The sequence below is a fragment of the Nelumbo nucifera genome, chromosome 6, assembly GCF_055504915.1.
Source record: "Nelumbo nucifera cultivar China Antique chromosome 6, China Antique-T2T, whole genome shotgun sequence".
Lineage (NCBI taxonomy): Eukaryota > Viridiplantae > Streptophyta > Magnoliopsida > Proteales > Nelumbonaceae > Nelumbo > Nelumbo nucifera.
In genome coordinates, this window is record NC_142654.1 from 64,102,132 (window position 1) to 64,155,896 (window position 53,765).

Consider the following 53,765-nt stretch of genomic DNA (forward strand, 5'->3'; position numbering starts at 1 on the left):
TTGAAAAACTAAATCTATACTATTTTAAAAAGTACAAACAGCCCCTAAAAATTCCTGGAATTTTAGTTGGACAAATTCTGCCCCTTTTTGTCAATGTATTCAGATTTGAATTTGAGAACAAATTTGATATTTTATTGATTATTTTAAACGGATTAGTTAAATGAATTGGAATTGAAATTTCATGGAGTGTTTAGTTGGATATATTTCTCTTTTTTATAGAATATTTATCTCTCTTTTAATTAATAATGAATTATAAATGAAATTTAATAGAGTTTTAACTAGATATATTTCTCTCTTTTAATTAATATTGAATAAAATCATTATTATTTGATCATCTTTAAAAGTAGGTCCAATTGTCACTGTTTAATGATTTTAAAACATAACTTTTGTGACATTTAAAACTTAAAAGCCTATGCTAATATATTAATTGAATTAGGAGATAGGGGACTTGCGGGAGAGGTAAAAGGTGAGATGTGAGAGGTGATAGAGAGAAAGTGTCCGAATACTAGAATAGAATAAGAGGGAGGGAGGGAGAGAGGGAGAGATGTTAATTGACCAAAAACCCACAAAGTGTTGCCTGGGTCGAATGACTTAGTAGTTTGAGTGCCCAGGTTAGCGGTTTTTTTGACAAAATCAACTTTTCTTTTCATAAAAAGGGCTCCAACCCAAAATCGGACCTAGAACTATGATTGGTTCCTTAGTCGAACAGTTTGATCATTCGATCCGGTCCGATTTTTAAAATAGTGGCTTTTGGATCAGCTTTTCCATTGGTTTATAAGTAGTTTCTACCCAATTCCAAGATGTTTGAGAGAGTCTCATTTGAAATATCCATTTCAAAAAGTCAAATTTTCTAAAAAAAAAATTGCCAGATAGGCTTCAAATTTTGATTTTTAAGATTATGAGCATCCCATATTTGGGTGATCTAATTATTCAAGGCATGAGTGATAAAAAGGCTCTGAATAAATCAGAACTAACATTAAAAAGAAAAGTTAGGATTGGAAATTGAAAACTCTTTTTAAAGATGAAAGATCTATACTATAAGTTTTGAATGTGATTTTTTCTATTTACAAGATGCCAACTAACCAATCGATAAGGTCTCTTGGTGGTTGTAGCTAAGAGATTAGGAATCAAATCCCACCTGCACCTAGGTTGGGGGTTTATGGGTTTAGGGAATGGGCCACTCTTGTTCTGTAGCCCCATGGAGACAAAAAGAAAAAAAAAATGTAATTCCTCTATTTCAAATGTTGTTCAAATGAACATACCCTCAAAAAGATTAATAAGAAGTATTTTTGGGAAAATCATTAAGAACCCCTGGTGTTTCTGAAAAACCTATAAAAAGTATTTTTCCCCTTTGTGTTAATACTTTTGTATTTGAATTTGAGGGAAAATCAACTATTTTGTTGATTGTTTAAAATGAGATAAAAAATAAGACAAATTGAGCCCTCAATTGTTAATTTCTTGCTAAATTGTATAAGAGGACATAAATGGATTTCTTTTATGCATCTTAAATAACGACACGTCTGATTTTTTTTATTTTTTTGACAACTCACAACATGTCTAAATAGACATCTATAAATTAAAGAAGTTAATGAATTGTAATTGAAATTGCATGAAGAATTTAGTTAGACAAATTTAACTACTCTAGACACTTGGAGCAACATGTTGATTTGTAGATGAATTACAATTTACTTGGAATCTATAAGAAATGGCAATAGATCTCTAAGGCTTTTAAACTTTTTCTTGACTTAAATTACTCTCTCTCTCTCTCATATATATATATATATAAATTGTAAATTGAATACTATTTTTTTATTTCATTCTATTCTCTCATTAAGTCTCATATTTAAAGTTAACTTCAATTTTCTCTCATTGAATCATATATTTAATGTATTTTTGTTTCTCATCATTAAATTTCACTAACTAAATTCACAAATAACAATTTTAATAGTATAAAAACTTTATATGGAAAATCAACTTGGAAATGAAACTAGTTTTTAAGAATGATAAGTAAGAAAATTTTATTGACAGAAATAAAAAATTTAAAACTACCTTAACAATGAAACCACTTTCATGTTTGTTAAATGATGGAAATGGAATACAAAAAGTATGAAAAGATAAAATTGATATCCATTCCATCACCCTACTAAACAAATCAAATGATTCAATGGTTTGATTAGCTAAGTCACCATGTTGTTGGCCAAGTCAATGGTTTTTTACAAGCAATTTGTGGAAAATGAACCTAAAATCCAAGTCAAATAACAATTCAACTAGTCTAATCAGTCTCTATGCAAGCAATGGTTCAATTAGCACAATAAATTGAAAATATTGATATAAGCCATAGAGTAAAAAGATTTGATACAAGGTCTCTAGGCTTGGCAATTAGTTTTCATTAGCATCCAACTTTCAGTTTCAGGCTTTCAGCCTTTCACTAGTCAGCACCAAGTTTTCTGAGTTCTAAAACTGCGGTTGTGTTAGTGAAGCCTGATTCAGTTTATATATCATCGTCTTCCTTGTAAATAATACACTTCAGCTCTCAGGATTTTCTGTACAACAAACTTGAACAAAATCAAGCAAAAAAAAATTATATATATATATGCTCATTATAATACAAGACAAGATTGCGCTTCCAGACAGGCAGTAAGTACCTACTAACTTGTGTCAAACTAGATGATCCCTAAATACAAAAACCTGAAGGTCCAGTCCCAGGGAAAATTTGTGGCAGTCCTTCCCTTGAAGTTCAACAACCTTGCTTCAACCACGTGTTCATGCGAGAGGCCAGAAATGAATCAGCAAAGTCCCCACCCTGGCTGCAAAGATAACAAACCTAGCAGAGCAGAAAGAGAACTAAGGGAGCACAAGTCTCAATCCTTCGTGGTGGTGTACTAGAATCACAACATTGTAACCACAAAGCTAATGAAGCTTAGGTTGATCACATAATCCCACCATGAACTTACTCCAATTATGTCTCATATCTCCTTGGTTACCATACAACAACTGCTCGGAAGAATTAGAACTGGACAGGTGCCAATTATGCCTCACATAACATGGTGCGGTTTCAGTCACAAAATTCACAATTATGCATCTCCTGGGAACGTAACAAGACAGCCTTCATGAGTTTTTCATATCCATATTTTCTCGACATGTAATGCTGCCCCCTATGCAGACATATATTGATATATATTTGCTTAAGGGTTGAAAAAGAGCATGTCCCCTAATAATAGATCCACAATTAAGACCACCAAGATCATGAACCCTCTTGAACCAGTCAAAGGATGAAGGTTTAACCAACCCAAAAAATGAAATAAAATATCTTTCCGAGGAAATTAAATTCTGCACCAAAACCAAGGATCTTGCTCTTGGATCCCAGCTGAAAATCCCGAAGTACTCAAACCTCTTGACACTCGTCACTGTGCCAAGCATAGAAATCAGGGAACCAGCTAGCAACTGCAAAAGGGGCAGAAATGATTTAGTCCTAGAGTCTTTCTATGGAACTTTTGCTTTCTCTTGAGCAAACCTATCTTCACTACGTACACGGAGATCCTCATAAGCTTGAAAGGAATCTGCAATGAACTTTTCCATGGCATCAAAAATCTTTTTCAGACCTAACTGAAGACTCCCATTAGTAATGTCACCCTGATGCACAACAATAACATTTTCCTGCTCACAAACTAGAACCATCTTCTTGTTAAGTGCCTGAATTGCCTTTTGCATCTTCAGTTCCTCTCTATCCAAGGTCTTAACTTTCCCCTCCACATCCCCATGAACTATCATTCTTTGGCAGACATCTATATTGTGTTTCACACTTAGGGCAAAACCACACATGGCTTCAACCACTTCCCTCTCTGAAATTCCTTCCAATGCTTGAGACCACTGGTGACAAATTACAAAAATAAGAGGTGCACCAATTCTACCAGGAGAAAAGGGAGCCATTCCATCAGGGGTCTCTTCTGGTTCATAGTGGAGACACTTCAAAAGCCAACCATTCAAGGAATCAACAAAGCCCTTCTGTGCACTGATCCAACCGGAGAAGTTTGAAATCCAGTTTAGAAGCTCATGTTGGAACTGCACTGTGGCTTCAAGTTGAGCAGAGCTAAGCTTTCTGTTAAATACAATAGCATCTAAGTTTTTAGCCTCTACAATGACCTGACACTGATTCTGATGGCATTCAAGCATGACTTTCCACATATTAAGTAACCTGAAAGAATAAATTAACTATGTATTAGTCAACCTAACATGTTTAAAACATAAACAAATGCAGAAATGAAAATTCTGTAGCATTGGATAGACATATATATATATATGAGATGTCCAGAATAGCACATGATGGTTTAACCACAGGCTAACAAGCATAAGAATGTGAATCCAATCCTGAGAGCAGTTTTGAAAGATCGCAAGACCATGGGTAGCTGAGACCAGATGGTTTTTTATCAATTAAAATCAGACCAGCATTGGGTAACGGCCTTCATAGGATGCTTCAATTCAACATTAGAGGGAAAGGGATCTGGCAACTCCCTTCCACCAGCCACAAGTACTGTGCCTAACAGATGACACAGATGTCACGATTTCTTCCAAATATCCAAAGGGATTGCTGTTGTTCCCATATTAAAAGGCACAAGATAGCAAGATCATTTTCATTTCTTTTTTTTCAAGTGACAGCAGAGAAGAAAAAAAAAAAGTCTTGCATCTGTATGTTAAAAGGAAAAACAATTAACTTGCCATCAAAAAAGAAAAAAAAAAATGAGGCTGTAAGCAATCACCTACCTAATTTAAATATCAGGTATTTCACAGACAGAGGAAAATCAAAAGTGTGAATCTACTTTATCCATTCACCTATACCAAAGCCAATTATACAAGGGCTATAATGGAAATTATGATCAACAATAATAAAAATGGAGCCATGGATCCTAGTCTACTCAATAAAGTTATGATTAATTCTTCCAAATATGCATAACCATGAAAGAGTTAATGAAATCCCAACTACCTAGATGAACATAAGTGCCACTACAACATCCATATCCCTTTGGAAAAAAATCAAGATCCATGTATATTATTTTCTTTGAAGATAAAAATAAAATTAATTAAAATAAAAAAGGATTGCAACCTAGCAGGTGATAAGGCATTACCTGTATTTCATAGGGAACCAAAAAGCAAAACAACATCTGCTAGGGAGCAGAGATACAGAAATACATAACACTATCACAGATTACCACCCCCACCCCCCTTCCACCATCTGAAAACAGATTGAATGTACTCCCCTCCTCTCCAATTTTCCTTAGATATCCAGGATCCCAGATTACTACTAAACCTCCTGATAAACCACTTGCCTTACCTCTGCCCAATCCCCTCTATTAGCACCCCAAACTTTCATTTTTTATGTCCAGGTCAAAAACTTCCAACTTCATTTCTTGCAATAAAGGCATAAAGCGGCATCTGGAGCAATCTTTCTACGAATGTTCCTACCAATAGTTCTTTCTTCTCTCAATCCCCGCACATTCCAGAAAAACCGGTTTCATTTTTAAAACTGATTCCAGACCCCGACTCAAGCACAATTTACTGAGCAAAATTAATATCCATCTCAAAAACCATAACCACTGCAAGCACAATTTACTGAGAAAAATTACTTACATGCAACAGCAATACTTTTTATTGGCACAACTCCCATAATTACATCATAAGAATTAAGGTGATGTTCGGTACTGTGGTTGTTTCTATTTGAAACGCAGCCACATAAGTGCCACCGAGGCATTTTGTGTTTAAACATCAATTTTTTGTTTGGTTGAGACTGTTTTTTAAAATGGTCATAAAATATTTCTACTAGAAACATAAAACAGGGGGTGTTAGGGGAAACGTCAAATTGATGTTTCTTTCATTAGATGTCCATTTGAATACACAGTCCAATGACCTAGCTCTTTGTTGGCATCCTATCTGACAGTGTAGAGATAAATTCTGGTCATCTGGTGCACAGCATGCTAGCAAAGATGGATATACAGTTATATACCATCGAATACCCATGAACGCTACCTCCAAAACAAAGGTTCTTTTTTGGTTCTACGCTTCTGCAACCATCAGACTTGCATATAGATGTTATTCTGTGTGTAATAATAAGCCAATCATCAGAAAACATTTATTTTTAAATTTGACCATTCGATGAGAATCAATATAAGAAGATGGTGTCACATTGAGTATAAGCATTTCATTTAAATGTTTTAGGTACCGATGCCTATACCAAACACAATACTGCTCAAAACACTTGTTGAAAGCCTAGTCAGCATCAGTACCAACCAAACAAAGTTTCATGTCAAAACGCCAGTGTTGGTGACTTTGTGTTTTGACATGAAATTCCATTGCCTATCTAAATGTTTGAGCTTGAAATTGCAAAGGTACCAAACACAACCTAAATTTAACACATTACAACTTCCCTCATTCATATCAGCTACAACTCTGGGCATACCAGCATAATTTTATAGATCTCATATAGATGAATATGTAAACATTACACCTTTATATTAACTTAATTTTTGGTAAAAGAAATTAGGAACTTAGAAGATACCTAGGTTACCTTATTACTGGTGCCAAGCATTAAGGGCCTAAAAAGTGTAAGGCATGCCACCCACCAGAAATCATGGCCAGGACACAGATAATATTTTTTGATATATTTTACATCTAAAAGGATAAACTTCAATACTTCAGACACAAAATAAGAGAATTTTAGTTAAAACACTTGTTTTATCAACATATAAACAGTTTACTATTTACTGTCATTTTCATTAAGGTTACATTATCAAAAATGAAGTTCTAATTTGTCATATTTATAGGTAATTACAGATGTCAAGTATAATTAGGTCAAACCTGATTATCCTGATTGATAATTGATTCACTTCTAGTTCTAAGTTTTACGTCTTGACTATAATTAGGTTGGGACTGGTTCCACCCTGTCCCAGACTAGACACCTGACCCATCATCTCTAACACCAAACGATAAAGAAAAGATCCAGAGGAGGGAGGCATAGGCAAGTAGATTTATCCTTGGAATTCTTTTTCTGTTTTTAATTAGTTAGCAAGGTACTCAACAAAGCTACATATCAACAGAAACCAAATTATTGCATATCTGCATCCTCTTTTAAATGATGATATTAAATTGTAGTCATTTAAAAATCATTGGAACACAACGCTCTAAAGAATAATGACAGTCAAGCTAATGTATATCAGCAGAAGAATGACATACCCTTGAATTAATTCATTGATCTGTGGCCACAACTCTTCATCCCTCAACTTGCTTATCTTATTCGATATCCTGTCAACAAACTCGATTGCAATTTTAATTTTTGTAGATAAATTCTTGACAGTGGTTCGAGTAGAGTCAACTTTATGAGATTCAGCACCCTTCTCATCCAAATGTTTCAGCTGTCGAGACTTCCTTTCATGAACAAGCCGTGTCTTCTCTTCCTCCTAAGAAACATAATCACAAGAAATTCTTTGAAGAACACTATTGTTCTTACATAGCAAGAATAGGAAAGTTTAGAAAATAAACAAAACTAAAACCAATGTACCATCTCAAACTAAATATAGTGCACGATGGTCCTTGAAAGACATGCATCTCAGAGTAAATTTCAAATAACATGAGAAAATACGGCATGCAATCCCAACTCCAAAGAGATGAGCCACAAATAAAACAAGATAACAGTACTTTTCTCATTGTGACAGCATTTAAAGTGAGAGCGTAACAAGACATAAAAAAGATGTAGTCATTTACATGGAAAACAGACACGTTATAGGAGCATTATACACCGCAAGGAGGTTACACATACAACAGCTTAACACTTATGGCCAGTCAGAAATGATGGTCATTGTCAAAAAGATTCAGAGCTTGGAATTTGTCACACATCTTCTAATTGGACCAACGGTATGTGCAGGACCAACCACCCCATGCATATGTTCTTTGTCTTCAAACTCAGAAAATTGCCATCAAGATTAAATGGGATTGGCAGCAGTGATCTTGTAACTTCATTCTACATTACCTAAGGCTTTTATTTTTCTTTTATTCTTTACCTGTTAACAGTCAGCTAAAATATTTTGATACTTCAACTCAGGTACTTCATTGTCAAAATATGAACTGCTTAAATTTCCGTTGTGTAACAAGCATAGAAACTCAAAAGTGTGTACATGCAGAGGTTGACAATTTTAATTTACCATAATGCAAAAAACATTATAATCTCTAGTGCTTAAGGTGGAAAAGAACCTCTTCAGCTTCTAGATGAGCAAGCCCTTATTAACTACTCTATAGCTTTCCATAATTGAAATACAGACGAGTACAAGTTATTCAATTGAAGTAGGATCTACTTTCTGTCCAAGAGATGACAGTATATCCTCTTAGTTGATCTTGACATGTGCTGTGCATTGCTTCATAACCTTAATAAAACTTTATAGTTTTACAAAGGAGGAGAAGAAAACCAAGAAATAAGATGAACAGAAAATTGATGGTAAAAAACAGAGGCAAAAAAAGACACATGAAAGCACAAACTTCTGTAGAACAATAGCTTACAAAGTTTCTCATGATTTCTCAACAATATTTACCCCTGAAGTCAATGATTTTGAGAAAAGTTAAACATAAAAAAGTTCTTCCATCTCATCCTATACAGTTGGTGAGTCATTGTTTTCCAATCTCTCAATTGATCTGTAATATAACAAATTCATGTTTAAAGGTGCAAAATCCAGTTAAAAAGGCTCTGCAGCAATAGAAGGAAGAAAAAAAAGCCTCCGTCCATGTAATAGAAAAAAAAAAAAAACACGCAAATCCTCCATGAAGCTCAACTTGAAATCATATCAACCAGCAGTCTTCAAAAGATTTCTATGACATCCACAAAATAAAAAGAAGAAAATTTCCTAAGATTCAGCATTGCTATGGGTGTACCACTAGCATTGGTTATACTACGATTAAATCTCCTTCTATTGGTCCAACTACATAGAAGGCAGCACAAGAAGTAATGGAGGTTGTATTACTCTAAATTGACATCATCAAAGAAAGGTAGATAAGGAAATAACCATTGAAAAAGGAACAAAGCCATAATTCTAGGAAGCACAGGAGTATCCACAAATATTCCACCTAAATTGATCATTATCAACCAACAATGAATTTTTAAACAATTAAAATTTAAATGAAATCGAATTATAACAATCAGGAAATTGAGGTAAATGCAAAGTAGCAGTGATCAAAGCAAAACATGCCATACCTTGATTTCATCAAGCAGTTTTTTCTCCCACATGAATAGTTTTTTCAAGGTAGAAGAAAGATTCCCTGAGAGAATCCCTACATCTTCTTCGAACTCCAAGTAAACAGGACCAGCCTTCTCAGAGGAGGATGAGGATGCCGCATTTTTGGATGTAGAAGGCTGTGCTGCTACTATTGACAGAGATGGAGTAATTACATGCAACATCCTGGAGGACACTGTTTCAGAGGGAAAAGCCACAGAAATCAAAATCTAAGAAAATATAAACAAAAACTCATCTCTCTTATGCTTTCTATTGTAACAATTAGGAACGTTTCTTTCATCAAGGAAAAAGCTTATCGATGATTTATACAAGGATTTTTGTCTGAACGTGTACGCTCCACACAAAACTATTGCCTAGGAAAGGAAGTCAAGGAACAATTCGGACATTCAAGCAATATGAAAAGAAGAAATGGGAGTTTAAAATTGAACTGCCACTGAAAATATCTGATCAATGGCAATCTTTGAAAGTTCAACTGTTAAAAAAAAAATCAGAGAACACAAAAATCAAAGAAGTTGACTAGACGTCCTAGATACCCTGATATACAGCATTTTTCCGGTGATACGGAAGCTTCCCCGCTTCGAGAATCTTGGAAACCTCATTGCCCGACACAGAAGCTCTCTCGAACTGAACCTTAATTATGGTGACAACCTCAGAAGCAGACTGTGAGACAGGTCGGGGCTTAACCACATTGTTGGCCTGATCGTCGATCCGCTGCTCATTGGAAACCACATTCTTGTCCACCATATGAACTTCATACTCCAAACCGTCCTTGTCCTTCGACGCACTCGGCTTTGTTTGGTGGATTGTCCCATCCTTGACATTTCCCTTGGCATTCTCATCCTCAGCGGTATTTTTCGTGTCAACAAGCTTCTGAAATCCATGCACTTCTTTTGCAACTCCGTACTCTTCGTCTTCCAAATCAGGGATCCCTTCCTCCTCCCTCACTTTCCTTGAGTCACGGCTAGGCGTGTAAGGATGGTAGTATCGCTCGGTAGTATCGAATAGATTCAAGAAATCCCAAAGCGAGTTCCTCGGCGGCGAGGGAGGAGGAGGGGGTTTCGAAGAGGAAGAGGATGACGGAGCCGCAGCAGGCGGAGGAGAGGAGGAATCATAGACACCCGGAGGGGGGCCGGAGCCGGAGCCATGGTTTTCAGGGGGGTAAGCGTAGTAGGAATGAGGGGTAGGGTATGGATAAGGGTATGAATAGTAAGAAGAAGAGTCGCCCACATATACGGTCTCGGTCATCGGCCGCTGTTCGTATGAGACAGACGGCGTGGCTTGATTCTTCATGAAATTCATGGTCGTATATCCGGCAGCGGTAAAAGAACCGAACATGTCGTAATCCTGTGGATGATTGTTGTAGTCGTGCAATGGGGAAGAATTGCTGGAGTGATGAAGAGATCCATCATCGTCGGAATCCGAGTTGAAGTGAAGATGCGACCCTGAATTGGAGTGAGAATGATGAGTTACAGCAGCGGGGGGACGGGGAGAAGTGGAAGGTTCATGGGCAAGTACAACGGGATCACCCTTTCTCTGGGTGGCAAGAGGAAGTACCGGGGAAGGTGGAGCGGCAGCGGCAGAATTATCGGCATCTTCTTGATGGAAGAGGCGGTGTAGGGAGAGGGCGACCCTTTCGAGTGAGCGGATATAAGCGACATGAGCATCGGCGAAGGCATAGCATTGACGGATTGCTTCGTCGAGGAACTGGCAGCGGTAGCGGCAGAGAGCGACGGCCGGGAGGTCATCGAGCTTAGAGGTGGCGCAACCCATGTCCCAGCCGTGTGATAATGTAATAAAAAATCAGATGAAATGAAATTAAAATTAAACAAAGGGGGAATAAAACCCACCCAGGGTAAGACGATAGACAGAGATGGAGGATAGACCGAGTACCCAACTCCCTATCTGTCCTCTTTCTTGGGAGAATTACTGCTACTGTTATTACCACCACCACCACCACTCCTACTACAGAAGCAGCATTGAGGACTACGCATGGCGGTAACGACGGTGAGTTAGAATTCTAGAAAGTTAGGGTTTAGGGAGGAATAAGGGAGATGGGGAAAAGAAGAAAAGAGCTACAAGAGAGGAAAGAGAGGCTCGGAGTCTGTAGAGAGAGAGAGAGAGGGAGAGGGAGAGGGAGATGGGGAGAGAGGGAGGAACCAAGTACAGTGCATGGCGGTCTTAACATTTAGCCCAAAAAGAGTGTATTAATTCTTTATTTTCTTAATTCTTAAATTTTAATTCTTTGACGACTGTTGCCGCCACGAAATTCGTTGTGGGTTCTGTAATGATTTGAAACGATTTTAGGGGATCCATGTTCCGAAGTCCCAACAACCTCAGCGAATCATCGTTAGATGGAGTGACAGAGGAGAGTGCGCCTCTAAAACGTCCCATAACACATTCAAATCGTGCATGATAAGTACCGGGGGAGAGATATTCTCAATACACGCTAAAATATGCATCTGGGGCGTTTTTGGAACGCATTCTATTGGGTGGGTGTGGGGTGGGGAGTAGGTGAACTCCGTTAGATGGTCATGTAAAAGGCTGCAAACGGATCGAATTAGGTGGGATAGAGGTATATACAAATTTAAATCTTTTATATTTAAATTGGATTATTGGAATTAGAATAGGATCCTATCCATCAGGGGCCGTTTGGTTCTATTTCCCTTTTAGGAGGAAACGTTTCATATAACGTTGTCGGGATGAGGTTATTCGTCAATGTCTTTGGGTGGTTCACTCTTCCCTGCGGAACTTGTTTTCTTGTCCGTGTGGGACACTCCTTTCGGTTGTTTTGGTCTTCCTCTTCTCTATGCAGTGCTTAAGTTTTTTTGGTATTAATATATTTCTGTGCATGTATCATAAATGCGGTTAGAGTGGGTGGAGGATTCTTCTATAGAGAGAAGCTGAACATTGATGAGTGCAACCCATTCATGATTGCAGCTACGGCCACCTATTGGTTCAAGGCTCGGACTTGAAGGGATTCAACGTTGAATCTCGTCAAATAGTCCCGTAGAGTCTCTCATCTCTTTTGGCACACCTACATGAGGCTAGCCGAGGTCTTCCAGTGCCTTTGGTTGGTAGTGAACTATACTAGAAGTTGTATCTCCAGCTGCTCCTAGGAGGATATGGATTGTGGCGAGAGCGAAGTGTACCAAGTTCCGACAACTCCATGTAGGGTTGTGGCAAAGGCCTTGCACATGAGAGCTTCAGTTGAGTCGTGCAACATCATTATTGCCTTGAACCCTCGAGGTGGTCGTTGGGGTCTGAGGTTCCATCATACTTCTCGAACTGGGGTGGTTACCATCTGGTTCGAGGAGTTGCACTGCGATTTGGCTAGCTGCATTCTAGTTTGGCCAACATTTCTCATAAATCTTTGAGATCGGCAATACGGTCAACTGGTGCCACATTCATGGACTTCTCCCCTTTTGGGATTGCATGCCAGTCCCAGACCGAGCTAGATTCGGCCATTGAGATCGGCAGTTGCTGCAAACGTTGGCCAAGTCGTTCTCTAACCGGAACTTGGACATTGGAGCGATAGGATCTATTGTGGGCGTCGTGTGCACGAGGCCGAGCTAAGGAATCGGACCACCAAGATGGCTGCGGATTGGGCCCAGGGCCGATCCGTGTGGCACCTTTTGGAGTCCTCAGTACAAGGATCAGCCATGCTAGGCACCTGCGCGGCAGGTAAGTGTCCTAGGGACCTGCACCGATTGCCCTAGCATCTCCATCATGGCGAGGATACTATCGACCTTCTGCTACATGGCACAGAAATTCATGGGGCCAACCGCTGGGGCTCCTGAGGTGGGGAGTTGCGGAGTGAATGGGATTCCTGAGATGGGGAGCGGGCTCCGGAGCAATCGGATGTGTTCTTGGACATGATTGCTTTTAGTGTACAGTAGAGGTTTGGGAAATGGCTTTTTGTGTGTTTCCTACAGACAACGTCAATTTGATGTTGTCTATGGACGCAGTTAGATACTCCTTCCAACTGGATGAGGCCGAGGTGGAAGGACGAAGCCGCACACCGAGATCTGCAACTATGTACAGGAAGAGTCAAAGGCCTGAGGAGTTATTCCCCAGGTAGGCACTCCGACACTTAAATCAGTAGAGTAAAAAAGGTTTGACTGGGATGAGCATGTTGAGAAAATGCTAGTTTCGAGCCATAGAGATGGGGCGAAGAGGTGTTAGGTGAGTAGAGAGTTCCAAAAATCCTTTACCTCGAGCGAGGAATACCTATGTATAGTTGAATATCCATGTTCTAGTCGGATAGAACTTATAGGGTTGTCGGGATGAGGTTTTCCGTTGAGGTCTTCAAGGGGTTCCCTCTTCTCCGACGGAATTTTCTACATTGTCCGTATGAGACACTCCTTCCTAGTCATGATCTTCCATTATGCAGTTGGTTCTAATGCGGCCTAAACAGAATAGCCACAGAATCCGTCATGGGACACCCTTGGCCAGCTCGACAATCACGTGTTATTAGTTGCCACATAAGCCAGGAAGTGAGCCAAAAACATGGTCACATAGACAAACATTTTCCTAATAAGTAATAACCAGAAATGCCTATTTGATGTTCACCCGGGAGCAATTTTCTAATAAACGACAATGGTATTAAATACCATGTCTGATTCAAATAAAATTTAATTAATCATCATAAAAATAGTATAAAATATTAATAAAATGCATTAAAATATCATGTTTCATGACCAAAACTAATTGTTTATAAAAAAACAAAACTAATTTTGAGTATTTATTTTAACTCTAAGTTTATTCGAAGTAGAAGGGCAGTCTGTCAGTCACCTTCGATTTTATTAACAGTTATCAAATCAATATAGGGGAGGATCGAGGATGTAGATCATCGTGTACCAAAAACCTATATCAAACCGCGCACAGACTCACCCTATCAACCTAGACCAGACTCTTAACACCAACAAGCCTTAAGGAAAAAAAAGGTACAATAACCCATACATAAGATAAGGATTCTCAAATGCAAGGTGTCAGCCCGCTTGTTGGTAAGTTTCCTTCTCGTCGTTGAGGGGTTTACAGGTTTAAAGGATAAATTATTCGTCCGTTGTATTAAAAACCTCATTTTTGGGGATTAGTAATTAAGCACATACGTTATACATAATTTTTTTTTATATTAATTAATTGAATTTTAGATATATCATAATTAAGATAGAAATTGAAAATTAACAAAAGTAACAACGTGATTAAAAATAAATTTAAATACTTATAGCAAATAATAATAATTATTATTGTTGTTGTTGTTGTTATTAAATTTTGTATTCAATTTCTATCATAAATAAAAATAGCTTTTATTTTAACAATTATATTTATTTAATATGATGAATATATAACATTAGAAATGTTCTTAAATGTTTTCGACAAAATTCCATACATTTTCATTTTTGATGTTCTATCTTTTTTTTAAATATTTATTATTCAATTATGACATCATGGGTTTCTTTGAAAAGTTGGATCATTGACCCACTATCTAGATAAGAAAATATTTTTACTTTTGGATTAATTTTAAATTAGGGAAATTTATAGTTAGAGTCGGTTGAATTGCCTTTTAATGCTAAGTAATTGGAAAATTAAAAAAAAAAGTTTTTAGTTTCTCTCTCTCTCTCTCTCTCTCTCTATCTATCTATCTATCTCTATATATATATACCCTCCCACTCTCTCACTCTCACAGTTGTCTTTTTCTGCTCAACGATTGTGTGATTTGAAAACAAATAAAAATGGTTTTCGGTTTCTGTATTTGCATTCTCTTTATCAATTTCTCTTTCTCTTTCTACCTATTGTTCTCCTTCAATCTCTCTCATTCTCTCTTAATTTCTATTGTTTCCCTCAATTTCTCTCCCACTCCCCTTCTCGTTCTTTTGTTATTTTTCTACACACTTATATGATATTAATTTGACTGTATAAAAGAACATGAAACCAACTTGGTATGATTCAAAAATCATTACACCAATTTGATTAAAATTCAAAAAACACTCTTGGTTGCGAAATTTACACTAACTTGATAGAAATTAATAACTTGATTATACAAGTGTTGGTCCCTTTAGTTCTTTTATACGGTTTAATCAATATTATATAAGTTTGTAAGAAAAAAGAATGAGAGAGGGAGCGGGAAAAAAACTAAGGGTGAAGGAGATATTGATAGAGAGAGAGAGAGAGAATGAGTGAGTGAGTGAGTGAGAAGAATGAGAGAGAACGATAGGTTGAGAGAGTGTATGTGTGGAAAAGAAATAGAAGTTTTGATTTGGCTACAAACCAAAGCTGAGAGAGTGGGAGAGACAGAGGGAGTGGCAAATTGAGACATGACTGTGAGAATGAGAGAGAAGAGAGGGGGATCGAGAGACAGAGGGAGCGGGAGAGAAACTGAAAACCTATGGTCCCATGTTGGCAACAGCCACATAAGCCTCTCGTGACATGGCGGGGGTTTTTATAATTTGAATTGTAGAGCCGGTTGTCAAAGTTTTATTGGTTTCTAGGCCATCCTACAACCTAATTTTAAATGTACAACTCACATTGACTATAATTTTTCCTTTAAACTATATATTTCATTTACATTATATAAATAATTTCTACTTATTACACTTATTTTTGTTCAATATAATGAATGCATAATATTAGAGATGTACCCAATATTATATGTGTGTGTGTGTTTAGCATTAGATATGTGCCCACATTTTTCTCTATATATATTTTTTTTATTTTTTGTGATTCTTTGTTCTATTTTTTTAAATTTTATTATTTGACTATGACATCATTTCATTTCTAGGTAGATCTTAAATCTGGCATTCCATTTTCATCATTAATAAAAATACTTATGACATTTCATACTTATTTATTTTAATTTTTTATTATTTAATTATCACATTATTTATTAATTTATTTTGACCCCAAATATTGGTTGAATTGCTTGCCCACCACCAGAAGGGAAGATTTTTTTTTTGTTTTCAAATTACTTTTCAAAATATTTACTTTTCTATACTATTAAAATTAATATTGTGGATTTAACTACAAGAATTTAATGATGAGAAAAATATATCTAAAATGTAGGATTTAATGAAAGAGAATATAAAAATATTTTTATATCTAATTGATTTTAAATTTTACATTCCATTTCCATCATTAATAAAAACATTTGTTATTTATCATACTTATTATTGTTTAATATGTATGTTAAAAATGTTCCTACTTTTTTTTAATTTCTATTTTTTATTATATCTATTTTTGAATTTTATTATTTAATTATGGCAACATGGATTAACTCATTTGACCCAAAATGGTTTAATTTCTGACCACTAGGTAGATGAAAACACTATTTTTCTAGGTAGATTTTAAAAGTATAAGCATTTATGTTATTGGAATTATTGATTTATTAAGTATGGATTTAATTAATTGAACTTAATGATGAGAAGAAACAAAGATGACTTAAATATATGATTCAATGAACAAGAATGCAAGCTAATAACTTAAATGTTGGATTTAATGGGAGGGAATCGAATGCTTGAATATCTTAAAATTTCCTCTTTTGGACTCATTTAATATGAATAACCAATTACCCTATTTGCCCTCATTTTATCAATAAATTTAAGTATAGAGGGGTAAATTTTGTCCTCAAAAAATTCCAGAAATATTCTTGAGGTCATTCGCACTTTTTAAAGTAGCATAGGTGTGATGAATTGAATTATAGGCATAAAATCACTATTTGAATTCCTTTCATGGAATATAAATTTTAAGTATATATGAGCTATATATTTAAATCAAATAGTGGTGGATCCATGTTTGATCCAATTTCAAAGGGATCAAATTTGGATCATCCTTAATGGGACCAAATTTTAATTTAAATTAGGACAATTGGATCAATCACCCAAATTGGTTAGACTTAATAATCGAATGTGAATGCAAATCTAGATATTTCACAATCAAACGTGGATGTAGATGATTTGGATCCAATTCGTTTACAGCCCTATTACCCATATTATGTGTGGGTTTGGTGTAGACCTCAATTAGACCTAGCTCAAAAGAAAATATTTACTTGAGTTAAAATTTATTTTTAAGTGATTTAACAATTTATGATATTTTTATTAATTAATTTTTAAACTATTATTTGTTTGTGGATCTGATGTGAATCCGGGCTTGGAACAGATTGAAATGATCACTAGTAAATAAATTGCTTTTGCTTTATTAGATTAATGGGGAGGGGAGATGGAACAACATTAAAAAGGAAAAAAAAAAGATAACTAAGAAAGGAAAAAGAGTAAGCAATTTAATAGATTAGTTGAGAGGGGAAAAAATTAATGGAATGAATTATTGGAGGAGAGTCAATGGAATGACTAATGAGGAGAGATAATCAAAGGAATTAAGGAGAAAGAGAAGGGAGAGTTAATGGTGAGTCCATGAGAGATAAATTTGATTGGCTATTTGAATAATTTTGTTCAATTTTAAAATTAAAAATTCAAGAAAAAGACTAAATAGATGAATATAGGGGAGAAAGGAGAGCCATGGAGACATGGTACACCCAATATTAATATATATATAAATATAGACATATAGATAGTACCCAAAAAAATGTGGCGCATATACCAATATTAAGGAAATTGTGTGGTCACAATTCATTCCCACATCATATAATTTTCACACATTAGCATTTGTTAAAAAATTATGTATTTATATTATCCTAAAAGAAGTAACAATAATAATAATAAAAATAACCACTTTATAATCAAGAAGACTACTAAAAACGAGAACATTGTTATAACTATGTTCATTTTAGACTTGAGATATTATCTTATAATTATAATATTAAAATTAGAGTTGTAAAGAATTGTAACATTATAATTATTATCATATATAATAATAAGAATAAAATATAGGCGTCATGATACCTTTTCCTTTTAGTTAATCATAGAGTCTTTGATTCATAACTTTCAGATTCCCAACCCCACAACTGCTTTATTCCAACATGACGAAGCTACAGTTGAATTAGTCCTCCCTGCCTCCATTATGATTATGTCTACACTGTGACGTCATGTGCCCGATGCACGAATTTACTCAGTCACGGCCGGTTGGTTTGACGGGTCCGGATCTCCGTCTGCCAACAAAATACGTTCCATCGTCCTACCAACATCGCATGTTTTATACATGGCAGGTCGGTCCCAATCTCATGATATGTGTGCGTTGGATCATGTTTCAATGGTGTCGAAATGTTTTGATCGCATGAGATTTTTAATTTGTTTGATTGTATTCAATGTTTATTTTAATTTGTTTGACTGAATTGATTATCCATTGCTGGTAAGACTGGTGCTAATTCAAAGGAGTTGCATAACACGCACGAGCTCAAAGAATTTAACCAAGATTTGGTCTGCCTCAAATTTTCAAAACAAAATTCTTAACACCTCAAATTTTATACCAAGAACGAAAGACCCAACGACAATAACAACGTAATGAACCAAATTGCTGGGTACTGAGTCAGGATTTATTTAGTTTAATTTTGGATTGGGTTAGGATTGATCCCTTGATCCCTTCAGGAATTTATAATCTGTATATAGTAGTAGATTCAACTATAGATAAGATTGCAACTCGGGTTAGATAAAAAAGTTAAATTAGAATTGACCAAATCTGGAAGGATGGATCGTCTTGACCAAAAAGAAAAAAACGGTCAAAATCATTATTTGGATCGATGGTTTGACAATTTGGGTCAGCAGTTCATTGACCAAATTAACAGTTTTTGACAAAAAAAAAAGATTTTAGAGAAAAACGGAACCAGTCATCCCGGTTTTTCCGGTCCAACCTTCCAATCTAATCCGGATTTGAAAATCCTAACATCAAATATTTATTTATTTTTGACCTTTGACTTCATAATAAATCTAAATTAGAATTGAGCCATACATTTTTCCTATTTTCTTTTAACACACGCGAAGGTGTGAGGGGCATTCGTAATTTGGGACCACCGCATTGTCTTTGTTGCTTTTGCTTACACCTTTTCAAACCAAACCATATAAAATCATGATTCTCACACTATCTGCCAATTTTTTTCTTCGGAATATGTTTTGCTTTTTTCTTTTTGACTATAAATAGAATTCAAAATATTCTTCTTGTAGGCTTTATTTGTTAATTTTTGCTACAATACCAAATTACCAGTAGTTTTCTTTTCCACGGTGTTGTTTTTGCTACAATACCAAATTACTACTCCTCTCGCCCAGCAGAGTCAAGATTTCATTCAAATTCTTCCTTCAACCATTTCTAGATGTTTGATTTTTCTTCAGAAGTGATTAAAAGAACCTCCCAATTGAATTCCTCGATTTATAATCCGAGTCCAGTAAAGAATCTGGACGGGTTCGGTCATAACTCATAAATGCAAGTCTGGTACCCTCAGCCCATGTGTTCAAAACCTGGCAATTGACTTCCAGAGTTCATCATGGTTTCGTTCTAGTTTCCAAATGAAGAGAGTCCGACCAATAAAATAAAGCTAGGGAAGAATGAAAACGGGCTAGAGAAGATATATCTTCCGTACCTCTAGCCCAATTACCATGGCCAGGCCATTACCCATGAGGCCAACCTTTCTGTTGAAGCCCACCACAAAGTGCAACTAGTAAATTTAGGCCTTGGCAATGTATTTGGTCAAACTTCTACCACTGCAAACCTAGGGAGCCGCGAGTTGAAGCTACACAAGTGGATGGTTGTCTCCAATGATTCTAATCTCGGGCCACTCTTTTCTGTTAGTATTTTCGAAACGTGTTTTCTAGAATAATCATTTTCATTTCTCTGTAAGATGGAATTTAATCAGATTTTACAACAACTATCTAATTTCTCTTGTCTAATTTTTTAGAAGAACCGTGTCTATGGCTGGTTTGGTAGTATTTTCGAACCATGTTTTCTAAAATAACCATATTCATTTCTCTGTAAAACAAGAGGCATTACATTTGAGAGAGAGTAGGGGCCATTTGACAACAGTTAACTTTGTCTTTTAGTGAATTAAGGAGGTTGTGAACTCTTTAATGGATGAAACTGAAATTTCTTACAAATAAGGATCGCTTTGTAGCCACTACTGCTTGCAGTTATTGTTGCTTCGTAGCATGTTGGGCTTTTTTTTATTGTATGTTTTGTTTTGATCCTTAAGTAATCAAGGATTAGGTGGTGACAACATGAAGACATCATTATGACATGACACTCGTTTAATTTTATACTTAATGGGGATAGATTTGTAGAACTGATGTTAAGAAATTGCTTCTGTATCCAAACATTATTTCTATTTTTGTAGAACAAAAATCTGTTCTCGAATAACAATTTGCCAAACACCTATGTCATTCTTGGAGAGCAAGAAATAAAGTTCTTGTTCTAGCACAGGAATTTATAAAAGAATAGAAACAAATGCAAATGTTGCCAAACAGGGCCTTGGTCTCTCTCCATGAATGCAGATCTGTTCCTTACACAACACTCCTCACACCAACCTTACAACAGAGTTTATATTTGATCCTCACAGAACATGCCTCACATCAACCTTACAAGATATTATCATTCATGCGAAGATGTCTCCCAATGCGTTCTGAGGTGCTCTCCGTGAGGAACAAATCCGAACTCCTCACAACACATCCCACTACACATTAGGAATACTACTCATACTGTATTGTTGTTATTAATGGGAGATATTTTCAATATGCAATGGAATGTGTGTTATGAGGTCAGTGTGAGGTGTACTCGAGCGAGTAGCAAATCCTAATTCTCTGTCCACCATTACAACACACAAATTTTGATCTTTCCATTCCAGCATGTGATGAGTATTACATTTCCAGAGTTGAGACACATGGCAAAGTCATCAAATAGTCTGATATAGGGGTGAGCATTATTCAGTTAAAACCGAAAAACCAAACCAAAAACTTCGGTTTCAATTTTTTCGGTTCGGTCTTTTCGATTTTTTATTAAATCAGTTCAGATAATTCGGTTTTTGACTAATTCGGTTTTCGATTTTCAGTTTTTAGAATTAGAAATTTGGTTAACCAAACTTTCTATTATTATATGTAATATATATAATATATTATATATTTATATATTAATATATAATATAATAAAATTTGATTTCATAATATATATAATATATATTATATGTTATTATCAAGGTTCAAAGTATCGATACATCCCTGTGTATCAGTAGGGGCGTATCGGTACTAAAAATTAACTGCTTAATGTTTTTCTTTTTAGTTTTTGTTTTCAAAACTTGATTTCTAGAAATGTTTTTTAAATCTTATTTTATTGAAATAAATGGGGGTCCAAAAACACCTGTAAATAGGTGTATCGAGACCAAAAGATACGATACGATATGCCCGATATGGGGCGTATCGTATCAATATTTTGAACCTTGGTTATAATATATAATAAAGTATATATTAGTCAAATTCGGTTTTAACCGAAATAACATAAAATTTTAGTTTCGGTTATTTTGTTTTTTCTATATTTCAGTTTTGGTTCGGTTTTAATTTTTTTAGTTTAGTTCTTAAAATTTTAATTTATTTGATTTGGTTTTTAACCGAATAAACTGAATGCTCGCCCCTAATCTGATGTATCATCTCTACCTATTCTCCTAATCCATTTGATTCAGATAGAAATTAAAATGGGATTTCATTCCTAAACAAGGGGAAGAAATGATCATTCCGTCAAATGGAATAACATCATTCAAATACCAAAACAAAAAAAAAGAGAGAGACGTTAGATTAAACCCTAAAAAGTCGAGAGGAGGGTCCAAAGTGTAGTTGAAATTGTCTTAATCTATTATTGTCATAATTACCAACTGATTGGAATGAATAAGGGAATTATATGACCCATCAATACATGTGAGTCCAATCTGATTATCCAAAAATGTAGTCACATCTGGTGAAATGTACATGTCATTGTAATTACTAGGAGTGGGTTCTCACCATCTACAATATACCATCTCCGCCATTACAAGAACCTCAGTCTGCAACATGGCTCTTGCTTCGTTATTTTGATGGAAATATACTTATCCATTACATTTATTTATTTATATTTTTTATTAAAAATAAAATATATGAATTTATTAAATGAGACAATTTTCCAAAGGTGTCCTAATTTTTATGTGCTAATAGGGGTTAATAATTTGTTTGACCAATTCCCCTTTTCCATAGACTACCTGGGCATTAGTCGTGTAGTGAGCTGGACCAAGTTACAAGAGAAAAGATCAAAGAACTCGGGGTGGTTAATCTGGCGAGGTCGCACTGATGCTTAAGTTAATATTGTACTCTGGTTGCGAGCTAAAAGCTTGAATGTAAGTAAGCTAGTGAGCAAGTAATCGCGCGTACCTGAGTCTCGGCGGTTGATGCCCATATATAGTAGGGCCACCGTGGGTCTCGCGAAATGCTCCCGGAATCCTCAACTCGTGACGTAGGGATCTGTTCCGCTTTGGAAGGAGGGTAACGTACCAATTAATAAGGCTTATCGTTTCCCTCCGATTCAGGCGGGGCGAGGACAAAGGCTATAGTTACGCGGTGTGATCCCGAGAAGTTCGGAGACAACTGACGAGCTTCAAGGCTCGATTATGTGGCACCTCAATGTACGTGGGTACCGAGGTGCTCCAACTCCGAAGTGACTGAACACCCGAGGTCCCGCGATCTTGTTGATGTGGCACCACATGCTGATTTGTCGTCTGGCTGACAGACCATATCCATGTGTCCTTTGCTTATTAGGTCAGGCCAAATCTCCCTTCATCAATTTCCCTCCACTCCCCGTGCCAAGGGTCCTAACCCGGTGCGGGGAGTTCATGGTGAGCCCAGGTGGATTTGGCACGACTTCTGAGCGGTTCGGAGGGTGACTCTTTGGTCGGACCTACATGACCCACTTGGCTCAAGGAATACCCCAGATCGCGTACTGGGTACGTGCGGACGTCAATTCGCACGCTCAACCGATTTTGATCTCGGGTGGCGTGCAATCGGTTTTCATGGGATCCGTCGGATTGTGTAGATCTCTATTGTTGAGTACCGGTCGTAATGGCTATAAATAAGGGCCAGAGGGGCCCATTTTTCTCGCCATACATTGCGTGCTCAAGTTTGTTGAGGTCGCGCTTCAGTCTTCCGGGTCGGTGTTAGTTCCCCTTGCGCCTGAGGTCGTTTTGCTTCCTTCGATCTTCTTGGTGAATTCGTCTTTCTTTGTTTCCATTTCTTGTTGTCTTTTTCCTCTAGTTCGGTATGTCTAGCATTAGCACGGGTAGCCTATTTGACTAGAGTGAAGAGTCTGTCGGGGTCGAGATGGGGGTCTCGGCGCAGGTCGCGAGGTCTCACCCTGCCAAGTTGAATGCCTCAGTGTGGGGTTCAGACTCCAACCCGTCCGAAGCAGACACACTTTGGTAGGAGCGCGAGGCTTTCGGTGAGGGGGCCTCCACTTAATGCCGGACTCTAGGACCAGACAACTTCGGTCCTTCCACAATGACGATTGACAGACTCCTGTCCCTAGTAGCTTGGTACAAGCTGTCCGACAACCTTGTATATAGTATTCCCTTAGGAAGGTTTCCCTGGGACCATGGTCACGACGAGATCGTGGTGTTTTAGGAGCAGCTCGTAGCTGGGCTGTGCTTCCCACTTCACCCCTTTATCATCGAGGTCGTCAAATTTTTTGATATCGCCATAGATCAGTTTCACCCCAACTCAATCTACAACATTGTAGGTACCATCTCCCTTTTTCACAACTATAACCGACCCTTGACCCTCGACATTTTTTCTTCGATCTACTCTACCAAAAAGAACTCTACCTGTGTTCTCCTGGAAAATAGGCAAAGCTACTACATGTCTCCCCGTCCTGGTTACAAGATTTTGTACGACCTCCCCAGCAAAGTCCCGACCTAGAAGAAATGCTACTTCGTGGTTCGGAATAAAGTGGGGTGGCTATGTTTGACTCACTAGAGGCCTGCCATTCAGGACCCCGGCATCAAGTTGGACAAAGAGACACAGGAGGAAGTCTGTTCTTGGGCGAAGCTCGGGTTGAAGTTCGAGAACTTCGTGCCTGAAGAAAATCTCATACAAGCCAAGCTAAGTCCTCCTGGTAGGTCACCATCTTGGTGCACACACTTGTTTTCTTCTTTGCAGCTTGTCTTAATCTTGTGACTAATCTATTCATTACCTCTTATAGGAGCCATGGCTGATATCCCTACTACCGAGCTCTTCGGTAGCATGAAGAGAGGGAAGAAGAGGAAGGCCTCCAAGAAGGCTCGTCCCCATGGGGCCGCCACCACATCCAACATCGACACTGCTGCCACCGAGCATCTTCCTGTTGTCGAGCATCCTCCAGTTATTGACTTGGTCGAGGAAGACCAAGGTAGGGCTTCTCCACCTCACCTACCCGAGGAGGCTCCAGAGTCCGAGCCCCAGTCCACTCAGAAGGCCACCCCTTCGGGGGATGACTCCTCCCAGGCAGCTCGGAGCATTTTGAACCCGAAACTCGACCTCCTCAAGAGTAAGGATGCAGTCTTTGTCGAGGAGGTCATGCAATGGGCCGATCTACCGGTGGCTTAGCTCGGGGTAGAGCGGCTACTCACTGTATGGTGGTATGTATCTGATCTTTGGACGGTGCTCTTTATCACTTTTTCTTGGTACTTAGATTTTGTTTCTTCCTTGGTTGGTGAACTCCGCAATTCATGCTCTAGCTTGCTAATTTGAGGTGCTTTTGAAGTGGGCCTTGTAGGCTGAAGAATCCTCCTGGAGCATTCATCACAAATTGAACTTAGCTTGTGGCGAAATTCATAAGCTGAGGAAGGATGCACGAGCTCAAAAGGAATTGATCGTGTTGTTGAGGGAAGAGAAGAAGAAGCTCAAGGAGGAGAGGGAGGCTCTCGAAAGGGAGAAGGAGAACCTCAAAGAACTCGTGAGGGAGCGTATGAAGATTTTTGACAACGCGATCAAGGATGCCAAGGTCCAGGCCGTCGAGGAGAATAAGTCTTTGGAGGAGCAACGCAAATTACTGATCGAGACCGGCATAGCGGCATATCGCAAGGGCTTCAAGCTTAGAAGGTGGTTGACACGACGTGAGTTCCCCAAGCTCGACCTCAGCACTATCACCACATCCAGAGTCACCAAGGAGATGGCCGGAGAGACTGCTAAGGGCCCGCACTCCGAGGAGGAGAGTGAAGACGACCTCCTCAGTGAAGAGACAATGGAGGAGAAAGATGGAGACGCTATTGCCGAGGACTGTTAGAGACCGACCAGCCTGCTGGAGTTACTGTTTGGGATGAGGAGCCCCACATCGACTGATGCTTATCTACCTCTTTTCTTGGACCCCCCCGGTACAGATATGATGTCTCAAGCCTCCGAGCTCGACTGAATAGACGTAACTCTTTTTTTTTTTACATGTACTTCGAACTCCTTTTTATTAATACAATGCAGTAGTTTTGAAAATCTTTGTTGTTCAAAATTTTTCAAAGTATGGATTACTCCTGAAGTGCTGAGCTGACGAACTAGGCCCGAGTAGGGGTAACCCAATCTCAATGTATGCCGAAGTGAACAGACACTATAAGGTATATGCCCGACCTGCCTGCGCATGAGCTACTTGTTTGCCCATGCTGAAGCGACTGGGTTGTTGGTTGCCTATGCCGAAGCGACTAGGTCTTAGGTTGCCCATGCTAAAGAGGCGACTGGTCTTAGCACGCCTATGCCGAGGAGGCGACTGTGACTTATCTGCCCAAGCCGAAGAGGCGACTACGACTTATCTGCCCATGCCGAAGTGGCGACTGAGACTTATATTGTGTCGAGGTTAGCTCGACACCATAGCCCTTTGGCTCTGGGAGTGATTTACAGTCCTCTCTCCAGCTCGATGTCCTTTTGACCAGCTCGGTGGTCTTGTGGACTTAGAAAGTTTTTTAGTCATATTGGAGTCGCAAGTTCATATAAAATGCCTCCTCAAGTTGGCAATGTTCAAAGCTCGAAGTACTTGTTTCCCTTCCATAGTTTCGAGCTCATATGTGCCCCCTCCAAACACTCATCTCACCCGGTATGGACCCTCCCAATTCGGTCTGAGCTTACCTATGCCGGGCTCAGGTACCATTACCTTGCGGAGCAGCAGGTCACCAACTCGAAACTGTCATCTTCTAACTCGGGCATTATAATACTGAGCTACCCGCTACTGGTAGGCCGTAGCCCGGATATAGGTCAGGTCTAGTACTTCTTCGATCAGGTCCAAATTGGTCCGGAGCTCATCGTCGTTCGCCTCTTCGTCGTACGCTTCGAAACGCAGCGCTGGTACTTCGATATCTGCCAGAATCACGACCTCCATTCCATACATCAAGTTGAAGGGCGTTTCACCGGTTGCAATCTTGATGGTAGTCCTATAGGCCCAAAGGACACTGGGCAGCTCATTCACCCACAACCCTTTAGCTCGTGCTAAGTGAACTTTCAGTCTGCGGAGGATGGCCATGTTCGTCACTTCGGCCTGTCCGTTCGCCTGCGGGTGTGCCATCGAAGTGAAGTTTTGCTGAATCCCCATCTCGGCACACTAGTTCTGGAACTTGATGTCTTCAAACTACTTCCCATTGTCCAAGATTAGCACCTTGGGTAGTTCGAAACGACACACAATGTTCTTCCAAAAGAAGTTCTGCATGTTCTGAGCTGTAATATTCACTAACAGCTCAACTTCCACCCACTTTGAGAAGTAGTCCACCGCTACAACCAAGAATTTCATTTGCCCGATTGCCGGCAGAAATGGTTCGAGGATGTCAATCCTCCACTACATGAAAGGCCACGGGCTGGTCCGGTACTTTAGATCGATAGTGGGTTGATGGAGGATGTTGGCATGCCTCTGACATTTGTCGCATTTCTTGACGAGCTTGAGTGTGTATGCCTACATGGTGGGCCAGTAGTAGCCCTGTCTAAGTGATTTTTGGGCAAGCGCTCTACCCCCCAAGTGTCTTCCGCATAGTCCTTCATGGATGTCGTGAAACACTAATTCGACTTCTAAAGGTCGAAAGCAACGTAGGTAGGGGAGCGTAAAGGACCTCTTGTACAGCCGTCCGTCAATAAGGATGTACCAAGCTGATTGACACTCTACCCTCCGAGCAGCATTGCGTTCTGCGGGTAGCGTCCCGTGGAGCAGATAACCAACGAGCGGGTCAATCCAGCTCGGTTCTACTTGCAACACGGGAGCGACCTCTTCTGCACCCTCAAGAATGCTGGGCTGAGGCAAGACTTCTACGTATACAGTCTGCATTGTGCTGTCGCTAGTGCTTGCTAATCTTGACAGGGCATTGGCCTTAGCATTCTTGGACTTCGGTATTTGCCTAATGAACCATGAATGGAAGCACGAAAAGATTTTCCTAACCTTGGCGAGATAAGCTTCCATGGTTGAATCACGAGCTTCGTAGTCGTCGTTGACTTGGTTTACTACTAACTGAGAGTCGCTGCACACGACGAGGTGTTTTACACCCATTTCCTTCGCTAGACTTAGCCCGACAATCAGTGATTCATACTCCGCTTCATTGTTCGACGTCTTGAATCTGAACCAGAGAGCATATTCCACCTTCACATCGCTCAGGCCTTACAATATCAATCTAGCACCACTTCCTCGCTAGTTAGACGAGCCGTCTACGTGAAGGACCTAGGGCTCCTCGTCCCCAGTCAGTTCAACCCTGACCCGGATCGGTGCCATGCTGGTTGATGCCTCCGACACGTAAGCAGTCTCAATCAACTCAAGGGCTGGCATGTTTAACATACATTCTGCCACGAAGTTCGCCAAGAGTTGGGCTTTGACTGCTAGACGTGGTTCGAACCGGATGTTCTATTCGCTCAGCTCGATGGACCACTTCGCTAACCTACTTGACACCTCAGGTTTTAGCAAAATGTGCCTTAGAGGTCTGTTGGTGAGGACGACAATTGTATGGGCTTGGAAGTACGGACGTAGTTTTCGGGCTGCTACCACTTGCACGTATGCTAACTTCTTGATGTCGGAATACTTTGTCTCTGCATCCTGCAAAACTTTACTTACATAGTAGACAGGTCGTTGGACCCGGCCTACTTCTCTGATTAGTACCGACATGACCACCACGTCACTCGTTGAGAGGTACAGCTTCAGCTCGTCACCTTCCTTAGGTCGGGTCAGAACCTATGCGGTACTTAGGCAGTTTTTCAGCTCATCAAACGCGAGCTGACACTCTTTGGTCCATACAAAGTCTTCATTCTTTTTATTGCTTTAAAGAAAGGTAGGCACCGACCCACCGATTTAGACATAAACCGATTTAGGGCGGCTATCCGGTCTGTTACCTCCTTTATCTTCTGGAACGGTTTCATATCAAATATGACCTTAGCTTTATCAGGGTTGGCTTTGATGCCACTTCGGTTCACTATGTAACCGAGGAATTTGCTTGACGTGACCCCAAAGACACATTTGTTTGGGCTAAGCTTCATGTTAAATTTTCTAAGAATTTGAAAAATAGAATTTAAATCATCAATTAAAGAATTTGAGTACTGGGTCTTCATGACCATGTCATCAACATAACACTCCATTTTATTACCAATCAACGGTTCAAAATTTTTATTTACAAGTCGTTGGAAAGTTGCTTCGGCATTTTTTAAACCAAAGGGCATGACTTTGTAGTAGTACAACCCTAACTCAGTTACAAAAGTGGTCTTGTACTAGTCGTTTATGTCCATCCTAATGTGGTTGTAGCAGGAGTAGGGATCCATAAAGCTCAGCAACTCGTGCCCCGAGGTCGCGTCTACCAAGTGGTCTATCCTAGGAAGGGGGAAGCAGTCCTTCGGGCAAGCTCTGTTCAGGTCGGTATAGTCGACACACATGTACCACTTTCCATTGGCCTTTTTCACCAGCACGGGGTTGGCTAACCAGTTTGGGTAATGAACCACCCTGACGAAGTCTGTAGCGAGGAGTTTCCCAACCTCCTCATCGACTACCCTCCACCGCTCTGGGGCGACGTTGCGTTTTCTTTGTCTAACTGGCCTGACTAAGGGGTTCACATTTAACTTGTGAATAATCACGCTACGGTTGATGTGGGGCATTTCTGTCGCAAAAAAAGCAAAAACATCTAAATTATTAAGTAAAAAACATACTAGTTGTGTTCGGAGCAGTTCATTTATTAGTGCACCGATCAAGAGGGTCTTCGTCGGCTCGGTTTTGGAAACCGGTATATAGACTGTCTCCTCCATCGGGGTAGCTCGCTCCTCAGTGTAGTCTGCTGGTTGCTCTAGTTCAACATCATTCGCCAACTTCACCTTACCTTTCAATGCAGCCATATAGCACTTGCGAGACTCGAGCTAATCGCCTCGTATAACCCCTACTCCATAATTTGTCGGGAACTTCATCGCCAAGTAGTATGTTGATACTATTGCACGTAAGACGTGCTGGATGGGCTGACCTACGATCACGTTATAGGGTGATGGAGTCACGACCACTAGAAAAGTATGCTCGAATCGCACAATGTTTGGCCACGTTCCTGCTTCTACTGGTACCGTGACCCGACCCAGGGGTCTGACTTCTTCGCCGCTGAACCCCATCAAGGGTGTATCTACTGGTTTCAAGTCATTTTTCTTCAACTGTAGCCTGTCTAAGGTTCCTTTAAATAGGATGTCGGCCAAACTACCTAAGTCCACCAAGATCTGCTTCACTTCAAAATCATTTATGATGAGCTTCACTACCAGAGCATCGTCATGAGCATACTGTATCCCACGCACATCGTCATCGGTGAAATAAATGAGCTCTTCCACCCGAGGTTGCTTCGGTGGGTTTTCTGCTTCATGCTCTAGTTCTCTAACTGAGGTCTTCCCCATTATTGTGGTACACCCCGCTACAATGGATCCACTGGTGATCATGTTGATTACCCCGTGGACCGGTCTCTCTTCAGGTAGCTACCAAGGTGGCTACTCGTTCTATCTGCTCGACTCCGGAGCATCTCTCCTTCGATCTCCTTGCCCGTCCCTCTGTTCTTTTTCCTCGTGGAAGATGTACTTCTTCGGGTACCCGCGGCGAATGATCTCTTCGATCTCGTCATGGAGATTCTGACAATTTTCTATACTATGACCATGGTCCCGATGAAAATGACAGTAGACGTTCGGGTTCCTAGTCGTTGGGTCTCCCTGTAGCCTGGATGGCCACTTGATGAAGGAGGAGTCCTTCATTGCCATTAGGATTTCTCCTCGCTTCGCATTGAGGGTGGTATAGGTTGTTCTCTCAACAGGAGGGGTCCTGGACCGCCGATCTGACCTGTAACTCTGGGAGGGGGACTTACTTCTCGAGTTAGGTGACTTACTTCTTCTCGGTGATTTGCTCTTCTTTCTTTTGTGCTTTCCGTTGCTTGTTCATTCTTCTTCTCTTTTCCTTTTCTCTCCCTACTGGCTTTCCGATTTTTGGCCAAGCTCTTCTTCTATGCTTATGAATTTCTCGGCTAATGTAAGAAACTCTATAATGGTCTTCGGTTGATTCACTCCGACGTACCATCTAAACTCATTGTGTGTAACTCCCTTTTGCGTTGTAGTGAGGCCCACTACTGGGTCAGGATCCAATATCTGCAAGTACGTTTCATTGAAACACTTGTGACTTCGAGCACTTCTTACTAGTGATGAAGTGGGCCGTGAACATTTCCACAAACTGTGCCTAACTTTCGGACGAGCCCAGCGTGATGTTCCTGTACCAGGTCTGAGCTAGTCCTTTGAAAGTGGTGGAGAAAGCCACACACATGCACACTTCGTTTGCTCTGGAGAAATGCATCTGAGACTTTAAGGCGTCCACATGGTCATTAGGATCAAAAGTTCCATCGTACCTTTCCAACGGGGGCACCTTGAAGTCCTTCGACATCGGTACTTTTAGTAGTTCGGATGACAGGGGGGAGGGTCTGCTCAACAATGCCGGAGCCAATCATGTAGCCACTGAGCTCACTTCCTCCCTTTCCTTGCTTTGCTCCCATGGTTGATTGTTTTTGGTTGAGGAACGGCGAGTCTTGAGATGTCGTCGCTGCTATTTCTTTACTGGCTTTGCATTGGTGTTGTTGGCTTCAGTATGATCGGGTATTTCGATTCTGGTCTGCTCTCGCTCCTGAACACTATTGCAAGGTGGATGAGGGTTCCTTCCTCCTGCTTCTTCTTGATCGTGAGACCGGTGCTGGCTGTTGCAGGGTACCAAGGGGTCTCGTCTCGAGCCCGCACCTCAAGCCCTAAGCTAGCGATTGTCGAGCCGCGACTCGCGATTCTCAGGCCGTGAGAGTTGTTGCTGACTATTCCTTTCTTGTTGGTTGACCTCGGGCCTATTTTTTGGGTTCCCCCTTTGAGAAACTGGGGTGATGTGTTGACCATTGACCCTAACCCGAGGTGGGGTCCGGTTCCTAGGAGGGACTGGAACCTGTGAGTTTCTCTCACCTCGACGGGGAGATTGATGAATACTTTGATGAGGCTGTTGGTGGCGCGGGTGCTGGTTCTGGACTTGATTCTGGTACTGACCTGGTTGCTAGTTCGGCTGTAGTGGTGGAAACTGCTGCTTGTATTGTTGATAGAAATAGTACTGTTGAAACTGATGCATCTGCTGCATCTGAATCTGTATGGTTCTGACACTCTGAACTAGATCATCAAACTGGAGATGCCCGACCCCAGGAGGAATCACCGAGGATTTAGAGAAAGTGGTGTTTACCAGGATAGCGGGGCGTTTATCTGCTGATTCGTCTGCTGCATCGACACAGTGGGAACCCTTGAGTCAGTGAGGGGGATGGTGAATTGCCCGATAGTCACTGAAGGGCCTTGAGGGAGTGATGTTGGGTGGTCCTGCCCCCCAGTGATGCTCATGTCGATGCCCTTGCTGGTGTTCCTTGAAGATGCCATTGAGAGAGAGTAAGGTGATGGATGAAGTGCAAGGTTGACCTTTTGATCGTTTCCCATAGACGACGCCAATTGATGGTGCATGATCTAGAAGTACCTAGCTGGAAGATTACCTGGGCACTAGTCGCGTAGCAAGTTGGACCAAGCTGCATGAGAAAGGATCAGAGAACTCGGAGTGGTTAACCCAGCGAGGTCGCTTCGATGCTTAAGTTAGTATTGTACTTTGGTTGCTAGCTGAAAGCTTGAATGCAAGTAAGCTAATGAGCAAATAATCGTGCATACCTGAGTCTCAGGGGTTGATGCCCTTATATAGCAGGGCTACCGTGGGTCTCGCGAAACGCTCCTGGAATCCTCAGCCAGTGGCGTAGGGATTCGTTCCGCTTTGGAAGGAGGGTAACGTACTAATTAAAAAGGCTAACCGTTTCCCTCCGAATCGGGCAGGGCGAGGACAAAACCTACAGTTACACTATGTGATCCCGAGAAGTTCGGAGACAACTAGCGAGCTTCTAGGTTCGGTTATGTGGCACCTCGGCGTACGTGGGTACCGAGGTGCTCTGACTCCGAAGTGACCGAGCACCCGAGGTCCCGCGACCTGCTGATGTGGCACCACATGCTGATTTGTCGTTTGGATGACAGGCCACATCCACGTGTCCTTTGCTTATTAGGTCGGGCCAAATCTCCCCTTATCAATTTACAATAGAACTTCTACTACATAACATTAGATAAATTTAGCATCTATACAAATTCCATATAAATTAAGGAACAACTTGAAATAGTAGTATACAAGAAATGGAATATCTTTTAAGCATCAAGTACTAGGCTTAGACGATGATGATAAAGATAGGTAAATTTCATGTCCAATTCAAGATTCATATAATGTTCTATTGTAGTTGTATGGCTCAACATGTATCCTGCCAATAGGTTTTCTCCTCAAAATCATGCATACATCAAACGCTTGCAAATTTAAATTATCAAATGCAATAAAGAGAAGGTGCACATTATGAGTAAATACTCATGCACATCATAGATCTACATCTGCAATGACCATTTTTGCATTACAATGCTATTAGCTAGCAATAACAACCCTGTATTCAATATGAGTAAACAATCCACCATCCCAAACCCAATATGCCAAACCAAAGAAAAAATAGAAAAGGCCTGCTAATTGAAGTATTGACTTCCATAAACCTAGGTTTGTATAAAATAAAAAATGCAATAAATAAATAAACTAGAGTTGGGAGAAATTATATTTGCATTGAGGTGGATCGAATGAAAGAATGCATATCAAATATAATAAGCAAAAAAATGAGTTCTACGTCTAGCCCCATTTTCAACAAAATATTCCATTCTACTTTCACTTCTACGAATATATATATATATATATATATATATAAAAAAAAGAGTTCTTTTTAACCTTGAGGGAAAGTGATTCTGCGAAAATGAGGAGCCCAATGTCGACCTCTGCCAAAAATGAACGAAAAAATTAAACAAATCAGCGGAAATTTTCTAGGTTTGGTGAATATTAATAATAGAAAATTTTCCTTGCAAAACAAAGGGGAAAAATTAATAATAAAAAATGCTTGGCTAGAACAAATCTCCTTCTAATGACTAATCTTCGTTCCTTCTATGTTGTATTTCTGAAAATGTTTGTTGGAATCGAAGACAAATCAATAAAGACAGCTTTACTGTCATAAACAAAACTGGAGGAGTAGTTACTTTTCCAGGTTGCCCTAGTTGTAGTGATAATAACTGTGCAGTGAACTTAGCATAAACATCAGGGACGACCATGTCCCTCTGTGAAATATTAAAGATCTCTAGGACCCTGGCATCAACATAGACCAAGCTGATGCCCTAGTTGCAGTGATGTTTGACTGAAGCCAGCGTTGTCAGAGTAGATTCCTGAATGAAGAAAAAGGAGGAAGTCGTTGTGGCTTGCGGCTGGACTAGATTTTAGGAGGAAGAAGATGTAGTCATTGGAGCCTTCTTGGTTACTTGGCGAAGAAACAATGCTAGAACCAGATGTTTGAATGATGGAGAATGGAGGAAAAAGAGTGAACGAGGGTAAAGAGCAAGGGGTAAAACACTAGGGCTTTCATTTTATCCTTCTACGGGTTAAACATTAAAAAATAAATGGGCTGGTTAAGAAGAACTTAGAATCGACTTCCCAGTTCTTAGGTTGAACTGACTGGTTATATGGTTTTCTCTAATAACTACTATCGGCCTAGGGCTGTCATCAATAGGTAGGGTCTACTTGATAAAACTGACCCAGACCCAAATTTATTACTTTTTTAATAATCTATAAATGTTTCAAAAATTATATTAATTTTATGTCTAAAATGATACATTTGATAGATAAAATATAAGATAATTTTAGTTAAAAACATTAGATTTATTAACATATTATTAGGGTTTTCAACAGGTCGGGTCTGGGTAGAAGTAGAACCACGAACAAAAAATATTATGTACCTAGAACCAAGATTTTAAAAAATGACCTACAACCAAAACCGTTCTGGCCATCGATTTTTTCGTTAGTGGTTCGAACAGATGATCCATTCTGACTTAAAAAAAATTAAAATGAAAAATAACCAAAAAATGTTGAATGGATCGATGGTTTGATCACCTAGCAGGTTGTTGATCAAATCAACAGTTTTTGGCCAAGGACTAGATTAGGGGTGAAACAAAACCATTTTGACCACTGGTTTCTGGGCCACGTTGTCTTACCGTTTGGCTCAACATTGATTCAAAAATAGTGTTTGGAATTAAATCAGACCTAATAGGATCTGTAATTTTAGATTGAGAATCAAACCAATTAGTTCTTGGGACGATCGGATTTGACCTAATGGGGGTGGGTTGGTATTATTGGATAAGGTTGAACCCTACTGGGTCAGTAAGCTTTGAAGTCAACTTTGGTTGGGGTTGCTTGCACATGGGAACATTTAAGGGTCGAATTAGGCTTGAGGAAAACCCACTATTTTCGAATCGTTGTTAACATGTTTGACCCGTTATAGTTTATTTTTTGTTTTAATTTTTTATTTTTATTTTTTAAGTTGGAACGAGCCATCCATTCAAGTTAGATGGTCAAACCGCTGACCCAAAAATAAGTGGCCAGAACGATTTTAATTCCAGATCGTTTTTTAAAACATTGGGAAAACCCATGCCAAACCCAGTTTGTTGACATCACTAGATACAAGCAGTCCTCGAAGGTTAATTAACTAAAAAATGAAAAATAATTAATTAACTAGACAAATAATTAATAATAAAATAAAATTATAAAAATAAAACATTATTATTTAATTAGATATTAATGAATATTTAATTAAAATGAAATTTAATATTCAATAAATTAATAATGCCATTGGCACTGATTTACCCACTATATATTTTCCTTTTTGCAACCAACCCATAGAACATGTAAAGTTTTCACCCATTTATTTATATACCATTGCTATAATTTTTTTAAGAAATATAAATAAATAATATTAATACACAAATATTACAATTCTAATAAATTATAACATGAATAAATTTAAACACCACTTCAATATTCAAAATAACTTTAAATAAAAGTAAGAGTACAATTAATAATTGAATACAAAATTATAAGACACTTAATAAATTAATAAATAATATTAATTACATTTGTAAAACAAAAATAGAAATATCACTTAATAGAATATATTTCTATAATTTTAAACTTAATTAATAAAAAATAAAATCTAAACAATAAAAAAATATTTTTTGTGACGTTTCTCACTCCTTTTTATGATGTTTATTTTTAACGTCGTCAAAAAATGCATTCCCGCCGTAATGTGTATTGGCGGGAAAAACTTATGACAACTAGACATGTTCATGGGCCGGGTGGCCCGATGGGTCGGCCTGGCCCGCCCGGCCCCCGGATGGGCTTGAACAGGTATATGGGCCTGCGGGCTTAACCTCAGGCCAAAAAGCCCAGCCCCAATAAATTTGAGCCAGGCTTGGGATTTGCCAAAATAGCCCAGCCCGGCCCGACCTATAATTAAACCTAAAAACCCTAGTCAAATACCCCTCTTTTTTTCACCTCTTTCCCTTATTTTTCCAGCCGAACCCTTCTTCTCCATATCCTTTTTCCCTTCTTTATATTCTTTTTTAATGTAAATAAATTTTGAATTTATACTCTTTTTTTAATATAAATAAATTCTAATTTATATTGATTATTGAATAGGGAAAATTTCTAATTTTTTTTATTAGGTCGGGCTTTGGGCTCAGGCCTAAATTGTAGGCCCATTGGTCAGGCCGAGCTTGGGCTCGGGCCTAACATATTTCCATTAATGAAGAGTAAAAGCTCAGCCCAAGCCCAACCCAGCACGGCCCATGAACAGGTCTAATGACAACATTTTAGCGATGTTTATTTTTTGGCGTGGAAGCACGGGGTTGGCGGGAAGTGAGCTTCGACGATGCTTAAATAAACGTCATGAAAGCATAAAAAATGTCGCAAATATTATATTCGACAACAGTTAGGCATAACCGTTGCTAAAACTTTCTTTTCTATGAAAATTATTCACAAGATCGTAAAAAGGTTATCTTTTAGTGACGTTTGAACTAAACGTCGTCAAAACATATTTTTTTGTAGTATAGACGCTAGTCATCATTTTTGGGACACTTGGGTGGTGTTTGAAAACACTTTTCAAACCTCTAAAGTCTAAAAATGTTGCTTTTCAAATTTCACCTATGTTTGGATTTGAGTTTGAAAAAATATCTGAAATGCATTTTCAGATCTGAAACCATAAGACCCAGGATGGGCACTGAATGCGGTCAAATGTGTTTCAAATTTGGACGAAAGTCTAAAATATCCTCACTATTTTTAATAATGACATAGTATACCCCTATTTAAACCCGCTAGAAGCCCCATTTGATTTGTTGCCATCGAACGAGAAGGGAGGCGGCGATGGAGAACTTGAAGAAACCCTATAGTCGCTAGCAATGGAGAACTTGTTGGAAAGAAAACTATGTCTCAAATCCCATTCTCCCCCCCCCCCCCCTCTCTCTCTTTGTCTCTCTCCTGTCTTCCCACCACCGCCACCGCCGTTGCAACTCTTAGTAGTGGCGGTTAACACCCTTTGTCCTTAGCTTGTTGAACTCTCAATTGTTCAATTTCCCTCCCTCCCTCCCTCTCTCTCTCTCTCTCTCTCTCTCTCTCTCTCTCTCCTATCTTCCCGCCACCACTGTTTAAACTCTCAACAACGACAGTCCTATCTTTAGCCACTTGAGCCATTTGATTGAATTCACTACAATTCTCTTCCACTGCTAGTCTCATTCATTTGACTTCTCTCCCTCTATCTCTCTCTCTCTCCCATGTCTTCTTGCCACCGCCGCTGCAACTCTCAACAGCGACAGTCTTGTCCCTAACCACTTGAGTTGTTTGATTGAATCCACTACAACTCTCAGCCATTCGATTTCCCTCCCTCTACCCTCTCTCTCTCCATCTCTTCTCCACTCCCTATAACTGTTGCCGTCTCTACCCCATTCTCTACCACTACAACTAATGTAAAACAAAACATCGTTGCAACAATGTAAAATAGAACACCGCTCAACTGTTGTAAAATTAATTCTTAATAATTTATTTTTTAATTTATAAATCTATACATACTTTCCAATTTTATTCATATTTTAATAAATTATTTTTATTTTTTATAACTTTTATTTGTATTAATTATTAATTAATAATTACTGTTTTAATAGTTTTATGATATTAATTTGCTAATTCTTAAATATTTTTTTCATTGTGTCATGGACTTTATTACTATTTTCATTATTATTTTAACTTTTAATCATTTATTTTTATTTTCTAAATTTATATGTATTTTTCAATTTTATTCTTATTTTAATAAAGTATTTTTTATAATTTATTCATATTTTTCAATATCATTTTGAATTTAGTAAATTATTTTTTATGAAATAATGGAAATTGAACTCAAAATTATCAAATAGTTTGATTCAAGACAAACAACCTTATCTATTTAGAGCCTCATAGCCCAAATCCTTTTACCCATTTTCACCTTTTCCCTTTCCTTTTGATTAACTAACTAAATAAATATTTTGAATTAGTGACCAAACCAAGTTTACCTACATACGTGGTACCATCTTCTAGTTTTTTACTATTTCTAATCAAATGGTGCCAAGGTGGTATATGGGCATCTGAATACATTTAGGGCCTGTTTGGCAAGTCTTTTTGAGAGGATATTCTTGTAGCTCTGATAATCAAAAGATGCATTAAGCTTTTGATATAAGATTTGGGCAGCCTGAAGACCGATTGGCAGACACGCATATTTTCATGCGTCATTTTGGGTCTTTTCGTGCGAGATTAAAACGTGAAAGATGCGAAAAACTTCATTTGGAGCTTCTCGAAATCAGCCCAAAATGGGCTTCTTGTGTCTTTTCGTCATCCCGTCTTTTGGTGGCTAGATCTTCCACGTGCCAAACGGAAATAGACCGCTTTTCAGTCTTCCCAGCTTGTAAACAGCTGAAAGACCGCACAAAAAGACGCACCAAACGGGCCCCTATTTAGCTTTTAATGTTTTTTAAAAAAAAGGGAAAATTGAAGATGTGATATATTTGGTTGAGTCCCATACATGTTAATGAAAATTGTAACATGTATAGTTTGCAACCTATTTACTTAAACCTAGCTACACTATAGTTTTTATTTTACTAAAACACCCTATAATCTGCAACCTATTTACTTAATGACCTTTCATCAAGAAGTGTTTGTTTTGCCATCTGAAAATAGTAATATGATCACGTAAACTGAATGAAAAATATTCAAGGGCATGGGCCCATGATTATTTATTCCAAATATACCCTTAATACTTCTTTCTACAAAAAAACAAAATTGATCAAATTAAACCAAATAGGGTGATTGTTTATGTATTATAAGGGGGTAAAATGATCTTTTCAATTTTATTTGTTTTGATTAAATTTATTCAAATGGAAGTTAGGATCAAAACAGTCTTTTTCCACTATATTCTAACGGAAGGTTGATTAAGTAACTCAACTATAAACTATGATTTATAAGACTGTTTTAATAAAACAAAAACTATAGGATAGGTTTTGGTAAGTAATCCAAACAAAATTACAAAAAAGAAAGATAAAGGGGAACTGATAAGTTCTCGGGACCGCACCTGCTGGTTTGTCTTTTATATAAATTAAACCCCAACAATTCGCATAGGCACTGCTGGTTTGTCTTCCCATGGACAACTATGGATCGAAGATGTTTTCAATGCATGGTGAAATGTGATTTTCTGCCAAAGATTTTAAAAATCGATTTGAAATCGGAATTTTACTAGGCACTGATTTCTGGGTTGATGGTTTGATCATTCGATTCAAATAGATGGTTTATTTTGATAAAAATAATAATATTTAAAATAAAAGGGCAAAAAATCATTGAATAGATTGACAGTTCAATCACCCAGACCAACGAATTATCGGCTAATTCAATAGTTTTTGGTCAGAGATTGGTTTTAAGATAAAAAGGAATTGATTGCCTAAATGATTCCTAGACCAAATGGTCTGATTGTCTGGGACAAAGATTGTTTGAAAACATTGGTGTTGCCCATGCCATGTGAGCGATTTGTATTCAACTTAGGGGTACAAATGAATTGGATCATGATCTCATTTGTTCCTATTTGGTCGAATTTGGATCACTCATGTTTGTATCTTTGGATCGAATTCGCATTACTCCTATCCGATCTGATATATATTATATAAATATAAATATAAATATATATAATACATATATATGTTATTTATTTATAAATATATTTTTTATATTATATTTTTATAAATTTATTATATTATTTATTTTTTTATAAAAAAACATGTATATATGATAAAAATATTTACATTTTTTGTTTTTACTTTATTTAAATTAGTATATTTATTTTTCTTCTAATAATTTATTATTTTTAAAGAAAACAAGTCGAATTGGATCAAATCCGGAAATCCAACTTACCGATAGGATTCAAATTCAAATCAAATCCTTTCAGATCTAATCGGATCGGATCCAATATAAACAATATCGAATTTATTCCAATATACACTGATTCGAATCCAATCCAATCGAATCAGATTTCAATTATCCGATCCGATCGGTTAGCATCCCAAATTCAAGTCAGCCCAAATCATTACCATCCTAAATTTTAAATACAATAAGTAAATTAATAATTTTTACAGGGAAATGTGCACTGCGAAAGGTGAAGAGAATATTCATGTCATGTGAATCAGCTATACCTACACGTGTATTCACTGTTACTTTAGGGCCAACCCAAAAAGTTAGAGAAGATCTCTACAGAATCCAAAGTTTGCGAATAAATAAAATGGTCCATCGTCGCCCCACAGGATTCGAATCTTCTTTTGTCTGCCTCGCTCTCTGTGTCCCCGACTCACACACATGACGAGGATCATCGTGGAAACAGTGTGGCGTACACACAAGGGGGGCCACTCCCCCAATCCCCCGGTCTACGAGGAAGAAAGCTGCGTCGGCTACGGCCTACGTGCAATCAGAAATCAATAATCAGAACCATACTTTCGGTTTTACTTCACAACACCCTTTTTACCTTTTCCATTAATAAATAATTAAATATATAGGATACGTACGAACTGATTCTAATGTTCAACTGGCCTCCCGTCTCCTCTCCACCATCTCTCCACAAGGTTAGATTTCATATTTTAATATGAGACTAGCGGGGAAAATCTAAAAATTTAAAAATTTAATTTTTCATTTAATATTGATCTATAAAAAATAATTATTGTTGATTGAGTATGAATAAATATTTTTTAATAAATTTAGTTTATTAATAATTTGTAGTAATTTTAATAATTTTTAAATAAATTTTTGATTAATTTTAAATTAATAAAAATAATTATAAAAGTTAACATTTTTATTAGTTCTACTAATAATTAACAATTATATAGGAATGACAACATGGTGGGTTTAGGGCAAGGCACCCCATCCCTTTCCCTGCCCCATAGTCAAGACACTCTATTTCATTCCCGCCCCGTCCCCAATGTCACACGGGTTCAGGGCAAGGTAACCACTCCTCAATGTCGGGCGAGTTCGGGGGCAATGCACTCCACTCCTCATCAAGGTTGAAGAATCCTCGAATTTCCCTACCTTGTCCCTAGTATTAGGCGGGTTCAAATAGAGGTGTAAACTGGGCGATGCTGGGTCGACACAACACGACCCGCATGTGGCCCACACAGTGCGAGTCGTGTCGTGTTGGCCCACAAGGCATCCCGAGCCGTGCCTCCCTTCTCTAGGATAATTTGGGGGGTCAATTCAGCACGACCAATGGCCTGAGCCCGCACAGGCCCGTGCCGTGCAATGAGTCGAGTTGGTCCATGGTTCGGACCTTGGGTTAGGCCATGCTGCACACCAAGCCAAGCTCAAGACAAGGCACCCACTCCCCGTCAAAGGTTTTTTAAATTGGACTAGATAGGGAACCGTTCTAGGGTCGAACAGTCTGATTGTTCAGTCCGAATGGATGACCCGCTCTGACAAAAAAGTAAAAAATTAGAAAAACAAAAAACAAGGCAAAAAAACTATTGTCCGATCAGAAGTTCTCTAACCAAATAAACAGTTTTTGGACAAAAAGCAGTTTTGAGGTGAAACGTTGTCCGGTTCCCAATTTTTCTGGTCTAACCATATGGTTTGATCCAGTTTTGAAAACATTGTCTCCGCCAACCCAATATTCAATTCAATAATTTGCAATGAAAATTACATAATTTTTCAATGGTTTTCCAAAATCTATCAAATGTAATAAATTTTCCTAAAATTTCCAAAATATTGTAATTATTTTCAATAATTATTTAATGCATTTTAAATAAACTTTCAAATACTTTATATATTTTAATTTCAAAAATGTTATTTTACGAGAATGTAGTTTTATGAAAATTTTATTACATTTGTGTAATATGGGGATTTATTGAATTTTTTTAATTGTTATTAAATATATATATATATATATTTATTTGATAGTTTACTAATAAAATTACACTAATTTATCTTTTATTTTTTAATATAAATTAATTAATAATTTCATTTTCTAACATATGTGAGTACATATGTTACCCATCATCAATACTCTGTACCAATGGAAATGCCCAAACAACTCTCATACCGAACTTCTTACTTTTTGTTGCTTAATAAATGGGAGACCAAACTTCTTACTTCAATACTCTTACTTTTTGCTCCTACCGTGCATTGGGAACATCTCCCACACTTATTAAGTAGGTAAAGTTTGGGAATAAAAGAATTTGAATCATCAAAATATGTATTAAGTAGGGATGACAATTTTTACCCTACCCAATGCCAATGGGTATCTTCTCTCATGGGGTAGGTTTATTTTGTTTGAAGATTGGGTTTTGGGGGAAAGATGGATATTGAGATTCTACAACCCTTTTACGGGTAAGGTATGGTATTAGATTAAATCCAACCCTCCCTGCATGTTGCTAGAAAACATATATTTTATCTACAAGGTGTTGAATTTAATAATATTTTAAATTTTATGTAAAGGATAATTGATAGTTTATGTGTTTTTACATGTTTTAATCAAATAATTAGAAATTTTGTTGTTTGTTTATACTGTTTTACTTATTTATTACTTATATATAATAAGATATAATAGAAAATTAGATGCGGGTTCCAACTCAACCTACCCTACCCTTGAATGTAGGGAGGTAAGGTTGGGGAGGGTTTTGTATTTTCATGTGATGAGGGTTTGGATTCTGAAATTCCAACCCGTTATAGATTTTGGGGTAGGTATGGGTTGGGAGGTTTATGGACATGGATAGAGTCTAGAATTTACAAAACCCTCCCTAAACAATGCGTCACTGCCCTCCTTAGTATTGAGCTTTTGGGATCTTGTCTTTAAAGCCTTGTTCACGTCTAGGTAAATGACTACCTAGGTAAATGCACTTATTTGGACAATTATTTCTTAGGTATATAAGAGCAATTACCAATTAATGTTCTTTTATTCCTCAATTAATACATCACATATTCGCAATTTTTCACATGCATGGGTAAATAATTTATCCAATTCTAGTAAATGAGCCGCTTAGAATCGATCTTTTACATGAGACCCATTAATAATGGAAAACAAATACGAATTTATTTATTTTCTGTAGCAGCTACCACCAAATTAAATAATTTCGTCCGACTTCATGTACGTATCTTTATATTGCCATTACCATATACCATATACTTTATATTGACTCACCGTCTCACTTTTTCAAGTTGCTTTAGAGTTTTGTCCAATACCTTTATTGCTTCAATGATCAATATCCAAAGCACTAACAAGTGAACATCGATTTCTTTACAACCACTATCTTAACACCTTTATATGACGCATGCTGAGGGACCGAGCAAATGGTATCAACAGATTCTTGCCATGTTTATCGCACATTGTTCCCAAAGCTCAGGCTGTTTATTTAGCCACAGGGTCCCCGCACAATCATTTAACTTTTTACCCTTTTCCTTTTTTTCGCTTTTAAATGGATCGTCTCAAAATAACTGCGCCATTATGAGCTGATGGGCACCATTTTCCGAACTGGCATGGGCGCCATTATGACATATTCTCCATGCACATTGGATGTGTATGTGAGGTGCCCGTGGGGCGTGCATCCTAACTTCCATTTTCTCCTACTTACAGCGCCTCACAGCACATCCTAAGAATATTTTCCATTGACAAATACAGCATGGAATAGTCAAAAATTAATAAAATTCATCTTATAAGGGTTTTTTTGAGAGAATGATAGCTTCAGAATTCCCTTGGAATTGATGCTAATTTCACAGTCGAGTGTAATTTGTTAATATGAAAGATAAGGAGGTTAATGAAATCCTCTTCAATCAACCTTGAGAGAGACCCTTAGGGAAATGGAAGAGAGAATGAATATTCATAGATACTCTGGGCTATGTTTGGTTTGAAGGAAAGGGTAGGAAAAGGAAGAAAAAGGTACCCCAAACTGTACTTTATATATTGTCTAACGCTATTACAGTTTCTGACAATTCACTAGCTTTACTCCTATCGTAGCATTCGTTAATGCTCGTCCCGATCCGTCCACTTGTGACCCATGCGACCTATAAGTTTTTTTCAAAATCTAATATTACCCTCATCTCATCCCCTTAGCCCCCACTCTCTCTCTCCATTCTCAAACCTTCTCCTCCGCCTCTGGTCTCTCTCTCCTTTCTCCATTCAGTTTCAACGGTTTCAGCATATCCATATGTATACTACGGGGTTAGAAATCCGATGTTGAACTACCAAAATCCAGTCACCCACCATTAAACTTACAGAAATCGTTCAACAGCAACACCTCAGCTTTGTATAGGGACCTAAATCTTCGGCGTTGCAGATGGCGGAGGAAACGAGGAGTTGATCAAGCTTGTCGGAAGAGTGGTTAGTTTAGATTGGAACAATTACCAACAAACGCGTTCCATGGTTACTCTCTCTCTCTCTTGCAGAGTTTTATTCTTCAGCCTCCTTATGGCCTCAACTCGGTTCTAAGCTCCTAATCTTGACTCGGTACGAAAACTTCGAAGGTTCTGGTTATATTTCTACAGCGTATTCTTCAGCTCTGGTTAATTTATGTTCTCTGGAAATGGAGCTTGTTGAACAATATTAGGGTTTTGTGTGTTAACACTTTAGCTGCACCAGAGGTTCGACTGAGTAATGGTGGGGCTTGGTTCTATGGATGGAAATGCTGAATTTGCAGAGATTTCTGGTTTTATTTCGACTATTTTTACTGATTTTGAACTTGTTTGAAATTGTGGTGATGTAAGAGCTTGGGATCTCTAGAGTTTGGTGTTTGTTAAGAATTTTCCATTTTTGAAGCTTGTGATTACAAAGGTCTGAGTGGAAGAAGAAGGTGGGGTGGAATTTGAGGTTTTTGGGAAATTGAAGCTTGGGATGGGCTTTTAGGTTTTCTCTGCGAGCTACAAAGATGTTTTATTTGCAATTTATCACATGGCTAACCATTACTCTGCTGTTGGTGTTCGAGAGATCGTCATCTTGTAGTAACTGAGTTGGGTTAGTATCTTAACATGGGACGTCAGAGTTGTATAATATAGAACAAAGTCTGATAGGGGTGGTAATGAATCGAGCTTTTCACGAGCTGCTCGAATTCGGCTCGGTTCGGTTGCTCAAGTTCAAGCTCAAGCCCAATTTAGTGGCTCGATTATTAAACAAGCCAAACTCGAACTTACTAGAGCTCAGTTCGTGAGGCTCGCGAGTCAGTTCGAATATATATAAAATTATAGAAAATAATATATATAATAAAAATATTATAATTATTAATTATTATAATTCTTAATTTTTAAATATAAAATAAAAAAAAAATTATATATAATAAAATATTTTGTATAAAATATAAAACGAGCCGAGATCGAACTTATGAACTTTTGACTTGAGCCGAGCTCAAGCTCTAGCCTTGTAGAATAGTCTCGAGCCGAGCTCGAACCTGGTACTATTCAGCTCGGCTCGGCTCGAATCCACCCCTAAAGTCTGATGTTAGTGGCCAAATCAATGAAACTTACCACATTTGATGTGTTCACAGCAGGATAGTCAATGATCTTTCATCTTGTCCGAGATGAAAATAGAAAAAAAATGTGCTCCATTCTCTCTCTCTTTCACTTGTAGAGTCTTTAGCTCCTTGTGGCTTCAACTCGGTTCTAAGCTCTTAAGCTCGACTCAGTACGGGCACTTCGAAGATTCTGATTCTATTTCTACAATGTATTCTTCAGCTCTGTTTAGTTTAGGTTGTTTGGAAATGGAGCTCGTTGAACAATATTAGGGTTTTGTGTGCTCAAATTTGAGGGAATTTGTTAACGCTTTTGCTGTACCTTTATAAGTTCGACTATGTAACGGTGGGACTTGGTTCTATGGTTGGAAATGCTGATTTTGCAAAGATAGAGGGAGAGGGGGAGGGGGCTATCTGCCACTGAGCAAATTCGATATTTTGTTTCTTTTCATTAGTAATTAACGGTGATGTCAATTTTTAAAAAGAATAAGGCTACTTTAAGATAATATATAAATAATAAAGGTACAATTTATCAATTTCGTGAACAGTAATAATTTAAGAGATTTATCCAAAATCAAACATATTGATTACCTTTCTCTTCCTTTCCCTACCCTTTTCTTAAAACCAAACATAACTTTGTTTGCCATGTAATCACCATATCGACTACCTTCTTGATGAATGGGAAAAACACACTTACATTCTATTGAAGAGGCATTTGATTCTCCTGAATGTGTAAGAGACTCACCATGGATGAGAATACAAACCCTTTATAATATGACCAAGGATTATAGAGCAACGTTAATTCATTAATATTTGGGTTCCAATCAATTCTTATTATATGCCCATTTTTGGATTCGAATTGAATCTGGACATTATATGCCATTAATAAATTAAATCAAGCAAATCCTATGGTGCATGCACTGCATCATGCATCAAAAGACATTATTGGTTGAGCATGATGGTAAGTATATCTTGTCAAACGCATAAAGTACACTATGAAAGGTGAATCAATGAAAATTAAATAGATAGCTGAACTCTTAAATTAAATAATAGCTTTTATGAAACGTCGTTAGTCATGACTCTATTATCAATATGAAACATTGAAAATAAATTTTATTAATAAATTTATATCTATTTTACTAATCAAATTGGAATTCTAAAAGAAATGGATAACACAATGGTCCGAAACCTATCTATTATCTATCCCTTGCAATGTGTTTCTCCATGAATAAGAGGTACCTCCCGTGTCTTATCAATGGTAATGGTGTGATTGGTTGTACCGTTGTGGTCCTTTATTCCACAAATATATAAAACAAACACAAGGAACAAATATCAATCATACCATACTCCTATGATCATGCCACTTGATACCTCATGGCTATGTTTGGTTTAAAGGAAAAAGTATGGAAAGGAAGGAAAAGATAGGAAAACCTTTACAAACTTTGTATGGGTTTCCCTACTTTTCCTTTTCTTTCCTTACTTTTTCCTTCAAATTAAACACAGCTTAAAAGCGACATGAACTTAAGGTTATCAATAGACTTCCAAAATCTAATACCCGATTTGACACTAAATCCAATTAGCTCACATTTGGATGTTAAAACTTGGATTCAATTAATAATCAGATTGGATGCAAATAGATTTAAATGCATGTGATCTGATTAAAATTCAACTCCAACAAAATTATTATTTTATGTGCATATATTAAAAATAATTAAGTTATCTTTTTTTTTTTGTCATTTTAAATCCAATAAGAATTTTGGAACAAAACCCGGATCTTATTAAAAATCTGACATGATAATTGATTGCAAATATGGATGTAAAAGTTTCATAATCAGATGTGGATGTGGAGGCAGCCAGATCTGATTCATTTACAGCCCCATATGAACTGATGAAGATGGGGACTAAACGGATCCTCCATTGGATTGGCGAATATGTGGGCCCGTCCAGCAGATGACATGCCAACCCTCCAAAGATTTGATAATCAGATTAGATGTGGATGTAATCAAATCTCACCTGATTACTGCCTTAATTTTTGTTTTTTAAACAAAAATAATGACTTAAAAATATGAATTAATTTTTGAAACAAAACCAATCAATCACCTTGACTTTCAAAAACATAAAACAAAAACACAGTTGAAGAACCTATTTTCGTATTTTTGTTGACGGGACAATTGAAAAAATGAATGAAAATAAAAAAGCAATCATGTTGTAAAACACCTAATACCCCCCAAGTTTCAGACCATCAATAGTACCGTGGAATTGACAAAGTGTAAGGAACATTCCAATCTAGCGGAACGGGAAAACCAATCTCTCCGTAGAGGTGGAACAACCTAGTTACTACTTTCCTTACTTTACGACCGCTCTTCACTTCACCTAGATTCTTCAAACCATCATCGAGCTCAGAGCTTCCCCTACTTTTTTTTCTTTGTGCCGTGAGTATGTGTGTGAGTAAAAAACTGTAAAGGGTAGGAAGTATAGATAAGAAACCTGATATATGAGGGAATGGATCAAAGGCAAAGGCTTGCAGCAGCTATGACGACCAGCTAATAGGTAAGGCTAGGCATGAGATTATCTCCACTCTCCATCCCCATTGCATTCATCTCTCTCTTTGTGCACATTCCCATTGATAGATTCATAGACAAGAGTGCCTTTTTTCTTTTGTCTATGGCAAGCTATCTTCAACCCCTGCATCACACTCAGTCGGGCTCGTAGTGGCCTAGTGGGGTATGTCCTCATAAGCTAACAGATCGGATCAGATTTGAATTGAGATATATAAAAATTCGATTCATAATATAGGTTGTACATTCAACTTGATTTGAAGATTCAATCAGATCTCACAAGTGTTGATTCAAATGTGAATCAATTAAGAATGTGGGATATCCAAATTTGATCCAATTCAAATTAATTTCTAAAAAATTTAATAAATTATTAAAAAAACGTAACAACTTATATAAAGAAAAACAAAAAAAAATATAAGTGTTTTCAACTATTTTTATCATATATATTGATATCTTTTTATAAAAAATGAATAATATAGAATGATCCCGTCCATTTGCATCCCTATTTGGCTACTTTATTGAATAACCATTATTGCATCCTGATGTCCATTAAAGATTAAACAATGGGACCAGATACTTCCAAAAAGAAAAGTTCTATCAAAATAATCAGGTTAAGATTTGGAGAATAATCACCTCTTTAGAGTAGAGGTACATTCCTCAATCACTGAACTTTAACAACTAGAAAACCCTGTATCTGAGCATGAGAAAAGGCAGCTTTGATCCAATTCCATACCGCTCAAACCATTTCATCTGTGTGGGCTACACAGAATGAACATTCATCTCATTGAGGATCATGACTTGTGAGTCTGAGAATCATCTCTTCAAAGGCATAGCATAGATTATAAATTTATAACCCTTTACATTGCTCCTCTTCTCTTCTTAAAGCTACTTGTTTGTTATATGAAATCAAAAGGTAGTAAGACTTACCATTTGCCACACTTATCCTTAATTTTTAGAGAATTCACATGCGCTCCTCACCGAGCATGCCCCACTAGTGTCCCAACATGTACATCCAACCGTGCATCGAGAGTATCTCTCAGTGACAATTACGGGAGATATTTTCAATGCACGGTTGGATGTGCATGTGGGCCGCCCATCCCAACTCCGTTCTTAGATGGGCCTTTCTTTGCCCATTTGTGATTCAGATTCAGTTCCTGGGCTAGAAGTTATAACTCATCTTGGTCTAAGACTCTAAGTAAGTATTCAGGCTGGGCTACGTCTCAGCATGACCCAATCCAAAAATTTTCCCTCGAGTGTCCTTAATTGATTATTAAAGAAATCTGAAGTAAGTCCGGGTTTTTTTCTTTTGAACCTAGAATTGTTTTATGGACCCTTTGAACATTAAATTGAAGTTTTCCTATTGGATCAATTCAACACCCTCAAATGGGAAATGTATGTACTTGAAAAAGAAAAACCGGAAATGGATCCATTTCGTAGAATCAAAATGATCTTGATTTTATATATATATATATATATATATATATATATATATATATATATATCATTTCATTCAGATAGTGCTTGATTTTCTGGATATAGATTTTATATTTGATGAGGGGTGATTTGGTCCAACCTGATAAATAAAGGGCATGCGGATGCAACCTACCAGCCAGACAATGACTTAGCAATTCCCACCACCTCGACAAACCAGGGCACCTCGGGCGCCTCAGTCACTTCAGATAGTATTGAAGACAGGACACTTCAGTGACCACGTGCACCGAAGTGACACGTAATGGATTCTAAAAGCTCACTAGTTGTTCCCAAGCCTTTCGGGATTATACCGCGTAACTGTAGGCTTTATCCTCGTTCCACCTGAATCAGATGGACATGATAAGCCTTATCAGCTAGTATGTTGGCTACCTTCTGAAATGGAACAGATTTCTACCGCTCAGTCTGAAGATCCCGGAGAAGTTTCTTGGGGCTCACAACAGTTCAGTTATATAAGGGCATTAACCCCATAGCACAAGGTACACGTGATTTCTTACTCACTAGCTTACTTACATTCAATCTTTCAACTCGCTACCAGAATACAATACTAACTTAAGCATCGGAGCAACTCGCTACCAGAATACAATACTAACCAACATCCAGGTAACATTCCAGCTAAGAGCTTCCAGATCGCGCACCATCAATACCATTAGGCCCCATTCTCATTTTGGTAAGTTATTTACTCGAATAAATACACTTACCCAGATAATTGTTTCCTATGAAAGGTTTATCTAGGTAAGTGCATTTACCCATGTTCTTTTACTTCCCATGTAAATAAGGCAATGACCATTTTATCCATAAAAATCCATTATTACAAGGGTCATTTTGTCCCTTTCAAGTATTGGCAATTTTCCCCAATGCGAGAAAGTTATTTGCCCACCTAAGAAATGGGTATCACTTATCTGGGTAAGTGATACCTAGGAAAATAAACTTTCCTTGATCCCTATATAAATCTGAAAAAAAAACATAACATTTTTGGTCAATAGAAACCAAAATCCTATTCACTAACTTTCCCTCTCTCAAAATCCAGAAAAAAAAAACACCCCTTAAAGCAAAAAATCAAGAACATGGTAATGTTTCATTTTGGTTGATGGCATAAAACATATATTTTATCAAATGAATGGGCAATTCACCAACCGCATAGACGCTGATTCCATTTCCACAATCACCAATTTTGGGAGGGGGTTATGTCGTGTGGTGCTGCACTACTCAATGACCCCTATAGTGTATTAGGGCATATAATTAAATACCAATAAAAAATAATAAATGGGCAATACTGTGATTTCTCATTCATCGTTAACACTTTCAGAGGTGCGACGATATTATATTAAAACACAAGAGGCCAAATGTGACTCTGATCGTGCGGGATGAAATTTTGAAATATTATATACTCTTTTATTTTTGCCCCCAAATTTTGTGGTGTATGTAATAAGATGTTATTGTGAATGTGCATGAGGGCAGAATAGTAAATGCAAAGTTAGGAATTATCAGCTATGGCGTGTCTAAAATATTGTTCTAAAGCAAAATTTCACCTCCCCTGTATCAAATTGGACGCAATATAGGAAGTTTGTTGTTCTACTCCAGGATTCAACAGCTTTAGTAGGCACTCGATAACTATGCACTCACAATACTTAGTCACATGAATAACAACAATCTCCAACTTAGAAATGGATACAAGTGTGTGATGAATGAATGAATGCAGAGACTGGTTCAAACATAGGTATAAATAGATCCATCATTGCAAGTATTAAATGACAAGTCATTTATTTAAATAAGTCACAACAATTGAAATTTAAAATGATAACTCATAAAAAGGTATGTGAGTGGATAATGACGTCCACTCTCACACCCAACTCTTAGAATCCGTTTGGTTTATAGTTGGAATCGGAATTCTTCAGAATCGGAATTGGAATGGTTCATTCCCATAGTTTATTTGGTTCAGACAGGAATGAGAATGAGAATTAAAATCAGCAAGAATGGGATTTCATTCCTAAGAAAGGGGTAGGGAATGGCCATTCCCTCAAATGTGAGAATGCCATTCCAGAAGGAATGGGAATGAGATTCCAATTTCGACCAATCAAACAGTTGGAATTAGAATAGCCCATTCTGATTCCGATTCCAGATCCCTATTCCAGCAAACCAAACGGACCCTTAGTAATAAGTTCAAAACTTTCTTGTAATTATCTCAATGTGGGATTCAAGCAAATGTTGGGCTAAAACTCAAATATAATTTGTGTGGACATAAGATATATGTGTGGGTGTGTGCAATTAATCAAAAGACAGGAGTTCAAAAGAAAATTAGTCTTCCTAACTTTTGGATCAACCAAACAAAAACTACCACAAATTTTACTCAATCACCTTATAATTTAATTAATCAATCAGCATCAAAAGAAAAAAGTAATACAAATAGCACACCTTACTCTCTCAACTCTGCTTAAAAACATAAAGAAAGCAATAACATATAACAACAAAAAATGAAAAAACAAGACAACACATCAGTCAATGTATAAAACACGTAGTTTCATATAATACTCTTTTGAAAGAGCACAGATTTCCTACAAATAAAAATTCTGTCTTTATTGATCTAAATATCAAATATGGTCAATTTTAAAACCTGCCTTTATTGATCTGAATATGAAATATATATATATATATATATATATGTCCATTAATTTAAGTATTTGGCTCAAGAAATGAAAGAAGATAGATAGTGACATATGTATATAGGTCTTTGTTGAATAGGTATAGATAGGAATCATATTAACCTAACCATTTGCCCAATCCATGCTTTGTATTTTATTGCACCTTTGTGATGATTATGACAAACTTCAACAAGGAATCTGGTAATATAGCACGAGGATTAGAGAATAAATAAATACGAGAAAAAATTATAACTTGAAAAGAATATATATATATATATATATATAAGAGAGAGAAGTATTTTTGCAGGCCATCTTTAAGTTTAAGATCTACAAACGTGCAAAACGTCCATTAACGTGAAAACCGATAGTCTATAGGCCATTTGAATCTCATCTAATGAGTTGGAAATTGGAATTAGGGGAAACAAGGCGTCGGGTTCTGATCAGTTCCACATGCATCCGGATCTTTGGGTTAGGCTCTAGGTGAGAAAAGTTGGTCTAGTGAGACCAGATATATTCCCAACAAAATATTATTCCAATTAAGGCTGCAATCGCACTGACCTCTAATTGAATAGTTTATCATGTTAAGTTCGATTCTAATTGAATGACAGCCGAGTTTAAATTTTGAAGCTCAATTAGTATATATTATAAAATATATTTTTATATTTTATATATAATACAAAAATATACTATATATTATAAAAATATATTCGTTTTTGAGATTTCAAGCTGAATTCAAGTTTATCAAATATTTCACTGAACCAAATTTAAACCAAGAAATAAAATTTGAATCAAATTCCAATGGGTTAAGTCCTCTGCAATTCAATGCAGAATTCTGAATGACAGCCCCCCATAGCCTATTAGTAGCCTCCCCCCACTAAATCGCATCCTGTTCGTAAATTTGGCATCAATTCACGGTCAGTCATTCTCCCAATTCTGACCTGGACTGATCAGTCATTCTCCCAATTCCAATTCAAGTTCAAGACTGCAAAAATTCAGCTCTGCTCAGCTCGATTGCACACCTAGTTCTAATTGGTTCCAAAGATGCCCTACAAAATACCATCGATGGTCACATTAACACAACCACACATCGAAAACATCAACCATATGATGAACTAAATTAGATGTTCCTTATGTGCAGTTATGTGAACATGGCCAACAATGTATTTTGATCAATAGATCCGAACTCTTTTGGTATTAAGAGATATGTGAGCATGGATCATATTGAAACCAATTGGTACAAAAATTTGAATTCTTATATATGGTGTTTGTTTGGTAGTAATTTCTCCAAAGCATATCTGTCTTGTTTGATTGAGCTTTTTCAAGCCATTTTAACATCATTTTGATGTTTCTTGTGATGAAAATAATGTTTTCACCTTTTTACCGTAGTAAGTATGATTATACTGTGGGGAGCGCTCTCTGAGGAGCATATCCCAATTTATCAACTTACACCCTAAT

At 37.8% G+C, this 53,765-nt stretch overlaps 2 protein-coding genes across 3 annotated transcripts; both read right to left on the reverse strand.

The window, feature by feature from the left end:
• Positions 1 to 2,472: 2,472 nt before the first annotated feature.
• On the reverse strand, positions 2,473 to 11,454 carry LOC104587099 (protein ROLLING AND ERECT LEAF 2-like). 2 transcript variants are annotated; one of them, XM_088890796.1, is made up of 5 exons: positions 10,824 to 10,964; positions 9,803 to 10,711; positions 9,230 to 9,444; positions 7,225 to 7,448; positions 2,473 to 4,195 (listed from the first exon to the last, which is right to left on the reverse strand). In XM_088890796.1, exons 2-5 carry the CDS (start codon positions 10,602 to 10,604, stop codon positions 3,484 to 3,486), a joined length of 1,953 nt encoding a protein of 650 aa, XP_088746922.1. In that variant the 5' UTR covers positions 10,605 to 10,711; positions 10,824 to 10,964; the 3' UTR covers positions 2,473 to 3,483. The 2 variants fall into 2 exon arrangements, with proteins under 2 accessions (XP_088746922.1, XP_010242855.1); XM_010244553.3 differs by having other exon boundaries at positions 9,803 to 11,454.
• An 18,076-nt stretch (positions 11,455 to 29,530) lies between these two features.
• Positions 29,531 to 30,043, reverse strand: LOC148791142 (uncharacterized). Its single transcript, XM_088890403.1, has one exon. The coding sequence runs from the start codon at positions 30,041 to 30,043 to the stop codon at positions 29,531 to 29,533; it is 513 nt and encodes a 170-aa protein (XP_088746529.1).
• Positions 30,044 to 53,765: the final 23,722 nt, after the last annotated feature.

Coding starts and splice junctions, on each gene's coding strand:
- LOC148791142 (XM_088890403.1), bottom strand. CDS start 30,043: ATGGGGAAGACCTCAGTTAGAGAACTAGAGCATGAAGCAGAAAACCCA.
- LOC104587099 (XM_010244553.3), bottom strand. CDS start 11,039: ATGGGTTGCGCCACCTCTAAGCTCGATGACCTCCCGGCCGTCGCTCTC. Junction 9,445..9,802: donor GAAAAATGCTGTATATCAGG/GTATCTAGGACG, acceptor CCTCTGAAACAG/TGTCCTCCAGGATGTTGCAT. Junction 4,196..7,224: donor ATCAATGAATTAATTCAAGG/GTATGTCATTCT, acceptor TTATTCTTTCAG/GTTACTTAATATGTGGAAAG.